The sequence below is a fragment of the Camellia sinensis genome, chromosome 12 (assembly GCF_055761805.1).
Source record: "Camellia sinensis isolate YWXY chromosome 12, ASM5576180v1, whole genome shotgun sequence".
Lineage (NCBI taxonomy): Eukaryota > Viridiplantae > Streptophyta > Magnoliopsida > Ericales > Theaceae > Camellia > Camellia sinensis.
Genome location: NC_138972.1, coordinates 133090799 through 133162887, shown reverse-complemented (window position 1 = coordinate 133162887; position 72089 = coordinate 133090799). Strand labels below are relative to the sequence as shown.

The following is a 72089-nucleotide window of genomic DNA, read 5'->3' as shown; positions in this document are numbered from 1 at the left end:
ATTCGGCACCCATGTATAATTATATTTGAATTGCCATTTTACGAAAATTGCGTCCGCGAGATTCGGCACCCATATGTAAGTATTTCAAATGGCCATTTTATGGAAATTTCATCCGCGGGATTCGACACCCATGTATTCAAATACACAACTTGATTAGTTTTTATTCACCTAATCATCCTGCAGTGTCTGCAACAATCAAGACTATCCTCCACCGATAGCCCAAAGCAGTTATTTCTAAACAGATAATAAATGCCTCAACAGATATATAATTGACATTTTCAAAAGTGAGCAATTAATAAATTCAACTCCATCATTCTATCTCATAATGAGCCAAATTCATTATTCCCAACTCAATTTCATAATTCCATAACAAATGTCATTAATTACACTAATGACCCAAATATACCCAAACATGGCATTTTCCCCTTAAGCTCAATATTGACCCAAAGGTCCAAATATTATCAACAACACCAATAATCTCATCTCTAGACTCAAAATACAAAACCCCTCTTTTATACATTTTGAAACCCTAACACCCAAAATCACCCAACTCAACATTACATCAAAATGACCAATAGTTTATGTCAAAGACCATAGAAATGAGTAGTTATCCCTACCTCAAATTCGGAGCTCAAAGGAAGAAGGTGTAGAAATCTCGAAGTGCTCCAAATCAAGAACTTTTCGGATCAAAAGATAGCCCACAACAAGCTCCACACTTTTTACAAAGGGACTAAGGTGGGAGATCACTCTAACTAGATCAATACCTAGAGAGAAGTTAGGTTTTTAGAGAGAGGAGCTCTCCAGTGGAGGTTTTCAAAAAGTAAGAGAGAGAAAAGATGTTGAAAAGTGATTTAAAATGGCCCAGCTACGATCTGATATACGTATGACCCCCTCGAGCGGAGAATAGGATGCTCGAGCGTCAAACACAAAAATTGGACCCGCTCGAGCGCAAGAATACCTGCTCGAGCGTTAAGACACAACTACGAAACACACCCGCTCGAGCGTAAAAGGAAACCCGCTCGAGCATAGATTACACTCGTCCAGTACTTTTACAGACATTGCACACCGCTCGAGCGCGACCCGCTCGAGCGCAAGGAAATCCGCTTGAGCGTGAAAAATGCACCTGCAGAAGTTTTGCAGAGGCACAAAATGCTGAGAGTGTGTAAACTCCGCTCGAGCGTAAAGGGACTCGCTCGAGCGGACCACAAAAAATCTGGGCAACTAGGAGTGGGACTTAAGCTCAACCAACCTGTTTGAAACACGCCCAATACACCCTAAAACTCAAGTATATGGAATTAAAGGTTGACAAAAGGATATATACAACCACCAGCTCCACAGAACCTAAGTCCGGATACAACAACCAAAGAAGGAAGAACCAGGATCGCTATAACTTTTGACAAGAACAAGTGCGAACAACCAAACCCAACAAGTTTAAATCCGATTATACTCCTCCAAAACCAACATATAACAACACCAAAGATTTCCAAAATAAAAATAAAGGATTCGAATACACTTCTCCAAAAGTTTTGAAGGATATAGGTGCTACAACGTCAACGCGCATTTCGGGTTTGTGGAAATGAATTTTGGGGGTTTACAACACATTTGTGAAATGTGCTTGTCCCACATTGGAAAGACTTGAAGAATTGCACGGGTTTATAAACCTTAGCTTTGGATACTTGGAATGGGCCCCAAGGAGTACCCAAGTTTGTGAAAGGGAGAGGTTATGGGTGAAGTGGGCTAGACCCATTGGACCCAAAATAAAAACCATATGCGCGCGCCGCTGATGCCGTCCGTCCGGTCGGTTGGGCGGGCTGGGCTGGGCTAGGACGCGGGTGCGTGGTGTGGGTTGGGCTTGTTCGGCCCATATCTGTTGGAAGTCCACCCGAACAGGTTAACTACCAACAGAACAGATTTGTTCCGGGTATACACAGATTTATATCTGTTACCAAACAGATTTGTTCCGAACTGGTGTCTTACCTGTTGGTAGCCACAAATTCAAAATCGAACAGGTGCTTGGTTGCCTATATATAGCCTATCTGTCCAACAATTCATTGATTCAATTTTCATTAGAATTTTTGTCCTCTTTCCTATGTTTTCTCTACATTTTTTCTGCACTTATATTAGGAAGAAAAAGAGAGAGTTACAATAGAGTTTTGGTTTGCCAGACTTGGTTTTATAGTGCTGTAAAATCAAGGTGTAGTCGTTGCATCCTGGGAAGTAGATGTCGGTTAAATCTCGAAACACCGGAGCGAGGGCGAAATCTACTTTAAGGAGATTGTGTCTAACACAAGCCTTGACGTTTAATTTCTGTAAGCATTTAATTTGGAAAATAATTTATAATTATTTTTTGAGTTATTTTATTTATTGTGTATTTTATTTTCACATTTAATTTACACGCACATACCACCGTGGGTATAACAATCTAAAAGTAGATTTATTTTTTTATTTATTTCTTTGATAGACAAAGGAATATTTTGTTTCGAGAAATTAAATAATAGTCATATACTGTTTAATTTCTTAAATAGTAGTAATATACTGTTTAAATAATTTCATTGATAACATAGTAGTCATATATTGTTTATCATTGGAATTATTGTTACAAAATATTATTCTGTATATTTTGTGTAATTTATTTTGTGTATAAAATTGTGATTGGTACATTATTATTTTTGTCAGAATTATGACAATTGAAATAAACAGTACTAAGACTGTTATTACTTAAACCCCACACCTGTTGTGCCAGTGATGACTTCGGCAGTATTGGTAAATCATGGGGAGAAGCCAAAAAAATTCAGTGGTAATGATTTTAAAAGATGGTAACAAAAAATTATGTTCTATCTTACCACATTGAATTTGGCTCGCTTCACTCATGAAAAAGCATCGATACTGAATGAGGGAGAAATTGATCGGCAAGTGGTTGCCGCAGTTGATGCCTGGAAACATGGTGATTTCCTGTGTCGGAATTATATCCTCAATGGGTTGGACAATACACTGTACAATGTGTATAGTGTCAAAAGCACCGCTAAAGAATTGTGGGAATCTTTGGATCATAAGTATAAAACAGAGGACACCGGTACAAAGAAATTTGTTGTCGGTCGTTTTTTGGATTTTAAAATGATAGATTCCAAAATGGTTATTAGCCAAGTTTAAGATCACCAATTAATTTTCCATGACATACATGCAGAAGGGATGGTTCTCAGTAAATCTTTTCAAGTTGCAGCAATCATTGAAAAATTGCCACCATCTTGGAAAGAATTCAAGAATTATGTAAAGCATAAGTGCAAGGAGATGAAATTGGAGGAATTGATAGTGCGACTCAGAATTGATGAGGACAACCATGATTCCGACAAGAAGTCAGGAAACCATGTCATGCAGGCTAAGGCAAATGTTGTGGAACATGGACAAGGGTCAAAGTTCAACAACAAGAAGTGGAAGTATGATGGCAATGGTCCCAAACAAGGATCCACAAGTAAAGGGATCAACAACGGGTTCAACAAGAGGTTCAAAGGCAAGTGCTTTATGTGCGGCAAAGATAGACATCGCGCTAAGGATTGTCACGTTTGCAAGGACAGAGGGAGTTCAAAGCCAGCACAAGCCAACATAGCCAAGGATTTTTATCTTTCCGATGGAGTGGCAGACATCAATCTTGCTGTAGTAGTCTCTAAAGCAAATTTGGTAGGCAATTCCAAGGAGTGGTGGGTAGATACTGGAGCAACCCGCCACATCTGTGCAGATAAAAAGATGTTCACAACCTACAAAGTGACGGAAAGTGGGGAACAACTTTTTATGAAAACTCTTCTACTTTAATTGTGGAAGGACAAGGAAAGATCGTGTTGAAATTGAGCTCGGGGAAAGAACTCACTCTTAACAATGTACTCCATGTGCCAGAAATTCGCAAGAATTTGATTTCTGTGTCATTGTTAATTAAGAATGAGTTTAAATTAGTCTTTGAATCTGACAAGGTTGTACTCACCAAGAGTAGCATGTTTGTGGGGCCATGTTATATGAGTGATGGGCTTTTTATGCTCAATATAAATACTGTTGTACCTAATTTGGTTTTTAATAATAAGAACACATCTTTTGTTTATTTTGCTGAGTCTTCTTCTTTATGGCATGGTAGATTAGGACATGTTAATTTTAATTCTTTGCGTAGACTTGTTACTTTAGAATGTTTACCAAACTTAAAAATTTGATCCTAATCATAAATGTGAGATTTGTGTTGAGGCAAAACTCACTAAGGCATCATTCAATAAAATTGAATAAAGTACCGAACCTCTAAGTTTAATTTACATAGATATCTATGATTTAAAATTTGTTCAAACTAGAGGAGGTAAGAAGTACTTTATTACTTTTATTGATGGTTGCACTCGATATTGCTATATTTACTTATTAAGAAGTAAGATGAAGTTGTAGAAGCTTTTAAGCAATATAAACTTCAGGTTGAAAATCAACTTGGCAAAACTATTAAGATAGTGAGAAGTGACAGAGGTGGTGAGTATGATGCACCATTTGAAGAATTTTGTTCTGAACATGGTATCATTCACCAAACTACTGCACCCTATTCTCCTCAGTCAAATGAAGTTGCTGAGAGAAAGAATCGAACTCTTAAAGAGATGATGAATGCTATGTTGATTAGTTCAGGCTTACCTCAGAACTTGTGGGGGGAGGCGATTTTGTCTGCTAACTTTATTCTTAACAGGGTACCCCACAAGAAACTTAATCAAACACCTTATGAATTATGGAAAGGTCGACGACCTACCTACAATTAGCTCAAAGTGTGGGGGTGTTTGGCTAAGGTGGCAGTCCCTAGTCCTAAAACGACTAAGATAGGACTAAAAATCATTGACTGTGTGTTCATTGGTTATGCAAATAATAATAGCACATATAGGTTTTTAGTTCATAGATCTGAAAATCCTAATATGTATGTAAACACTATTATTGAGTCAAGAAATGCATCATTTTTTGAACACATTTTTCCTTGTAAGGAAACTGAAGAGAGAAGTTCAAATAAAAGAACTTTTGATACTACTATGGGTAGCAGTGAAGACCAAAATGATAATGAAGCAGATGAACCTAGATATAGCAAGAGGGCTAGGATATCTAAATCGTTTGGTCCAGATTTTCTGGCATACTTGTTAGAAAATGAGCCTCTAAACTTCAAGGAAGCAATGTCAAGTCCTGAAGCTCCATTGTGGAGAGAGGCTGTGAATAGTGAAATTGAATCAATACTGCAAAATCATACTGGAAACTGGTGGATCTTCCACCAGGATGTAAACCTCTTGGATATAAGTGGATATTCAAGACAAAAATGAAAGCAGATGATTCAGTAGATAAATACAAGGCTAGGCTTGTTGTTAAGGGATACAGGCAGAAGGAAGGCCTTGATTATTTTGACACTTATTCACCAGTGACAAGAATAATATCTATTCGCATGTTAATTGCGATTATAGATTTGTATAATCTAGAAATACATCAAATGGATGTTAAAATAGCCTTTTTGAATGGCAAGTTAGATGAGAAAATCTATATGAAACAACTAGAAGGGTTTAAAGTTCCTGGCCAAGAGAAAAAGGTTTGTAAACTTGTCAAATCCCTTTATGGATTAAAACAAGCTCCAAAACAATGGCATGAAAAAATTGATCACGCTATGATTTCGGATGGTTTTAAGATAAACGAATGTGACAAATGTGTCTATGTTAAAAACACTGACAAAGCCTATGTCATAGTTTGTCTCTATATGGACGACATGCTTATTATTGGAAGCAATAATGACATGATTAAATCTACGAAAAAATGTTGAACAAAAAGTTTGACGTGAAAGATCTGGGAGTAGCAAATGTAATTTTAGGAATAAAAATTACTAGAACATCTGAAGAATATGTTTTATCTCGGTCTCACTATGTTGAGAAGATTCTGGAGAAATTTGGAAAACATGATGATCGTCCTGCTAAAACACCTGTTGAAATTAGTCTTCACTTAACAAAGAATACAGGTGCAAGCATATCACAATTTGAGTACTCTCGGATAGTCGGAAGCTTGATGTACTTAATGAATTGCACAAGGCCAGATATAGCCTATGTTGTAAGCAAATTGAGTAGGTACACAAGTAATCTAGGGTTTGATCATTGGAAAACAATAATTAGGGTACTTAGGTATCTAAGACATGCCCAAAATTATGGCTTACATTATACCAAATATCTAGCAGTACTCGAGGGGTACAGTGATACAAATTGGATATCGGATACTAAAGACTCAAAATCCACTAGTGGATATGTCTTTACCCTGGGAGGTGCTGCAGTCTCTTGAAAATCTTCTAAGCAGACATGCATAGCAAGGTCAACAATGGAATCTGAGTTTATCGCATTAGATAAAACAGGAGAAGAAGCAGAATGGCTTCGTAATTTCTTAGAAGACATTCCAATGTGGCCTAAACCTATGCCAGCTATATGCATTCACTGTGATAGTGAAGCAGCAATAGGACGGGCACAGAATCATATGTATAATGGTAAGTCTCGACATATTCGTCGTAGACATAATATCGTTAGGCATTTGCTTTCACATGAAATAATTTCCATAGAATATGTAAAGTCAAAGGAGAATATTGCAGATCCATTGACTAAAGGGCTAGCCAAAGAGCAAGTGTACTATTTATCGAGGGGAATGAGATTAAAGCCTATTACTTAAAAAGTCGCCATAATGGCAACCCAACCTAGTTGACTGGAGATCCCAAGATCTAGGTTTAAAGGGACAACCGAATTATGGATGTCTTCACGTATCACTAAGGAGGCTTACTCCTATCCATTTCTATGATAAGAAGAGTGATACCTGCAGCGTTAGTAGGATAAGGTTTGCTTTTAATGATTTTTATAACTTGGGCTTCCAAGTGGGGTATAACAGGATACTCTTAATAAGAAGTCACCTATATGAGTGTGAACTGGGCCGGTTCTGTGAGAATTAAGAGGGCTAAATTCTCTGGAGCACTCGTGAACTACCAGGCGTTGTTCAGGGCCAAAATGAACACAACCATAAGAACTAAACTGTGTCTGCAGATATACTATTTGTAGTCTGTTATCTTGGCTTACATAAACAGCTGAACAGTTCAAGGCATCGCGTCCACTGTTTAGCCAGTAAGTCCAATAGGCTTTTCACTAGAGGAGGTTCAAAGCCAAAAGCTACCTATCTCGATGTGGTGTATCTTCTTAATGGACTCATTCTGTGTCTGCATCTTGTTGCATGTCCGTTATCGTGAATTTCATTCATGTGGGAGATTGTTGGAAAAATGGCTTTTGAAGGTTTTGAGAAACCTTATTTTTTTGCTAACTTTGAGCATTAATTAAAGTGGGACTTAAGCGTTATTTTTAACGTTTCTAAGTGGGTTCGTGTTTAATGCTGTGTAGTGAATAAAATCGCGTATTTGGTTGCTCAAAACCATTTCCGGATGAATGAGAAGTGAACGCACATTTCGGGTTCGTGGAAATGAATTTTGGTGGGTTTACAACACATTTGTGAAATGTGCTTGTCCCACATTGGAAAGGCTTGAGGAATTGCATGGGTTTATAAACCTTAGCTTTGAATACTTGGGATGGGCCCCAAGGGGTACCCAAGTTTGTGGAAGGGTGAGGTTATGGGTGAAGTGTGCTAGACCCATTGGACCCAAAATAAAAACCACACGCGCGCTGCCGTCCGTCTGGTCGGTCGGGCGGGCTGGGGCGCGGGTGCGTGGTGTGAGTTGGGCTTGTCCGGCCCAATACTTAGCTTTTTTGGACCAAAAACATTTGTTTTTATTTATTTAATTTTGAATTTCAGTATTCAAAATTTAATTTAAATCAGTCCATAATTTTTTCTCACCCAAACAGGGCCTTTTACCCGAATCAGGTTCATACCTGTTGGAAGTCCACCGGAACAGGTTAACTGCCACCAGAACAGATTTGTTTCGGGTATACACAGATTTATATCTGTTACCAAACAGATTTGTTCCGAACTGGTGTCTTACTTGTTGGTAGCCACAAATTCAAAACCGAACAGGTGCTTGGTTACTTATATATAGCTTATCTATCCAACAATTCATTGATTCAATTTTCATTAGAATTTTCATTCTCTTCCCTATGTCTTCTATGCATTTTTTTCTGCACTTATATTAGGAAGAAAAAGAGAGAATTACAACAGAGTTTTGGTTCATCAGACTTGGTTTTATAGTGCTATAAATTCAAGGTGTAATCGTTGCATCCTAAGAAGTAGACGCTAGTTAAATCTCGAAGCACTAGAGCGAGGGCGAAATCTACTTTAAGGAGATTATGTCCAACACAAGCCTCGACGTTTAATTTCTGTAAGCATTTAATTTGAAAAATAATTTATAATTATTTTATGAGTTATTTTATTTATTGTTTATTTTATTTTCACATTTAATTTACACACACATACCACCGTGGGTATAACAATAATTACCAAACCTCATTTAATTTTTTAAATTATTTTTAGAGAAAATTTTACTTTACTCCCTTGCGTTTTTGTCCAAATGTAGATTATGCTATTCTTATTTGAAAATGAGTAATGAAATATAGTTCTAATTTGAGAACTCTAAATGGAGCTCTAGTATGTTATTCATGAAATATTTCGTGATATTTTTTTCATGATCCTTAGCAATATTCTTTTTTGTTATATATATTTATTATAGGTAGAATAAATCTTATCCACATGTTTCAATTTTATCTTAAATTTGTACGAGTTAATTACCTAAAAACTCTATTTAGAAATATTATGGTAGCTCAGGTCCTATTTAAATATTTTTTGAATCAATAAGTCCTATTTAGTAAAACTGAAAATATTATCAATTTTTCTCAATTTTTAAAACTAAAAACATTATCAATTTTGCATAGCAATGTTCCAAATAATTGTTTCACTAACTAATAAAAAAAAAACCGAGTATAAGATTAAACGTTTTTGCCCTTTTACTTATTAGTTTATTCAACTATCTAATAAAACCGAGAATATTAACAACTTTTTCCAGTTTTGAAACTGAGAATATTATTAGTTTTATTTATTTTTTAGTTTTGCACATCAATGTTCCATTATCACAATCCTTTATAGACATAAATTTTTAGTTTCACACAAAAAATAATTCAGTTTTTTCAATTTTTCTAAAAAAAATTTTTGCACATAATTTTTTTTTTAGTTTTTTCAATTTAAAAGTTGGTATTTGAAAGTTTTAAAAATCAAAATAAATGTCAAATTATTATGTTCTTTTATATATAATCATAAATGATGAATAATCATTGTTTGAAGGACAATTCCGACTATTAAAAATTTAATAAAACTTGAAAGTCCAAAATTTTTTAATTAGGACTTAATAGAGTATAAGTTCATAAATTAGAGTTTGTGTGTAAATATTTTAATTTTTTTAATATATAGCACAACTATAAAGGTAAAATCAAATTTTCACAAATTTACTAATAAATGTTATATATATATTGGCCTTGTTTGGAAAGTTATTTATTTTAGCATACTATTTTAATTTTTGGTTATTTTAATAGGCTAAAATTTCAATATTTGAGAAGATGGTTAAATTTTTTGTAGTTGAATGTGATATTTGTGAGAAAAAAGGTTAAATAATTATAAATTTGATATAATATTTTATTTTATTAGTTATTTTAATTTATTTTGTCTTTCTATAAATTTTAACAAAAAAAAAAAAACTAAAAAGCTTCTTACCAAATAGGACCAAGCAAACCCAAATAGACTACGCTACTTCTGACTTTAACAAATAAATAAAAAAAGAAGCATTTTAAGTTCTTTTCGAAGAGAGCTTTGTGCCCGTTTGTTTTTCGTGACATGGGACTAACAATGAGGAGCCACTCTTTAATATTATGTTTGTTTGGACAATATTGCACCGGAGTCATAGTCCGAACAGACTATGAAACCCCTCAAACGAACGGATTAACAATCCCTCATGGGACTAAGTATTGAAAAAAGAAGCCATTGGGATTAGAATGTAAATGACCATACTATCCACCACATCATCAAACAGAAAAATAGATCTGTCACGACCCCATTCTGCCCCCAGTAGAATGGTGCCGTGATGGCCAGTAATCCGAGATTACCAAAGGCCAACTTACAAAAATTCACACACAATCAGAGTATAAATATATGGGGCCTACATGTGCGGAAGCAAATTTGAATCTAAGTAGTCCATAAGAGCTGTGCATAGATCAAATGAAATGACATATATCCTAACATGGTTTACAACTTGGATACAAATAAAATAAGGTACATATTACATCTCGATCAAAAGGCTTCTCAAGCCGACATAAACAAAAGAAGTAAACTACAAGTCAAGAAGCATGATCTTCAGATGCTACAAAAATGCGAATCCAAAACAAGTTGCCAATAATCATCTAGGCGTCGCCACCTTCTTGCTCATCACCTACATATATATAAGGAGAGGGTGAGCTTGGATACTCAGTGAATGATATTAGTAATAAAGGTTTGAATGAATGATATCCGAGATCTTTATCAAAACAATACATATCATAGCTTGCAACAAAACATGGGATGAATCAAGTTCATCAATCAAATCTTTCAAAGCTTCTTGGATGTTAATAACATCTACATAATACAAAACGATGACATTCCGGACAAAACAAGGAAATAATCGACGCGGAATCGATTAGACAAATCCACTCGAACCCCAAACCGTCGGTGGGGCCATCCGTTTATAGACCGTCGATGGCAGAGATCTCTCAAACATGATGCTATATGGGCTTAGAGTTCCCTAGCATGGAAGGACTTTCCAAGAATGTCATCAAAACAAAGCTAATACTTGATACAAAACTAGGGATAATCATTCATGCTTGATCAAATACTTTTCAAAATGAAACAAAGCTTTATCAAAACTTTATAACATAACTTTATTAAAAATACCACTCACATAGCTCTTCAGACGTCGGGGTCAAGGCAAGGGTCCAAGTCCTACAAACACATGGCAAAGTCTACTGAATGCACTTCGAGAAGACAAGAAAGGATGCTCAAAGATGGATATGAAATACACTCTCAAGACAAGCCTTACATGAATGCAAATGATCCCGGTATTTCCTTCTAGACTAGGTCAAGTCAAAGCAAAACATGCTGGAAGTTAAAACACTATTTTTCATCTCGGGAAAAACATGCTGGGTACCAACCAGGTCCTTGCCGAGGTCTCACACCTCTTGGCCGAGGTGTGGTTACCAAGGCTTCGACGAACGGCTATATGCCGAGATGTTCATGCAAGATGGACTAATGGTGCGAGTGATCATGCAAGGTAGGCCAAGGTGAGATACAATGCTTGGCCTAAGTGCGAGATCTAGGCAAGAGTGGTCTCGGTGACCACACCTAGGGAAAGGTAAGGTCTGGAAATCTGGGTTTCCTTCCTTGAAGAACATGAGCATGAAGAACATGAAGAACATGAATGCTAAAATTATAACTTGTTATTACAAAATCTGGGATTTCATGCTATGAGTTCGAAAACATGAACCTTGGTACCCATACTTGAAGATTTTATGAAAACAAACACAAAAATATGGATCTTAATGCACACTTTCGAATCAAAACAAGACTTTTCTTCAAGAACTCAAGAACACCATTTTCTCTTTCTAGAACCGAACTTCAAATCAATGCATGGCTTATGAATCATGCTAGATCATGCAATGCAATCAGATCAACATATAAAATAACAAGAGTAGATCAAGAATCCAACCTCGAGACACGGATCTAACGGTTCAAGGTGTAAAGATCAAACTTGGAAATCTATTCCCTCTCTAAGAACCCCTTACTCCTCTTCCTAGAGCTTCTCTCTCTTCAAAGACAAGGATATGACAAAATGATATATTTCTAACTTTGTCGGCTGACTTAACCCTCTGCTGGGACACGTGGCACTATCGGATTGGACTTCCTCAAAAGGTTACTGAATGACAAGACAAATACATGACAAAGTGTGTATAACAAACAAGACGACATGGGCACTCCGGCTGGTAATGATCTCGGCTAAGACAAGACTTTGGCAAGTAAGGGAACAATGATCTCGGCTAGGAAGGATAACACTTGACCTAGCTGTGCCACACCTCGGCTTAGATGTGCCACACCTCGGTCTAGGTCATTCTAGTCCAGGAACAAGATCACTTAGGTGCAAGGATCAGAGATCTAGGATGCCTATATGATAACATCACGGCCTAGATGATACACACCTTGGCCTAGATGATGAAATCTCGGCCAATATGCCAGGGTGAAGGTGGAGGTCAACCAAAGTGGTTCCAAGATGGTCCTAGGTGAAAAAGGTTCAAAAGTGTAACCTAGGCTTAAGATAGCTCGACTTGAGACAGCAAGGAAGGAACAAAGCATGCAACAACACTTAGGCAAATCACATAAACACAAACAACACAGGGACCCTTACTTAGGCAAAACAAGTCAAAGTCTACAGATGCAAGCTTAACAAGACAAAACCATGCAAATGCACATGAACATGACTAAGATATGAATGTGGGTTATTACAAGACCCCTCCTCCAAATTCTTAACCACACTAAAAAACAATTAATAATTTCCAAAAAATAAAAATTCAACTGCTTTTAAAAATTTTAACAACTTTCAAAAATCACAAATATCAAAAAACAATAACAAAAAAGATCAATAAATTCACAAACATATTACAAATATCATCTAACAAGTTCTCAAAATCAACCAAATAATAATCAAAAAATCAACAAATCACAACAAGATCACCAAGAGAGAAGACTAATCCAGCACTTTGGTTTTTATCAAGTTCGCCTCACCTTGAATTTGAAGGTCAACATCGTTGTTGACGAATATGAAGGTTGAGATCATCGCTAATAGAGCTCCAATCAGCTTGAACTTGGTTATCAATGGCAAAACTTGAGCAAGAGAGAAACATGTGAGATAGAAAAAGAACTAGAGTGGGAGAGAGGATATTTGCAAAACAAGGCCAAGTCCACACTAATGGAATGAACCTTTTTCAAAACCATGGGTTGGTTTTGGAGAAACCACGGGCTGATGTCACGACCCAAACCCGCCCTCATAGGTTTAGCGTCGTAACCGGCCAGTAATCCTTAGATTACCAAAGGCCTCTTAACAGAATAATATTTAATTAGGGGCTGCGGAAGCAAATAGCAATTAAACAACATCCATTGAACTGTGCAGACTTATATGGGACAGAAAAATTTTTAAAAAAATTATATACATATATACACAGATTAGACAAAAAGGGATTTAGCCCTATTTACAAAATACACAAGACTTGTCTAACCAATCAAGGAAACAAAACCTAAACTTTGCATCACATGGCCATAGTCACTTGAGATATCCGGGACCTCCACAGGAGGCACATAGGTTGGCTGACAAAAACAGATTCCAAGCAGATGCCTCTGAGCCTGGTCACATGCCTGTCACCTACATACATAAATGATACAGTGAGCTAAAGCCCAATGAATAATAACAGAGTAAAGGGTTTTAATGAATGACGTCCATATCGAATTCAGAAATCAGATTTCAAATCTCTTATCAAATCAGAAACATAGTCATGTTCATGTTCGTATTTGTATTCGTATCAGAAACAGAGTCATATTCATATTCATATTCATATTCATACTCAAATCATGTGTGGTACTTTCTTTAGCGTAACATATCATGTTGGTCAAGCATATCAAGTTCCATAATGGAACCTCTGGTACCGGGTAACATATTTCATACATCGGCCACGGTATTATTTCCCCCGGGCGAGGGCCTAGGCCATGGTATTGTTTCCCCCGGGCGAGGGCTTGGGCCATGGTATTAACCCCCGAGCTAGGGCCTCATGACCATAAGCCACAGAATTATGTCCCCTGGGTGAGGGCCTCTGCTAAGGATACCACAGTTACATTTCAAAGAAAATTGGACAATCATTCATTCATACAAAACATAGCATTTCAGAAACTTATCATCTCATATCATCAGAAAATAATTGAAGTTAAATATAACTTTACAGAGTTATTACTCACTAATAGTAACAGAAGCAGATCAGGCAGATGAAGCAGACAACAGCGCGTGACCTACACAAACATATAACATATACACATTGAAGCACAATATTACTTCCTTGATTAAACTTGACTTTCTTGTTTTCTGTCTAAATAATTCGAAGGTCCACTACGCTTATTCTTTCTTTAGTCAAATGAATCGGGTTTTCATTTCACAAACCCCTTTTATTACTAAATCATTCTTTTTTGAATAAACCAATTCTCACTTGGCTTCTTAATCAAGTACTACTAAGTTAATGACTTATTCTTTTAATCAACTAATTAATGTTGATTGTTAACTTATTAATCTTTATTGAGCCATAAATTATGTCTAGAATGCTTTGGGAAGAGATGAGAATAAAAATGTGAACTAAATGCAATTTTCCAAAATATGCTGAAAATAGGGTCTTCGCTCGAGCGCCACTTTGGTCACTCAAGCGGACTGTAAAGTTTGAAAAACTTCTGGGAGCTAGATTTTCACGCTCGAGCGAGACTTTCCTCGCTTGAGCGGACAGTGTACATTCTAGAATTTTCAGAATCGTAATTGAAGTTCAGATTCGATATTCAAAGCCTCAAAACATGTATTTTTGGTACATCAATATGGGGAGCCAGTGTATAATTTAGTAAACACTCTCAATTAGAAATTATTTATTCAAAATCATGCTCAAATTGTCCAAATTTAGTTTTAATTCATTTCCTCCGTATCAAGCCAAATTCCAAACCCAAAGTGATTAATCTCTAAATTAATCTCCATAAAGTGAACATGGCTCCAATTTCTCATTTTCTTTAGTTATATAAAATTGACTTCAAGCTCTTTCTATTTTCCTTCAAAACATAAAATTAAAGTCACAAACTCCTTATAAAATCATTCACTTGTATGAAATTGACATCAAAATTACTAATTTTATATTCTTATAAATTGTCCCAACCAATTTCCATAATCTTAAACTAAAACTTAATTTGTAACCTCAACTTAGTTCATAACCATAGATATTCCAAAATATGTTTGATTTAAATAAAATCTTAAATTACATTACATGCATGGATTAAAAATCTAATTATAAAATCAAAACTTTATCTAACATTAGGATTAATTCTAAATTTCTATAAACTTGATGTTCATAAAACATTTCATTTTTCTCTTCAAAATATGAATTTAAATGGCTCAATTTCTTCAAAATCCATGATGCATGTAAATATAGATTCAAATACTCATAGAATTCCCTCATGCATGTAACAATGGAACTTAATTTCTTATAAAATATGCAAAATCAAACCCAAAATAATTAATTTCTAAGTTGATTTCCATAATCATTAGCCTAACTCATTTGCATGGGTCAAATCTTTAATAAACCCTTGTTGCATGTAATTCATAGAACTTAATTCAAGAATAATTCTCTAAATTGAACCCAAATTTAGCAAATTAAAAGAATCATAACTCATGTTCTTTGTCCTAACTTGATTTTACATGCAAACCCAAATTTTAACAATTTATAATTGATCTACAAAACTTTATTTTTAATTCCCTCAAAATTCATGTTGAATCAATTGTTGTCTAAATTAATTAAACAACACTAAGAAGATGATGAAATTTCTTACTTGAAGATGAACTTTCCATAATTTTAAACTTGAATCTTAGTATCCCACAAGGCTTTCCTCCCCCCCCCCCCCCCCCCCGTTTTTACTCTCCTTTCTCTCGGTTTCTTCCTCTCAGCCGTGCTCTCTCTTCCTCTTTTCCTAACTCTGCTTCCAGCAGATTGACGGGCACCATTTTGATTTCATTTGCCATTTTTTTTTTTTTTTTTTTTCATTAGTGGGACACTTGTCCATATAATATCAACCCATGTTTCATTAGTTTAGCACACTAATCACACTTTAGTTTAATTAAACATCACTTAGTCTTGATTAATCATAATTAGCACATAAGTTAATTAATCATAACTAATTACAATTTCTACATGATTTAATTAGTCTAATTTGACTTCCATAAGGCCCAATTAATTATATTTAAATTTACCATTCTAAATCAAATTTTTAATCAACTCCCAAAAGGCTCCAAGTATTAAATTAAGTTTAATCCCATCCTCAATTTTGGTTTCTTAAATCATTTAAGCCTTTAATTTTTTATTAGACTCAAATTTTTGTCATTAAATTACATATTCAAATTAGGCACCACATAAATGAATTTAATGCGTAATAATCACAATTCTCAATCTTCATAATTTAATTAATTTGATTAACTCCAATTAAGATCTAATTAATCGAATCTCAATTTGAATTATAATACTTGGAAATTAAATTTCAAATCTTCTTAATTAATTAAGTACAATCATTATACGTTGTGGGGTCGTTACAGCTAGTTTCTTTAATAATAATAATAATAATAATAATAATAATAATAATAATAATAGTAATAATAATAATAATAATAGTTGAATTCTTTATTATTTTCAATTATGTAATTTTAATTGTAGTTTTTGAATAGTTTAATTGGGTAATGCATTTATTAGTTGGTATAAGTTCAAATTTGATACTATTACAATAAGGGTATTTGTGTAATTTTACATGGTTAATCCCACTCCTATCTCTCAAAACAAACATGAACTATTGCTAGTCCATTAGTTATCAAACAAACACAATTTTTCTAGTCTCCTCACTATCAATCCCCTCACTAATAGTTCCCTCACTAACAATCCTCTCCATTTTACCTCTAAAAACAAACGGGCAATTTACGTAATGCAAAGCATGTTTATGTTTTGACTGTTTACATTAAAAAAAGAAAAGAAAAAAGAAAGTGATTAATAATATTATAACCAGCATATCACCCATATTATGCAGGAGATAAAATAATATATTATTTAATAAAAACATGATAGTTATATTTAATTTTTTTTATATTTTATAAAATAAAAGTTAAATGAAAGCTAGCCAATCGGGATTTTCTTAATTGTTTAAAATTAAAAAAATTAGTACGAGATACTGATCATAAGGTTTCTCACTAAAAATCTCCTTTTGCTTATATAAATGGGAGCATAAGATTCACTTTATGTAAGTGAAACAATTCACTTTTTCTTTTCTTTTTTTTCGATGTGGAATTATAAAATAAAAGTTAATATGGAAGCTAACCAATGGAGATTTTCTTAATTGTTTAAAAGTTAACAATTGTTTGGGCAAAAAATTTATTTTGAATCAAGCACCTTAGTCGTTTAATAGTTAATTAGGTCACTCTTTAATTTATTTCAAATCAAACAAATTTAACCAATATATTTTGATAAAACTATTAAAATCGCAATTAAACTAGCGAATTAGTCAAACTAAAAATGGATCACCCTATTGGGTAGGTCAAAGGACCAACCAACTTACAAAAATTAATTAACTAAAACTTTTAAATTTTATTTTAATTTTAAAATTTAAATTGTCTTAAACTGAAACATACACAACACTACAATATTAAATGGGAGCATAAGATTTATATAGTGAAACAACTCATTTTTTCCTTGTAACACCCCCAAAATAATACAATAAGGATAACTCATATGCGGAATAAATATGAGAAACAACATACTTTCATACATCAGAGTTTACTGTTCAATAAGCAGTTAAGTGTCATGTAGGCTTATATCTTTCCAAGTCATTGCTTGGTTACACAAAGTGAGTCTCGCTCATTACATCTTAAGCCCTTGGCTTCACAAATAACAAACATACACACAACGAGACATAATTAAGCAATTCTTGCTTCCTGAATGTCCATTCATGCTATTGCCTTGAAGGTAACATCTCACCTACACCTGAAAATGGTATTCCCGTATAGAGTGAGCCAACAACCCAGTAGAAATAATCTAACACAATTTATGAAGTTTAGCAAAGGTATAAATACCACGTATATAAACAATACCGATACGGAAGTATCCACAAGGCCTGTATATCCATATGCCACTAAGACCAACCTTATTCCATTTTCCTTCAATTCATTTCCAGTCCATATATGCTACTCAATTCATGAGTTAAATTCATTATCTTTCAATAACCAAAATGAGACTACAACTTAATGGTTTTCCAATTATGCAAAACATACAAAAACACTTCAAACTTGCCATTTTACGGATATTTCGTCCGAAGGAATCGGCACCCATTTATATATGAAATTTTGGGTCTTTCACCCAGGACACTTCGGCCAACTTGCTTTAAATGGAGTCCATCCCCTTTCTCCTCCCAAACAAATATACATATGCAATGTATTTATAAGTATAATCATATATGGAGTACATCCCCTATCTTCTCCAAATAAACATACATATGCAATGTATTTATAAACATAAGCAAATATGGAGTACATCCCCTTTCTCCTCCCAATAAATATACATATACAATGTATTTATACACATGGTCATATTCAATGACACCAACAATGGATTAGCATTAAATCGCCTAATCCTCATGTTATTTCTACAACAATCATATCTATCCTCCACCGATAGCCCAATGCAATTATTTCTAAAGAAATGTTCAATATCGGAATAAATAGTTTATTCAAACTTTCATAGGTGAGATAATACATATCCAATATCACCATTTACAACCACAACCTTTCAATTTCACATTTTCAATGCTAATCCCAATTATTTATACAAAATAATAATTTAATCAAAATTAGGGCAAAATCTCCCTGTTTCCAAATATCAGGCCAAACACCAAAATCAACTATTTGGGCACAACATGATCTTATATTCAATCCTCACACTTATTTATCTCATATTCATCAAATACCCCTCTTTTCATTTCACACCCAAATCCTAGATTTGTCCAAACCACAACCAAATCTCATCATCTATACACAATAGCAAACCATATTAGAGTGTAGAAAATTCCCTACCTCAAAGTTTGAAGAAGAAAAGAGTTGAAACCCCCAAAATCAACGACGATGAAGCTTGATCTCCACCGCACACAATGAAGCCCTCGAGAAGTTACACAACTTTGACGAAGGAACTATGGCCAAAATCGCAATGGATTTGGAGAAATCAAAGGGAGAAGATGATTTCTAGAGAGAGAGACTCTGGATCTAGATCTTGGAGACTTTTAGAGAGAGAGAGGACTGCAAAAAGTGATCGGAACTGTCAATTTTGTGAGCTAATAAAGCATTGTCCACTCGAGCGTGGAAAGTCTCGCTCGAGCGTAAGACACAAACTCTCGCTCGAGCATGAAACCCTGCGCTCGAGTGTGAAATATGCTCTCACAGTATTTTTGCAGACACAGTCCCCGCTCGAGCGCCTGAGTTTCCGCTCGAGCGTAGAGCAAAATTTTAGAAGCCCGCTCGAGCGCAAGAATGCCCGCTCGAGCGAAGAGCCAAAATTCTCGGCAACCAAGAGTTTGGAAAAATGAGCAACCAACCTTTTTCCAAACACACAACTACAACCCAATAACCAACAGTGAGGGGAAGACAAGGGAAACGAGACATGAACCACCATTTAACCCATACAAACCCGAGTTCGGAACACCACAAGGGACGGGTCAAAACCAGGGTCGTTGTATTCCTCATTTTCCTGATGTGAGATTGTGAAATAAAAGTTAACAGTTGTTTGGACGAGAAGTTCATTTCTAATCAAGCAATCTCAGTCGTTTAATTTTTAATAAAGTCAATATTAGTTTATTTCAGATCAGACAAATCTAAACAATATATTTTGATAAAACAACTAAAACTGTAGTTAAACCAGTGAATCAGTCAAACCGAAAACGATTCAGCCTAATCGGCTAAGTTAAAAGACCAACCAATTTACAACAAAATTAATTAATCAAAACCTTTAAATTTTATTTTAAAATTTAAACCATCTTGAACTGAAACATGCACAATACTATAATATTAAATGAGAGTATAAGATTCACTTTATATAAGTGAAACAACTCACTTTTTATTTCTTTTCTCGATGTGGATTGTAATTATTTTAAAGTTAAATATTATGAAAGTTTCAAAATCTTATACAAAATTATTTTTAAAATCAAAACATCTATGTAGGATTGTAAAATAAAAATTAAATAGAAGCTAACCAATGGAGATTTCTTAATTGTTTAAAATTAAGAAAATCAATAAAAATTGGGGCAAATTACCTACACCGCCTTTGAGGTTTAACGAAATTACAGATTCCCCCCTGAGGTTTCAAAAATTATATCCCATCCCATCCCATCGCAATTAACGCCATTAACAGATATCATAGATCGACTAAAATGCCCTTTTGACAAATAAGGGAAAATTACCTACATTGAGGTTTAGCTAAATTAAAAATTCTCGCTTGAGGTTTAGCTAAATTACAGATTCCCCCCCTGAGGTTTAGTTAAATTATCATTTTTAAATAAGTTATGAAATACAAAATTAAAATGGAAAAACACTTATTAGATGGTGAAAATATCATAAAATTAACAAATAATTAAATAAGTTAAAAACACAAGAAATGGCATGTCAAAAAATGCTTGGAATATGTTTGGTTTGATTTTTAGAAATTAATTTTTAATTTTTTTAAAAAATTAAAAATTAATTTGGTTAAAAAATAAAAAAATAATTATTATTTTTATATAATTTTATCTTTTGAGTGGTTAGAAATAATTTTTACAAATTAAATATATTTTTTCATATTTATTTTTATTAAATTAGTTTTTATTTTATTTTTTAAAATTTTGAAATTTTTTTCTAAACAACAAATCAAACATGGTTCCAAAAACTTTTTTTTTTTTTTTTCCATCTAATGTAATTCTTTTGTAAATTTTGTTGATTTATCAAAGGGATTTTAGCAGGAGCAATATCGTCCATCAATTTATATTTTGGTGATGTTAGCTAACCATTCTTAACATTTAGTTAACGGTAGGGGTTAAATTGTTATGCGAATATAAGCCTCGGGGGACGTGACGTAATTTTTTAAACCTCCGAAGGGAATTTGTAATTTAGCTGTCACGACCCAAACCCACCCGTATAGGTTTAGTGTCGTAACCGGCTAGTAATCCTTAGATTACCATAGGCCTCTGTACAAAATAACAAATAACTAAGGGGCTCGCAGAAGCAATTATACAAACGACAACATTTATTGAGCTGTGCAGATAAAAATGAAACAGATAATTTAAAACTTTATATACACATGTGATGTCATATTTACAATAGTCCTACGTCACTCACAAAATGCAGATAAAACAAAAGTGGAACTTAGTCCAATATACAGATAGTCAGAATCTTATTCGAGATTCACCAAAAAGAAAACAAAATCCGAGACATAGTTCACAAAACATAACCACATGACTTAACTTAATTCAAAACCTCCTCGGGAGGCACAAAGGGTGGCCGACAAAACCGGATTTCAGCCGATCATCATTGAGCCTGGTCACGTGCCTAATCACCTACATACATAAATATTATGGTGAACTTCTCTATCAATCAAATTAGCCCGTTGGTTAATTTTTGGCATATTAGCAAACATAGGCACCCATAAGCACACTCCTCAACTCCCAAGGCATATTAGAAATGTTCTTTAAAATCATTCAACACAACAACAAAAAAGTAAAATAAATAAAAAATAAAAATAAATCAAATCCCACGTGTTGAATAAAATCATCCTACAAAGAAACTACGTGATCTTGATACAGATAAGATTGTCCATTGAATATGCAAACAGGTAAATCTATCAACAACTCAAACTAATACCATGACTGCTTTGAGAGTACTATCCAATTAAAGAACTTTTATCTTACGCATGCATGATGTTTTTAATAAAGCCTGTGCATGAATCGAATATGACTGTATAAAGGGTTGTTCGACAAGTTTTACTTTCTGCACCTTCTGAATCTAAGCACATAGGAGGATATTGGAGAAATTGGTGATCTAGTCCAATAGCAAATCAAAGCAGGTTCAGAACACAAAAATGTCAAGACCTTTCTACTACCCAACTTACAATAGGGTGCATCTACCCTTTTGTTTTGTTAAGAAATTTTATGACCATACTGCATGTTCTTTTTCTTTCCCTCTTCTCATGCACAGTTGCTACCATTTAAAATTCAAACTTAAAAGCTGCAAATCACATCTCGCAAATAATAAAATTTCTGTGAAACTTTGTGACAAAACTTTTTTTCAAAAAAACATTTAACGACTTCATTTAAGAACATATAGAGCTTTGAACATCAATACAGTTTCAAAAAATTAAATCCTTTGCAATATTCAAGGAAGATATCCCAGCTTTTCTTAAAACCACAAACTTCAAAGTAAAGTTAAATTCAAACTGAGTTAATTTGAAAAAGAATGGTTTTCACACAACTGAAGCAACAGAAGATGTCATTTTGGGGAGAGAGAGAGAGAGCGAGAGCGTACAATCCTCCACATCCTTCAACTGATAATAGTGAGGAGCTATTTCCACCAACCATTCAGGTTTTAATTCAGTAACCTGTAACTCAACTTCTCAAATTAGTCTCTAATGGACAAAGTATAACTCCTGCAGAACCATTGCGTAACGGAACTTTATACTATCTGCGAAATTTGAGAAAGGGGTACAAAAACAAAATTGATGTTTACCTGCCGCATGTACTCATTGGTTGTCAGAACCAATTCATGGTAAACAACCCATCTTGGGAGCACCTACCAAGGGAAAGAAAGAAACTATAAGTTTCATGCAAAATCATGACTCTTCCATTTCATCGGTCATACTTTCCAATATTCAATACCACATGCATGCATGGCTCCCTCTATGGATGAAAGAGTGCGTACATACATGCATACATGACATCTTGGACAATAAAATTCGCATTGTGCATATACATAAGTTTTGCTTTATCTATTTGTAGATTATAAGTACATTATTTTTCCTATAAGAGAATAGTTATAATAGGATTGAAGAAGCTTTTCGTGCTTGAGAGGTCCCATAAACCACATTGTCCGTGATGGGAGATACGATATTAATATGCCTAAATCGTCTACCAAATCAGCATTTTGAAAGAAGACTCAAGCAACCACTTTAAACATCAAATCTAGAAGTCTATCAAAAAAAAAATGTCAATTTGGCATACATCAGCAAATTTTTCTAATTCAATTAACCATTTAATGAATGCCATACCATGATAAAAGACTAGGAACAAGTCCCTCTTGCCATATGGTCACACCAAATAGGCAAAAGGAAACACAAACATTTTTTGTGTGTGTGTGTTAGAACCGTGTCCATTTCATCTAAGGAGGGAAAAAAGCACAAAAATGAGGTTTGAGATTTATATCCACATAGGGGAAACAGCTGGCATGGAATCAAATATTCCAAGGCAAACACAAAACTTATTGAAACCAATCTGAATGCAGAAAAGAAATTTGAATATATCCTTATTCTTGTTTGATGACTTCACAGATGAAAAATAAGTACTTTTATCCTCACAATAAGAATTAGTGTGAAAAATTCTAGAGGTAATGTTCTTATGGAGTGAAATAAAATAATCAGGCCTCTAGGTGACATCACGGGTACCTTCCTTTAAGTAGGTCAACCTTATGACTTTTATCTAATCTAAGTTTGGAAGAAAGCTATGCAACTAGTATCTATGAAGATCAACATAAACTGGAAAGTTTTTAAGTTCTGTCATCACTTAGCAGAATCTATCCCAATTGCTCAAGGTTGGAAAATTTATAAAAATAGTAATCCAAATAAGTAATATATACAAGCCATTGCATTTACCACATATACAATGCAATAGATTTGGGGTCAGAACCTCTCATCATTATCAATAACACCAATTAATGACAAATACATGTCTTACCCGTGCTAAACCAGAGGTGGGGTGAATATGAACAGTCTAGGGATGCTTAACTGCCTTATAAAATCCACTCTTCTGTAGCCTCGCAGAATGAGGGAAATAGCCTGAAGATTAATATAGAAAAAGAAAATGAATGAATGAAACTTAACATGATGGAGATGACAACGATTCACGATGACTATGTAGTCCAACTTCTAGTCATCAGAAGCAAAGATTTGTTATATCTTCACCTGCTGTTATAGCCTTCTTTATTCCTTCTAGATCATTGGAGTTTGATGTCAGTTCAATTTCAACCGTCTCCAATAGCCCCTCCAATTGATCTCGTATGTCTCTTGCACGCTTCATACTCCGAACCTGAGAAGTAAAGCCCACAAACATATGTAAGTATCTAGAACACATATCTACAAAAACCAAAATCAAGGAAGATTTAAGAAGAGATAAGAACATGCAAGTCGATATGCTGTCACTGTTAGTTCTTTGTTCTTAAGAATTAAACAAGTATGAAATATCTTCACTTAAGTTGGTAATTAAAATTTATAGACAGAATTCATTGAGGGGCAACATCAAATTGTCATCATCTATTACAATGCGACATAGATTCCAGTTAAATCAGCCAATAGAAACCATGATTTCACTTTTACCATAATCATCAAATATCAATCAGAAAATTCAAATAGATAAATCCGAAAAGATCATTAGCAAGCATTGGTCTTGATAATGCAGGCGCAAGGAAGGATAAGCTTGTAGTTTGGTACAAACCTACATTACAAGAGCAGTTCCTAGATAGCTCTGAACAAACATAAGCATGTTTATATGATAATGATAAATAAATAAATAAAAGAGTATAAACAGAACATGTATACTGAGATACCAAAACACACCTGGATGTAATTCTCATAGCACCACTGTGTTGAGTAGTTGGTTTCTTTCCAGGAACAGTAGACCTAAAAGAATAACACAATTATAGCGATCCCGGGTTTACCCTTGTTGTACAGTGATCCGGACATGTGTCCGCGGATGTTGGTAGTTGGTTATTATCGTGTTTACATTCCCTTTTCTTCATATTTGAGTTATAGGATGTGTTAGGCAGGTTTGTTACAGGTTGGTTGTGTTAAGGAGCCTAGTGTTGCTGCCCAGAATTTTGGACCTTCGCTCGAGCGAGGAGTTGGTCGCTCGAGCGAGAGTGGGGTTCGTGTTTGGTGGGTCGAGCCAGAGTGGCTCGCTCGAGCGAGCGGTTGCACCTGGTTCTGGACCTGAGAGCTGTCTTTCTTGGCTCGAGCGAGCTTCCTTCGCTCGAGCGGTCTGGGTTTTTATTCGTTCGATCGAGAAATTCTTGGCTCGAGCGAGAGTTTTCTGTGTCTGGTCGCTCGAGCGACCAAGCCTTCGCTCGAGCGAGAGTGTTTTATATCAGCGTACAGCAGCGTCTTAAACATCACTTTTTCACTTCCTTTCTTTGATCTAACCCTTGATCCGAGCCTCTCTCTCTCTAAACTTATATTCTCTCTAAGATTTGATCTCCCTAGGGTGTGAATCTAGCCTAGGGCCTTTGTTAAAAAGATAGAGGGTGTTGAGAGCTTCGATTTAATCTGAAAAAGTTTGGATTTGGAGCACGTTGATCTTCGAGTCTTCATCTCCTTTTTGGCTAAAACTTCAAGGTAGGGATATCCTACTCCTCTCTATGGGTTTTGTCTTTAAATTTTGGTATTTTGAGATGTTGGGCTTGGTTTGGTAATTTTGTGAAAGTTTGGGGCTTTTGTGTAATTTTACAAAAGTTGGGGTTTTATTCATAATAAACCTAGATGCATGTTTGGCATAGAAAAATGGAATGATTGTTGAATCATTGATGAAAATGGGACCTCAGGGTTGAAATGTTAATTATGGGAATTGACCTAATTACATTGTTTAATTAATTGGGATAATTAATTGAGAAGAATGAAGAAATGAAATGTTGATTGAATATCCATTTGTGCATTTATTTTCTGTTTAGAAATAACTGCTTTGGGCTATCGGTGGAGGATGGTCGTGATTGTTGTAGACAATGCATGATGATTAGGCAAACTGAAACTAATCAATGAAAAGTGTCATGGAACTTGACGGTTGATAGAATACATTAATTGTATGTATTGGGTGATTGTATATAGAACCAATGTGTTTGTATACGTTATGTGTAGAGGAGGAGATAGGGGATGTACTCCGCGGTTTAGGGGAAGATAGAGGATGTACCTCTAAACTGGATAGTGTTGGGAGAAGATAGGGGATGAACTCCGTAGATACAGCTCATATGCTTGTCTAGAGAAGTGAAGATAGAGCTTATATGCTTATCTTTGTGAAGTGTGGATATAGCTCATGTGCTTATCTGTGAATGTGGATATTGTTTTTATACATATCTGTTGAAATGATGATAGAGCTAGCATGCTTATCTGTTGAAAAACGGAAAATGAAAGGTAACTTGGACTCGTAAGTTGTATGACATAAATGTGTAATTTATGTGAATGTATCTGTGTTAGCCACCTATCAATTGCTAATGTTTTAGTCATTGTTCATGGTTGGTTTAGTATATTTCTACTGGGCTGTGGCTCACCCTATATGGGAATATCATTTTCAGGTGCAGGTAGCATGCCACCTCCAAGGACATAGCTGGGAGGCTAGTGGCGGACATACTTTTGTCGCTTAACTTTTGGTGTATTACATGTAACTTCAAGCCTAGGGCTTAATGTGCAAACGAGTTAGTACTCTTTTGTTGTAACCAAGTGTTAACTTGGAAAGCTGTAAGCCCGTAGGGCATTTTGTTTTGATGTTAACATGTAATACTTATGTAATGAAACTCTAATGAATAAAAGAATGTGGTTAGTTTATATGTAAATGCATGTCTTATCTGATAGGTTTAATGTTGTTATTTTGAGGGTGTTACAACTTGGTATCAGAGCATACCGGGTTCGAATACTTTGGGTACGTGGGAAGTGATTAGTATCACAATGGGTTTGTCTCACTTGATAGAGACTTAAAATGTAGTATCATATGCTATGTGCTTAAGTGATAACATGCTTATGTGACTATGTGGGTATGGGATTTAATTTCTAGGATGTTGATTGGATCCTTGGGTTTCTGGGAGTCTTGTTGGAAAAGCACTTGATCAATGCTGTTTCTAACCAGAACTCTAGTAACGCCTTGGGACTATCATTATCCGGAAATGAAATTCGTAAGTGTTTATGTGTTTATGTGCTTATGTGGAGTGAATTACAGTTGTCCATGTATTAGGACGTTAGTGTTTAGTTTCGGCACATTTATGAATGTGCTAACGTTCTGTGTTGCCTTTATTAGGATGTCAGGACGAGGAAGAGGAGCTAGGCGTGGTAGACCTGCGAGGCAGGAAGTACCGTTACCGGGTGAGATTCCGGCAGTGCAGGAGGGAGTTGGTCAGGCCAATGTGGCCGAACCAGTGGGTCAGCAGGCCATGGGTGCCATGGCCAGAGAGATAGCAGGAGCTTTGGGCATTCTTAGAGCTGGGAATCAGGTAGCTGAGACAGGGCCTTCTTTCTTGAAGAGGGAGTTCTTCCGGTCTAATCCGGATGAGTTTATCGGGGATCCGAAGGAGCCACTGAAGGCTGATGAGTGGTTAGAACAAATGAGTAAGACGTTCGAGATGCTTGGCATCGAGGACGGAGCACTGAAAGTGACCTTGGCATCCTTCCAGCTGAAGGGAGATGCGGGTCAATGGTGGAAGTACGAGAAGGCTCGTGTGGGCGGTACTTGGGAAGCGTTTCTGAATGCTTTTCAGGAGAGGTTTTTGTCTGCAGCAGCTAGGGAGAAGCTGAGGGATCAGTTTAGCCGGCTTAAACAGCAAGGCTTGTCAGTGGCCGAGTTTGAGGCTACTTTTACCAGTCTGTCCAGGTTTGCACCGGAACTGGTGGCGTCTGAGGAACGCCGTTGCTATGAGTTTGAGCGGAAGTTGAGGCGGGGCCTCAAGTTGAGAGTTGGTGGGTCTTACATCTGAGAGTATAGACACCTAGTTGATGCTGCTGCTCATATGGAGATTATGATGCAGGAGGAGGAGGAGGAAGAACAGAGGGGCTCCAAGAGGAGCCAGGATAGTCAGAGTGAAGGCAGGAGATAGAAGGGTTATAACCTTCAGCAGTCTCAGGGTGCAGTCTCTAGATCGACCTTTCCAGTGCCGAGTGTAGGCTCGGGGAGAGGCAGTCAGGGGGAATTCACTTGTTACAAGTGTGGCCAGTTGGGTCACAAGGTTTCAGTTTGCCCGCAGAAAGGTGGGGGTCAGAAAGCTGCTTCTTCTTCAGCTAGACCGCAGAGTCAGAGTTTGGGCAGGGGGCAGCCCTTGACTTGTTATCAGTGTGGACAGCCTGGGCACCTGAAGAGGTTTTGCCCGCAGTTGAGTGCCACTTCGGGAGCGTCTGGTTCTAGGCAGACGCAGGGTTTTCAGCCAGCTCAGTCTGTGCAGGCCTCGAGGGCCAATCCAGGAGCTTCGTCATCCCAGTCTGTGCAGCAGTCTTTTGCTCCGAGAGGTGAGCAGGTAGACCAGGGGCCTACGGGGCGCGTGTATGCTGTTACCGCGCAGGATTTAGTACCGGCTCCATCAGTAGTGAGAGGTACTTTTCTGTTTTGCAACTCGGTTGCTAGTGTGTTGATAGACACGGGTGCATCTCATTCTTTTGTATCTGCTGCATTTGCATCTATTTTGGAATTGGAGTTAGCACAGTTAGCATCTCCTATTTGTGTGGTATCGCCTTTGAGTGGTGAGTTGATCCTGAAACAGGGTGTTAGAGGATGTGATATAGAGGTCGCCGACTATAGGCTTCCTTTTCCGTTTGTTGTCATGCCCATGAAGGGTTTTTATGTTATTTTGGGTATGGACTGGTTATCGTCATACCGGGCTGTTATTGATTGCTACCGCCAGAGGGTCACGTTATGTACCTTGAGCGGGGAGTGGTTCCATTTCTTGGGAGACCGGGTTGGTAGTGTTTTGCCACCGGGGTATGATTCGCGAGGGCGAAGTGAGCTTAGTAGTCTACTTGCCAGCTTTGAGCGTGGTGAGAGTGGTGAGACCCAGCTTGTGTTGCCAAGGGTGGTTTGTGAGTATTCGGATGTCTTTCCCGAAGATCTTATTAGTTTACCACCTCACCGAGAGATAGAGTTCTCTATTGATTTAGTGCCTGGTACGGCGCCGATTTCTATGGCACCTTATCGTTTTGCTCTAGCAGAGTTGGTTGAGTTGAAAGTTCAGCTCCAGGAATTGCTCGATAAGGGCTTTGTTCGCCCTAGTGTTTCACCGTGGGGAGCGCCGGCCCTCTTTGTTAAAAAGAAAGATGATGCCCTGAGGTTGTGTATTGACTACCGGAAGTTGAATAGGGCTACGGTTAAGAATAAGTATCCGATGCCCCGTATAGATGATTTGTTTGACCAGTTGAAGGGTTCCCGTTGTTTCTCAAAGATAGACTTGAGATCGGGTTACCACCAGTTGAGGGTTAGGGAAGAGGATATTCCGAAGACGGCTTTCCGTACACGGTATGGTCATTATGAGTTTTTGGTGATGCCATTTGGGCTTACCAATGCACCGGCAGTCTTTATGGACTTGATGAACCGGATTTTCCAGGAGTTCTTAGACCGATTTGTGGTCGTCTTTGTGGACGACATCCTTATCTATTCACCTTCAGAGGAGGAGCACGAGGAACAGTTGAGAGTGGTGCTTGAGTTGCTTAGAGCCCATAGGCTGTATGCCAAGTTTGGGAAGTGTGAGTTCTGGCTGAGGGAAGTCAAATTCTTAGGCCACGTGATATCCGGGGAAGGGGTGTCTGTTGATACATCCAAGGTTGAGGCAGTGCAAGATTGGGCACAGCCTAAGAGTGTGTTTGAGATCCGCAGTTTTCTGGGATTAGCTGGGTATTACCGTCGGTTTGTGAAAGATTTCTCCAGGTTAGCGTCACCGTTGACTAGACTGACTCGGAAAGGAGTCAAGTTTGTGTGGAGTGAGACTTGTGAAAAGTCGTTCCAAGAGCTGAAAGTTAGATTGACCACCGCTCCGGTGTTGATTATTCCGGAGAGAGGGTTGGGTTATGCGGTTTATTGTGATGCCTCACGAGAGGGTTTGGGTTGTGTGTTGATGCAAGAGGGGAAAGGGGTAGCTTATGGCTCACGTCAGTTGAAAATACACGAGAAGAATTACCCCACACACGACCTAGAGTTAGCAGCAGTGATCTTTGCCTTGAAAATCTGGAGGCACTACCTTTATGGTGAGAGGTTCGAGGTATTCTCGGATCATAAGAGTTTGAAGTATCTGTTTACACAGAGAGACTTGAATTTGAGGCAGAGGAGGTGGATGGAGTTCATCGAGGATTATGATTTTGAGTTGCACTATCATCCGGGAAAGGCCAATGTTGTGGCCGATGCCCTTAGTAGGAAGACCATTAGTGATGTTGCTAGTATAGCCATTCGGGAATGGGAGATGTTGGGAGCACTTGGCGAGTTTGATTTGCTACTGGGCGAATCTGTTGGGGCTGCGGCCTTGTTTTCTGTTGTTGCGCAGCCTACACTTGTGATTAGAGTGTTAGAGGCACAGAAAGGTGACCTTGAGGTAGAATCCCTCCGAGAGAAGATCTCCAGTGGGAAGGTTGAGAAGGGTTTGACGGTGTATCCCGACTTGAGTGTGAGATACCGAGACCGTTTGTTTGTACCGGAGTCTTGCCGAGAGGAAGTACTCCGAGAGTTTCACCATTCGCGCCTTGCGGTGCATCCGGGAGGTACTAAGATGTATCGGGATTTGGGTCGCCAGTTTTGGTGGTGGGGTATGAAGAAAGATGTGGCTGTTTTCGTATCAAAGTGCCTTACTTGCCAGCAAGTGAAGGCCGAGCATCAGAGGCCAGCGGGTTTGTTGCAACCCTTGCCTATTGCCGAGTGGAAGTGGGAGCATGTCACTATGGACTTCGTTGTAGGTCTTCCGAGGACTCAGCGGGGTAGTGATGCTATTTGGGTGGTTGTAGACCGGTTGACTAAGTCGGCGCACGTTATTCCTATGCGCGTGAGAGATTCGGTAGATCATCTTGCCGATTTGTATATTCGGGATGTAGTGAGATTGCATGGGGTCCCAGTGACGATCATCTCAGATAGAGATCCTCGTTTTACTGCTAGGTTGTGGCAGAGTTTGCAGAGTGCCTTGGGCACTAAGTTGACCTTTAGTACGGCCTATCATCCTCAGACTGACGGGCAGTCCGAGCGTACTATTCAGATCCTCGAGGATATGCTTCGAGGTTGTGTCCTGGATTTCAATGGGACATGGGAGAGGCACTTACCTTTGGTAGAGTTTGCCTACAACAACAGTTTTCAGTCTAGCATCGGTATGGCACCGTTTGAGGCCTTGTATGGCCGACCGTGTAGGTCTCCAGTTTGTTGGGCCGAGGTGGGTGATGCACCTTTGTTGGGTCCGGAATTGGTTAGGGAGACAACGGAGAAAGTTGAGCTTATCCGTAGGAGGCTTGTTACAGCCCAGAGTCGGCAGAAATCTTATGCTGACCGTAGGAGGAGGCCTTTGGCGTTTGAGGTAGGTGATCATGTCTTTCTGAAGATATCACCTAGGCGAGGTTAGATGAGGTTTGGGAAGAGCGGGAAGTTATCCCCTCGGTTTATTGGTCCTTTTGAGATCCTTGAGAGGATAGGTGAGGTTGCTTATCGGTTAGCCTTACCGCCGCAGTTGTCCGGAGTGCATGACGTGTTTCATGTGAGTATGCTTCGGAAGTATGAGCCAGATCCATCACATGTGCTGGATTGGACCGATTTAGAGGTAGATGAGGATGCCTCGTATGAGGAGAGACCGGTTCGGGTCTTGGATAGGCGGGATCAGGTCCTGCGTGGCAAGACCATTCCTTTGGTGAAAGTCTTGTGGAAACATCACGGAGTGGAGGAAGCCACTTGGGAACGTGAGTTGGAAGTCCGTGAGAAATATCCGGACTTGCTTGTTGATATGTGATCTTGTATTTACATTTTGCATTTTGTTGAACTCAAGAGCTTTTATATATGTCTTAAGTTGTGAAACATTGAAAATGTTTGGTTTATTGGAAGTATGTTTGGAACTTGCCTCATATGGAAGTTGAATGTGACATTATATATGTTGATTATATTGTTGAAATTGGAAAGATAATGCATAATGTTGATGCATGTTAAAATACATATGTTGTTTACATATTGTGGTATGTCTCTTGTTAAAGGGATGGGCTGACCGGTAATGGGTCGAATTGTTGAATGTTAAATTGTAACATTGCCTAAAATGAAGGAAAACTTGTTTTTGAAAACTTGTGCTTAATTTCGGGGGCGAAATTCTTTAAGGGGGGGAGGTTATAGCGATCCCGGGTTTACCCTTGTTGTACAGTGATCCGGACATGTGTCCGCGGATGTTGGTAGTTGGTTATTATCGTGTTTACATTCCCTTTTCTTCATATTTGAGTTATAGGATGTGTTAGGCAGGTTTGTTACAGGTTGGTTGTGTTCGGGAGCCTAGTGTTGCTGCCCAGAATTTTGGACCTTCGCTCGAGCGAGGAGTTGGTCGCTCGAGCGAGAGTGGGGTTCGTGTTTGGTGGGTCGAGCCAGAGTGGCTCGCTCGAGCGAGCGGTTGCACCTGGTTCTGGACCTGAGAGCTGTCTTTCTTGGCTCGAGCGAGCTTCCTTCGCTCGAGCGGTCTGGGTTTTTATTCGCTTGATCGAGAAATTCTTGGCTCGAGCGAGAGTTTTCTGTGTCTGGTCGCTCGAGCGACCAAGCCTTCGCTCGAGCGAGAGTGTTTTATATCAGCGTACAGCAGCGTCTTAAACATCACTTTTTCACTTCCTTTCTTTGATCTAACCCTTGATCCGAGCCTCTCTCTCTCTAAACTTATATTCTCTCTAAGATTTGATCTCCCTAGGGTGTGAATCTAGCCTAGGGCCTTTGTTAAAAAGATAGAGGGTGTTGAGAGCTTCGATTTAATCTGAAAAAGTTTGGATTTTGAGCACGTTGATATTCGAGTCTTCATCTCCTTTTTGGCTAAAACTTCAAGGTAGGGATATCCTACTCCTCTCTATGGGTTTTGTCTTTAAATTTTGGTATTTTGAGATGTTGGGCTTGGTTTGGTAATTTTGTGAAAGTTTGGGGCTTTTGTGTAATTTTACAAAAGTTGGGGTTTTATTCATAATAAACCTAGATGCATGTTTGGCATAGAAAAATGGAATGATTGTTGAATCATTGATGAAAATGGGACCTCAGGGTTGAAATGTTAATTATGGGAATTGACCTAATTACATTGTTTAATTAATTGGGATAATTAATTGAGAAGAATGAAGAAATGAAATGTTGATTGAATATCCATTTGTGCATTTATTTTCTGTTTAGAAATAACTGCTTTGGGCTATCGGTGGAGGATGGTCGTGATTGTTGTAGATAATGCATGATGATTAGGCAAACTGAAACTAATCAATGAAAAGTGTCATGGAACTTGACGGCTGATAGAATACATTAATTGTATGTATTGGGTGATTGTATATAGAACCAATGTGTTTGCATACGTTATGTGTAGAGGAGGAGATAGGGGATGTACTCCGCGGTTTAGGGGAAGATAGAGGATGTACCTCTAAACTGGATAGTGTTGGGAGAAGATAGGGGATGAACTCCGTAGATACAGCTCATATGCTTGTCTAGAGAAGTGAAGATAGAGCTTATATGCTTATCTTTGTGACGTGTGGATATAGCTCATGTGCTTATCTGTGAATGTGGATATTGTTTTTATACATATCTGTTGAAATGATGATAGAGCTAGCATGCTTATCTGTTGAAAAAGGAAAAATGAAAGGTAACTTGGACTCGTAAGTTGTATGACATAAATGTGTAATTTATGTGAATGTATCTGTGTTAGCCACCTATCAATTGCTAATGTTTTAGTCATTGTTCATGGTTGGTTTAGTATATTTCTACTGGGCTGTGGCTCACCCTATATGGGAATATCATTTTCAGGTGCAGGTAGCATGCCACCTCCAAGGACATAGCTGGGAGGCTAGTGGCGGACATACTTTTGTCGCTTAACTTTTGGTGTATTACATGTAACTTCAAGCCTAGGGCTTAATGTGCAAACAAGTTAGTACTCTTTTGTTGTAACCAAGTGTTAACTTGGAAAGCTGTAAGCCCGTAGGGCATTTTGTTTTGATGTTAACATGTAATACTTATGTAATGAAACTCTAATGAATAAAAGAATGTGGTTAGTTTATATGTAAATGCATGTCTTATCTGATGGGTTTAATGTTGTTATTTTGAGGGCGTTATAACAATACACAGTAAGGTAAATCACTTCTTTCAGAACATGTGCTCAAGAACTTGGTACTACACGTCATGTCATTCCGTGATTACTGGTAAAAATGCAGTGAGAAGATCAATTATGACAATTTGTTAGACTGCATGAACATCATCCAAATTCACATCTTCATTTTCTCCTTGTTTAACAGCCACATAGTTCTGTCAGAACCATGGGTCATTCTTAATCCCTTCAATCTTGATACGCTGCATGAATACAAAGAACAATTACAGAAAATGAAGGAGAAGAAAATATCAAAGAGATCTAAAAGTACAGTTCAGTAAAAAAAAAATTGATTATCCTTAGTAAACATACAACCAAAAGGTATAATTTCATTCTCGCACAAAAACAATGTGATTTTGATATGTATACACAAACTAAAAGTTAGACACTCAAATGATGTGTCAAAAAATAAGAATGGACAGAGAGACTGACATCTTTGAGAAGTTAGAGAGCACCATACAACCTTCTTAAACAAGATCATTTTATAGACCACTTGCAACAGTTTATTTCACACTGTTTTTCCCTAAGGTTCTAACAATACATTGCTTTTGGAAAATTCATATAAAAACAGTTTTGAAAACCTCTTATTAGCGATCTAGAAATTCCAACAATAATTTCAAGCAACCAAACACTTTCAAAACCAAGCCAATTCAAACAATTGCCCTTCCATATAGCCCTAGATTTTACAAGCTTTCCTTAATCATCACTATTCCTAATTCATAAAACTACCTACCATACCTGTGTGTACAGGTAATTGAATCAACAATTCTGGATCAACACAACACAGATGGCTATAATAGCTGAAATCACAATAGAAACAGTAAGAGTTGAGAGAGATTGTTCCAAGAGGTTCAAACACCTCTATTGTTTCAGATATAGCAATCAACGTTAAATTTTCTATTCATTACATATCTCATCAACAATAGTATTTGGAGAATTTCATCTCATTCTGCTAATCTATTTTTAAGCATTTTTGATAATATGCACATATATGTCATCCTGTTGTGAACGGCCTCCAATTGCACCCAAATATTAACTTCAATTCTCAATATCTGAAGCAAGAACAGGCTCAGGTTCAAGAACACTGAAGCATCATGTCTATGAAAAATTGAAGTTTGGACTATCTATGCATTTAGATATGTAAACTTTTGTTATATTCACATACTAAAATAAAAATATGATTTTTTAAGTGGGAATGGCACACCCACGCATGAAGAATCCAGGAACTAACAATTAGTGGTTAACTGATATGTCATTAATTAAACCTCCTTAGGGATGAACTGTTTTGCAAATATGAAACGAGAAAAGTAAAAGAAGAGATGCTAAAATCATTTTACAAAGAAAATTATCCCTTAGTCATTAGAAGTAGAACACCAGGTTATGGAATCATTTCTTTTGAAAACGACATAAACAAAATGTTGGTGCTTGCATAAATATTTAATAAGTATGCAGTAATTCACATTCAGACTTCAATGTTTTGAATCCTTATAAGGATTCAAAGGCAATGCAATGAGAAACCCCCAAAAGGCAGTCATATTCCACCAACACAAGAATAACTTATAATATATGGCTACATAACAATTTCAAATTGCTTGAGCCATGAATAAAAATGTAGAATCTGAGGAGAAAAGTAGGCACAACATATAGAATTGAGATATTTATGGTTATAAAATATTACCTTTGGCAGCACCAATTTTCCATGAACTGATAAGCTAATTCAACAGCGCATCATTCTCTATCCCTTGAGAACCAGAAACAAGACCTTCATCTTGTTTGGTTAGCATGTTCTGCAATGCATGGCCAAACTCATGGAAGACAGTGAAGATCATGAAACCGAAATGGAAAAATCTGCAGAACAGTTGCAGCTTATATGACTCCTCAGAAAATTACAAACCTTCCAGTGATCAAATAAATAGATATAATCATATAGATATTAAAAAATAATAGTAATATCTATCTCAGTTATTAAACCCAATCCTTAAAGCATTCTCTAAAATCAGAAATAGTAACCAATACTTCCACATGAATTGGCATTTATACATCTTAAATTTATTCAAGTTCTGCTCCATTTGGAGAAGTACACACAGAAGTATAATCCATCAATTTTTTGTAGAACACTTGAATATGAGCATTTGAATTAAAAAATTATATAAATAAATAAATAAAAAGGCATACCTGAGAAAGTGTGGATGAATCAGATTCCATAGAGGCAATTTTTCTCTGTTTTTCCAAAACAACCAAATTAATAAACTAGGTAGAAACAATCATCAACCGTTCTAAGTCAACACTGCCATTCTCGGTCAAACAGTTAACTAATGAAAATTATAGGAACAAAAAATCTTCAGTAGAAATTGAAATCAACAAGAAGGAAAAAATTAAACCTAGATTTGAGGTAAGAGATGTGTATATTGATCCAATCTTTTGGTTTCTAAGGGGAAAAAAAGGAAAATATAAACAAAAAAAGAAATCTGAATCTTGAATTCATTGAGAGAAAAGTGAAGAAAAGAAAGAAAGTGAAAAACAGAGGTAGAGAATGAGAGGAGAGTGGTGTGTACCTCAAGGCTGAACCTGGAGCTGGACTGAATCAGCAAATCTGGTGTAGAGTTCTGATCAGAGAAGATCGAGGGGTCGATTGAACAGAAATGGAGAGAAAAATTAGGGCAAAGATGAACTATCCATCTTCGATTTCATTTCCGACGCATTAATGTGCCTCGCCGCCTGATCATTCTCATCACAATCAGCCCGTTCCAGATCGTCGTTTTGACGAGTCTGGCGGTAGTCCTTTGTAGACAAAGATTCTGAAACAGTTGAGGGAAGTATAGGGTCTGGATTTGAACATACGGCTTATGGAGGGATTGGAGAAGATCAAAGGTAGGGTTAGGGTTTTGAAACCGACCACGAGAGTGGAGAAGACGAAGGTAAGGTGAGGTGAATGGCGCGACTGAGCTTTGATCGAATTCGACTGAGGTGTGAAAGAGGCGCGTAGGAATTTTTCATATTTGTTTGAATTAGTAAAGTCATCCCCTACCAAACTGATGGTCGGCTAATGCATTTGGATACCAAAACAACGTCGTTTTGGTATCAGCGACCAAATTATATTAGTCGCTAAAAATAGCATACACAGCCCCCTTTTTAATTTCATTCTCCCGCCCATATTTTTGGCGACAATTAGTGTAATTTGGTCGGCAAAAATTACTTATTTGCGACCAAAAATTTTAGTCGGTAACAGTATCAATTTTTAGCTACGAAATTTACTTTTGGTCGGCAAATGTCATTTTTTTGCGACAAAAATTTTTTTGGTCGGCAAAAGTGGTCGGCAAATGTGTAAATTCTTGTAGTGAGATGAAGATCACAGAAGCAAAAGTCCAGTAAGGCAACTTCAAGAATCTTTATCCGGCGTTACCAATATAAATTAAGTATAAGATGAAACTATAAGATAAAATTTAAGTGTTACGAATTTCAGGCTTTCACAACCCAAAAAAAGAAAAACAAGAAATTACATGTTCCTTGAATCATTTTATAGAAAAAGAGGGATATTTATACCTCAAATTGTTTTTAGGGAGAGTTGAAGATGCTCTAGAAAATGGGGATGGTGAAGGCCCTGGTGGGTGAGACATTGAAGAACAAAATTACTTTAGTCAAAGAATAAACAAAGACAGAGAGAGTCACAGGGTGAGAGAGACAGATATTAGGGAAAGAGAGGCAGAGAGAGGGACAGAGAGAAGGTAAAATAGAGAGGACATACTGGGGTAATGCTCCAATAGTGGGTCGACGGTAGTGCTCGATTGCAGTGATGCTCCTTACTCGACGGCGATGGAAACAAAGCGACAGAGATTTAATATCAGTAGGAGGGCAATCGGCGTGAGAGAGAAAGAAAGAGAGATAGAGAGAGAGAGAGAGAAAGTAAAGAATGAGAGAGATAGAGGCGTGAGAGAATTGAAAGAGGGCAAATGTGAGAGAGACTGAGAGAGAGTCACAGAGAGAGAGAGAGAGAGACGTGTTTAAGCCCTAACTCATTTTAGTGTGTTTGAAATCCCTCCAGAGTTCCTCACCAAATTAATTTAAAAATCCCTCCAAAATGATAATAAATAAAAAAATAAAATTATAATAACAAATAATAATGATAATAATAATAAAATTAAACATGAACTCAAATTGGGCAGTATGTGTTCCCACAAAAAAGATTGAGTTTTATTGTCGACTAAATGTGTTTTAGTCACCAAAAATGTATATTTGCCGACCAAATGAGGTAGTCACCAAAGATTAAGAATAAAATTATACTAGATATTTGGCGACTAAATTTCTTTTAGTTGGCAAAAGTTGGTATATGATGACTAAAATTTATTTAGTCGCTAAAAATAAATTTTTGGCGACCAAACTTTTAGTCGCCAAAAATAAAAGTAAATTTTTGTTTTCCATTCAGCGACTAAATAAATTTAGAAGCTAAAAGTAACTATACAACGACTAAAATATTTATTAGTCGCTGAAAATAAATTTTTGGCAACCAAACGTTTGGTTGCCAAAGATAAAAAATAAATTTTTATTTTTCATTCAGCGACTAAAATATTTTAGTTGCCAAAACTATCTATACAACGACTAAAATATTTTTTAGTCGCTGAAATTAAATGTTTGCCGACCAAACTTTTCGCCGCCAAAGATAAAAAGTAAATTTTTATTTTTCATTCAGCGACTGTATTATTTTAGTTGCCAAAACTATCTATATAGCGATTAAAATATTTTTTAGTCGCTGAAATTAAATTTTTGGCGACCAAACTTTTGGTCGTCAAAGATAAAAAGTAAATTTTTATTTTTTATTCAGCGACTAAATTATTTTAGTCGCAGAAACTATCTATACCTTGACTAAAATATTTTTTTGTCGCTGAAATTAAATGTTTGCCGACCAAACTTTTGGTCGCCAAAGATAAAAAGTAAGTTTTTATTTTTCATTCAGCGACTAAATTATTTTGGTTGCCAAAACTATCTATACAACGACTAAAATATTTTTTAGTCACTGAAATTAAATTTTTGGCGATCAAACTTTTGGTCGCCAAAGATAAAAAGTAAATTTTTATTTTTCATTCAGCGACTAAATTATTTTACTTGCCGAAACTATCTATACAGTGACTAAAATATTTTTTTGTCGTTGAAATTAAATTTTTGCCAACCAAACTTTTGGTCGCCAAAGATAAAAAGTAAATTTTTATTTTTGATTCGGCAACTAAATAATTTTAGTTGCCAAAACTATCTATAAAACGACTAAAATATTTTTTAGTCGCTAGAAATAAATATTTTGCAACCAAACTTTTGGTTGCAAAAAATAAAAAGTTAGATTTTATTTTTCATTCGGCGACTAAATAATTTTAGTAGCCAAAACTAACTATACATCGACTAAAATATTTTTTTAGTCGCCAATTGTGCCAAATTTAGTGACTAAATTTTTTTTAGTCCTCAATTGTGACATTTTTAGTGACTAAATTTTTTTTTAGTCGCAAATAATCAATATACTCTGACTAAAAAAATTTAGTAGCTAAATATTGTATTTTTACTGACTAACATAATTTTTGATCGCCAATTCCACAACTTTTGACAACTAAAATATTTTTAATCGACAAAAATGATCGCCAAAATTATAGTTTCTTGTAGTGACGATATTAATATATACACCTAATACGATGATGTTCAACTGAGATCAAAGATAACGTTGTCAAAATGTTGTCTTTAATTCATCTATAATGGCAAAACGCCATAAAAAAAACATTGCAGTAGGCTATTTTTCCTGTAGTGTCTCTCTCCTAAAAGGTGTCTTGTTTTGTTTTGATGCAATCATTCTCAGATTCAGACAACCAGCATCTCTCCCACCTCTCTCCCTCCCTCAGCTGTTCTGTGACTCTCTCTCACTCTATATTAAGGAACACAGTCACTGAAGCCTCTTCATACCCATCTTGCACTTTGTTTGGAGGAGGAAGGAGATGGAGAAGAAAATCTTGATGAAATTTCTCATACTACTCTCAGCGGTTCTGGGTTTCTTCCACGTGTCCACGGCATCAATGGAGGAGAAGAACGATGTACAGAAACGAACATACATAGTACACATGGCAAAATCCCAAATGCCATCGAGTTTCGACGAACACACTCAGTGGTACGACTCGTCTCTCAAATCAGTGTCCGACTCAGCCGAAATGCTCTACACATACAACACCGTGGTCCATGGATTTTCAACCAGATTGACAGTTGAAGAATCTATTGGAAATCAAGCAAGCAAGCTATTTGTTAATATAATAATACCAAGCATGCTTATATCATTAATATATATTTAATAGTTAGTGCTTCTCCATCAGATGATTTATTGTAGTGCTTTAGGTAGTGCCTTCAACTTTCGGCTACTTTTATTTTTATATGTTTGCTTTCATAATGCTGTATCATAATGATGTTGTATTAGCTCTCCTATATAATGGAGCCTTCTCTTCATGTTTAATACACAATTGAATCACAGAGTGTATTAGCTCTTTCAATCACTCTCTCAATATTTCTTTCATGGTATCAGAGCAGGTGTAATCCTGTCTCATCATCAATATTTTTGTTGTCTCTCTCTTCTACTCAAATCTATTCTTCTATTTCATGCCTAAATACGGTCCAGCTTTTGGAATGGCTATCGACTCATCCTCCTCTTCTTCTGATATTATCATCTCATCATCTTTATCCTCTCATCAAATGGAAACCTCTCATCTTCCGATCACCGCCCATAAACTGAATGGGCAAAATTATTTGCAATGGTCTCAATCCATATTAATGTTTATACGGGGAAAGGAGAAAGACGACTACATCACCGGAGCCTCAGCACTACCAGAAACCACAGCATCAACCTACAAAAGGTGGATAGCTGAAAATAACATGGTCATGTCGTGGCTCGTCAACTCTATGACCACTGACATTGGCGAAAATTTTCTGTCATTTGATACTGCCAAAGAGATCTGGGACATGGCAAAAGAAACGTTTTCAGACAAGGAAAACACATCTGAAATCATCCAGCTTGAAAGCTCCCTCCACGATTTACGTCAAGACAATCTTACGGTAACTGAATATTTCAATACCCTTACTCGTCTATGGCGTCAACTTGATACGTTTGAGGTTCATAACTGGCAGTGTGTTGCTGATGGTTTGTTGCATAAAAAGATTGTCGAAGGGAAGCGTGTGTTTACATTCTTGTTAGGATTAAACACAAATCTTGATGAAATCAGAGGAAGAATTATGGGAGTAAAACCGCTACCTAGCCTTAGAGAGGCATTCTCTGAAGTCCGTCGAGAAGAAAGCCGGAAAAAACTCATGATGGGATCCCATCAACAACTGAATATGGCAGAAAGCTCGGCTCTTAAGACTCAATTCGCTCCTATTGACAACCGTCAGAAAAATAAAGGAGGTAGGCCTTGGTGTGATCATTATAGAAAGCCGGGTCACTCGAGAGAAACTTGCTGGAAGATTCATGGAAAGCCAGCAGATTGGAAGCCACGTCAGCCTCTTGAGAAAGAAGGACAAGGTAATCATGTAGGTACAAATGAACGATCACCACAACCTGAAGCAAGCCCTTTCACCAAGGAGCAAATGGAGATGCTCCAGAAACTACTACAGTCACAATCTGGTTCGTCTTCCAACCACATCATTGGATCCGGAACCTTGGCTCACAAAGGTAATTCTTTGAACGCCTTTACTGTTGGTAAGAAACGTAAAAAATCTTGGATTGTGGACTCAGGAGCATCTGATCATATGACGGGAGATGCAACAATTTTTGATACATATAGCTCATGTCAAAATAATTTAACGGTCCGAATAGCAGATGGTTCACTATCAAAGGTTGCTGGTATAGGTTCAGTTGTGCTGTCTAGGAATCTTATTCTCAACTCTGTTCTCCTTGTTCCTGACTTGGACTGTAATTTATTGTCAATTAGTAAACTCACTAAGGAAAAGAGGTGTGTTACTAATTTTTTCTCCACTCATTGTGAATTTCAGGATTTGGATTCGGGGAAGACGATTGGCAATGCTGAGGAATGCTCTGGACTCTACATCCTTAAGGAATGCCACCATCCACAGGAACAACCTCAAACGGCAATTCGTGGTAGTTCTTTTTCGGTTTCGTGTCAAAATAACAATAGAGCAATTATGTTGTGGCACTATCGCTTAGGTCATCCGAATGTTATGTATCTCAAGCATTTATTTCCTTCATTATTTAAAACTCCAAAACCTTTTGATTGTGAAATCTGTCAATTGTCTAAGCATGTACGGTCCCATTTTCCCATTCAATCCTATAAAGCGTCTCGTCCATTCTCACTAATTCATAGTGATATCTGGGGTCCATCAAGAATAAAAAATGTAACTGGTACTAGGTGGTTTGTCTCATTCATAGATGATCATACTAGATTAACCTGGGTCTTCCTCATGAAAGACAAATCTGAAACAAGCCAAATTTTCAAAAATTTTCAAATTATGATTCAGACACAATTCCAGTCAAAAATCCAAATTCTAAAATCTGATAATGCTCGGGACTATTTCAACTCCATTCTAGGAGAATTTTTAGCCAAAGAAGGGATAGTTCACTTAAGTTCATGTGTTGACACCCCACAACAAAATGGCATCGCTGAACGGAAAAATAGACATTTGTTAGATGTTGCTAGATCGCTAATGTTTTCCACAAATGTTCCACAATTCTTCTGGGGGGAAGCTGTTCTTACAGCAGCCTACCTTATCAATAGGATGCCATCTAGGGTACTACAATTCCAAACTCCTTGTCAACTTCTCCTAAAATCCTTTCCAACTACTCGCCTCATCTCCACTATCCCACCAAAAATTTTCGGGTGTTCTGTCTTTGTTCATATCCATCAACAGTATCGAAGTAAACTTGATCCCAGGTCGCTCAAGTGTATCTTCATTGGGTATTCGTCACATCAAAAAGGGTATAAGTGTTACTCTCCGGTCACAAGGAAATTCTACAATTCCATGGATGTCACATTTTTTGAAACCCAGTCTTACTACCCTAAAATCGTTCTTCAGGGGGAGACTCCAACCCAGGAATATCAATTTTGGATCCTTGAGTCATTTAGTGAGCCATCCATCACCACCAAAAATCCCACACCTCCTGAGTCATTGAATCAATCTTTACCTGCCGAAAATTCTGAGTTCATTGTTGACTTGCGGGATAATGAGCACATCCAAGAGGAAACGGAGGAAGGAGCAATTTCTCAACAATCCCATGAGGCTGAACCGGGTTCTAATCCAAGCAACATTCCAAGTGACAATCTTCCTCCCACAGATAGTACTGATAATTCTGAGTTAGAAAATAGTATTCTTAATATGCCCATAGCTTGGAGAAAAGGAGTTAGATCATGTACTCAGCATCCCATTGGGAACTTTATTTCTTATGATAAGCTATCACCTTCGTTTCGTGCCTTCACTTCTAGCATCACGGAGATACCCATTCCTCGGAATATTCAGGAAGCTTTCAAGTATCCGAAGTGGAAGGCGGCAGTCAATGAGGAAGTTCGGGCCCTGGAAAAGAATGGTACTTGGGCAATTACTGATCTTCCAAGAGGTAAGAAACCAGTTGGGTGTAAGTGGATTTTCACAGTAAAACACAAGGCAGATGGTAATGTAGAACGTTATAAAGCTCGGTTGGTCGCCAAAGGATTCTCCCAATCCTATGGCATTGACTATCAAGAAACCTTTGCTCCAGTTGCCAAGCTCAACACTGTTCGTGTACTTTTATCCTTGGCAGCTAATCTCGATTGGACACTTCACCAACTTGATGTGAAAAATGCCTTTCTCAATGGTGACTTAGAGGAAGAAGTTTACATGGACATTCCTGCTGGACTTGAGACAACATTAAATTTCAACAAAGTTTGCAGACTCCAAAAATCCTTGTATGGTCTCAAACAATCTCCCAGGGCCTGGTTTGAACGGTTCACTAAGGTAGTGAAAGGGTACGGTTTTGTTCAATGTCAATCCGATCATACATTATTTGTGAAGCACTCCCTAGGAGGGAAATTGGCAATTATCATTGTTTATGTGGATGACATAATTCTAACAGGTGATCATGAAGAGGAAATTGGCTTACTTAAAAAATTCCTAACAAAGGAATTTGAGATTAAAGATCTTGGAAACCTTAAGTACTTTCTTGGAATGGAGATTGCTAGGTCAAAGAAAGGTATAGCAGTCTCACAACGTAAATACATTCTAGACTTACTGAATGAAACAGGGATGCTAGGATGCAAGCCGGCAGACACACCTATGGACACAACTATCAAACTGGAAGAAAGTGACGGTAGTGCACCAAGTGATAAAGGGAGATATCAACGTCTTGTGGGAAAACTCATTTATCTTTCTCATACAAGGCCAGACATCGGCTTCTCTGTAAGTGTGGTCAGTCAATTCATGAATAATCCAACCGAAAAACACATGACTGCTGTGATCAGAATATTGAGGTACCTAAAAAGGACACCGGGAAAGGGTCTCTTCTTCCAAAGAACAACAAATAGAAAAATTGAGATTTTTTCAGATGCAGATTGGGCAGGTTCATTGACTGATCGAAGATCAACTTCTGGCTATTGTTCGTTTGTTTGGGGGAACGCGGTTACATGGCGAAGCAAGAAACAGTCAGTGGTAGCCCGTAGTAGTGCTGAGGCAGAATTTCGTGCTATGGCACTAGGTATCTGTGAGGGAATCTGGTTGAACAGGATGTTAGAAGAATTACGGGTTCCATCTGAGCATCCCATGGTTTTATACTGCGACAACCAAGCCGCCATCAGTATAGCTAAGAATCCGGTTCATCATGATCGAACGAAACACGTGGAGATAGATCGACACTTTATCAAGGAAAAGATTGAAGAAGAAGTTTTTCAAGTCAGCTACACTCCAACAAACTATCAAAAGGCTGACATTCTCACAAAAGCTCTTGCTCGCGTTCACTTCAAAGATCTGACGGAAAAATTGGGAATGATTAATATCTACAACGTAGCTTGAGGGGGAGTATTGGAAATCAAGCAAGCAAGCTATTTGTTAATATAATAATACCAAGCATGCTTATATCATTAATATATATTTAATAGTTAGTGCTTCTCCATCAGATGATTTATTGTAGTGCTTTAGGTAATGCCTTCAACTTTCGGCTACTTTATTTTTATATGTTTGCTTTCATAATGTTGTATCATAATGATGTTGTATTAGCTCTCCTATATAATGGAGCCTTCTCTTCATGTTTAATACACAATTGAATCACAGAGTGTATTAGCTCTTTCAATCACTCTCTCAATATTTCTTTCAGAATCCCAATCACTCGAATCCCAACCCGGTATTCTCGGTGTGTTTCCCGAGACCAAGCACGAGCTTCACACGACTAGAACTCCTCGGTTTCTGGGCCTCGACATGAACCCAAATTTGTTACCCAAGTCAGACGCAGTGAGTGAAATTATTGTTGGATTGTTAGACAGTGGTGTTTGGCCGGAGATAAAGAGCTTCGACGATACTGGACTTGGTCCCGTTCCTAGTAAATGGAAAGGGACTTGCGAGTTCGGTTCAAATTTCACTGCATCCAACTGTAATCGGAAGCTAATCGGAGCGAGGTTTTTCTCCAAAGGCTACGAAGCCGCGACGGGTCCGATTGATACATCACATGAATCAAAATCGCCGAGGGACGACGATGGCCACGGGACCCACACCTCCAGCACAGCCGCCGGCTCCGTCGTCGTTGGCACCAGCCTCTTCGGCTACGCTTCCGGCTCTGCTCGAGGAATGGCTTCGAGCGCGAGGCTGGCAATGTACAAAGTGTGCTGGCGCTTCGGATGCTTCGATTCAGACATATTAGCCGCCATGGATAAAGCCGTCGAGGATAACGTCAACGTTCTCTCTTTATCGCTCGGCGGCAGAATTAGGGATTATTTCATAGACCCCATCGCAATCGGAGCTTTCGCCGCCATGGAAAAGGGCATTATGATCTCTTGCTCAGCCGGTAACCGCGGCCCGGTTCAGTACAGTGTCGGAAACCTTGCTCCGTGGATCACAACAGTCGGTGCCGGAACTTTGGACCGTGATTTTCCGGCGTACGTTAGCCTCGGCAATGGTTTGAATTACTCCGGCGTGTCGCTTTACAAGGGAGCTTCGTTGCCGAAAATGATGCTACCCTTTGTTTACGCTGGTAATGCGAGTAATGGTACGAATGGGAATCTTTGTCTGACAGGTACTTTGATTCCCGAGAAAATCAGTGGGAAAATTGTGTTGTGTGATCATGGAGGATATGGTAAGGTAGTGAAAGGGGCTGTGGTGAAAGCGGCTGGAGGGCCGGCATGGTTTTGGCAAACATAGCTGCGACTGGCAAGGAGCTGGAGGCGGAAGCCCATCTACTACCTGTTACGGCGGTCGGTCAGAAAGCTGGTGACAAAATAAAGAAATATTTGTTTTCAGATCCTAATCCGATGGCCACGATTCTTTTTGAGGGCACGAAGGTGGGGATTGAACCGTCTCCGGTGGTGGCGGCGTTCAGCTCTAGAGGACCGAATTACCTCACACCGGAGATACTCAAGCCCGACCTAATCGCACCAGGTGTCAACATAATAGCGGGTTGGACCGGTTCAAAGGGACCCACTGGATTACCCATTGACACGAGGCGCGTGGAGTTTAACATTATTTCTGGCACGTCCATGTCTTGCCCGCATGTGAGCGGCCTTGCTGCGATGCTCATGGCGGCCAAACCTAAGTGGAGCATCGCGACTGTTCGCTCCGCTCTCATGACCACCGCCTACACCACATATAAAAACGACCACTCAATCCTCGATGTTTCCACTGGAAAGCCATCTACTCCGTTTGATCACGGCGCTGGACACGTGGACCCTATATCGGCCCTTAATCCCGGACTCGTCTACGATTTGGACGTCAACGATTACTTAGGCTTCCTTTGCGCCTTAAATTACACCACGCCGCAGATTAACATACTCGCCAAGAAGGATTTCACATGTGACCCAACAAAGAAGTACAGTCTAACTGATTTCAACTACCCTTCTTTCTCTGTACCTCTCCTAGGCACGCAAGTTGGCCGCCGCACTGGCGAGACTACGGTGGTGAAGTATTCGAGAACACTCACTAACGTTGGCTCACCGGCAACTTACAATGTGTCGGTTAGTTTAAAAAGCAAATCCGTTATGGTTTCGGTTGATCCAGTGTCGTTGTGTTTCTCCCAGTTGAATGAGAAGAAAACTTATACGGTGACGTTTACAGCGGGTCCGAGGCCAAGGGATACATTTAGCTCTGGACGAATCATCTGGTCCGACGGAGAGCATGTTGTTAAAAGTCCGATTGCGATTAGCTGGACATAAGTGAACAGGAAATGGAAATAAATAAATAAATAAATAAATCCAGAAGGAAATGGTAAGTGTGATTTCTAGTGTTTGATATTTTCTCTACAAGAGGAAACGTGGGTGTAAACATAAATGTCGTAGCTGCAATTAAGGTACGAAATAAATGTATAACTAAGTAATTTTATTGATTATAATAAATGGTTATGATTTTTTGTAGTTTGTTCTATTACAAAAGAACAAATCTTCTAATTCAATCTCCGAAATTGGCGTAATTCAACGGCTGTAAAAGCTTATTGTTGAACTAGACAAATTGATGGATTTCTTCAACTCTTCGAATGGAGAAACTTGGAAAAGAAAGACTTGATCTCAAGCTTGAATGGATTGATCTCGAACGAGTCTTGAAATGATGTCATTGAAAAGAAAGACTAAATTTGTATTTGTAACTTGAAAGGATTGGCATAAGTTTGGAGTGCTTGATAATCATTTCTTCTAAATTTGAGGAACTTCAGAAAGAATTTGACAGAGTCTCGAGATTGCTTAGGAACTTGCAAGACTATTAACCAAAGAATGTGTCTCTATCCTCATGATGAGAGCCTCTATTTATAGGCATAGGAGAGAAGGACAATTTTGAAAACTCCAAAATTGATTTTAATTTCTAAGAAAATAACAATTTACTTCTTATTTTATAGACATTATTAGCATTCAAATTTGAATTTAACTTTGAATTATTCCACCAAATTTTGACAAAATATTTACGTGGGTCCCACACTTTTGTGTTGACTCAATTATCGAAAGGAAAATGACTGAGGCTCCCAGTGGAGGTGACCCCCACCACCCTCACTATTTTTTGATTGGTGTAATTTTTTTTTTTTTTTTTTTTTTTTTGAAGTCTGCCTGCCACAGCCCCCCATGTGGAGGTGGGAGTGTTGGGGGTCCCCAGCAGTGCCGTTTTCAAAATAGGTTCATTTTTTTATTTTCGTGTGATCCATGATTTAAAATGAGTTAAGATCCATAATTTTAGTAGATCCACATTTATTTAAAAATTTTGACCATCTTAATTTTAACCAATCAAAATTTTTTATTTATTTTAATTAATCAGACGATAATCAAAACACATAAAAATTTAAGTGTCTACATGGGAAACCCAGCCAACATATGTTTCTTCCTCAATGCACAGTGTTTTTCACACCATGTCTTTGGCCCTATTTGGTAGGGCTTATTTTCAGATTATTTCAGCTTTTAGCTTAATTTAAGCTATTTTGATGTGTTTGGTTCAGCTTAACAATACAACTTATAGCTTTTTGTAAGTCAAAAATCAACTTATTCTTTGAGTGGGGGAGGAGAAGCTTAATTTATAAGTAAAAAATCAGCTTATATTCACAACTATAAGCTATAAGCTGTTAGGCTATAAGTTATAATCACTTTCTCACAGCTCTACCAAGCAGGGCCTTTGTGTCCAACAGATTTGCCATTTTAAAATATTGAAAAGAAAAAATATATATTTATTTTAAAAAGAAAAAATATATATTTATAAAGGATATGCTATGATGATTTGTTTTGTTTTATTTTTATTAAAAAATATGTATCATTAGAGTTTAGCAATTTTTATTTTGAAATCAACAACATTCTCTATCTTTTTGGTTTCAACTTTGAAAAATTATAACTTATGTTTGAGGTATCAAGGGTCTATATTTTTAGAATAATGTTATATGTATCAATTAATATACTAACAGATAATATGACATAATTTTAAAAGTTTTAAATATTTGTAATTTATATAATAAGTAGGTTCAGTAATAATGACATAACATTAGTTGGTACACTAGTGTGTATATTAATTGGTGAATGTAACACCACCGATATTCTTAATCAATTATAATTTATTTTATCTTTTCATATTTTTTAATCACCCAATATAATATTTCACCTATTTATTTTCTTCATTAATTATAATATTATAAAATATCATGCATTTTTATTTTAAAGGGTAAATTACAAACACACCCTCTGAGATTTACTTAAATTATAAATTATCTCTATAGTTTTAGAAATTACATTATGTCTCCTAAGATTTCTAATTTCATAATAAATATGTCTTTTTATTAATAAATCATCAAGTTAATCAACAGTTTTTAATAATGTTAAAATTTTATTTCAATTAATAATTTAGATAATTTTATTATGATATAGGTGAATAGTTAGAAATTTTATTTTTTAAATTAATTCTGTTAAATAAAAAATTCTAACAGGGAGTTATTTATAATTTTTTAAATCACAAAAAATAATTCATATTTTGAACAAATTTCAAAAAATATATTTATAATTTACTCAATTTTAAATTAATTAGCTTCACCTTTTAAAATTGTCACTCCAAAAATTATGATGTTTTAAGTTGACCATAAGTCATTACGACCTTTCACTTTTGTATTGGTGTCTTGAATATGATTGGTTAGAGCCCATCAATCACAATCACAATCACAAATAGGGATACCTAAGATCGCTGCCCCGTGAATAAATCTCATCTCCGTTTCTGCCCTAATCTCGTTACGGGTAAAATCTTTTAAATCTATTCTCGCCTTCACAAATATTCGATCACATTTTAAATAATTAAAAAAATTAAAAGTAATTTAAATTCTTAATATATTAAATAATTTTTAAAAAATTATTTAAAAATTTTATATAAAAAGTATTGATCCATTTAATTTTAAAAGTTTTCTTACGAATCAATTAATCATTTTTATTTTGAAAAGTTATATTTATTTGATTTAATATTATTTGACTTTAAGTGAATGCCTTTTTATAATTTATTTTTCTAATTTTCTAATTCATTTTTGAGACGGGAATGGAAAGGTAAGGTGTGAAAGATTCTTTTTGAAAGAATTGTTAGTTGAAGTATTGATCGTCGAGCATAAAAATCTACATTTCTATAGTATGATTTTATGGTGTTATATTGAAGTGTTACACTAGAGTATTATGTTTGGAAAAAGTACATTAGAGAGTTTTTGTATGTTACATTGATTAGAGTGTTACGTTTGAAAAAAAATACACTAAATAGTTTTTTTAGAGTGTTACGTTTAGAAAAAAAGTACAGTATAAGGAGTTTTAGTGTATTACATTAATTAGAATGCTACGTTTGAAAAAAAAAATATAGAATATTACGTTATTATGTTTGAGAAAAATATCTTAACGAATTTTTTAATGTTATATTGATTTGAATGTTATGTCTGAAAAAAATGTACTAAAGATTTTTTAAATTTGTTACATTGGAGTGTTACGTTTAGATAAGAAGTTTTTGTGTGTTATATTAATTGGAGTGTTACATTTAAAAAAAGTACACTAAAGAATTTTGAATAATATTAGGGATCATGAAAAAAATATTATAAAATGCATCATGAAGATTTTTCATCCTTTAATTAATGTGTGGTACTTTATTATATATGTAATCCAATGGTGAAAAATCTTTCATGATCATCTTCATGATATTTTTTTCATGATAACTAGCATTATTCAAGAATTTTTTGTTGTGTTACATTAGAGAATTATGTTTTGGGAGTGTTATATTAAAATGTTACATTTGAAAAAAAAAAAGTACACTAGAAAGTTTTTTTTTGAAATGTTACATTTAGTAATTTCAACATTATGAAAAAATTCACATTTTGACGATTTATGTAATTCACACTAGAATATAGGACCTTTGGGTCCATAAGAAAAAAAGGATCAAACAACTTATAAGATCACTATTTGAGACTTATTGATATTTCACCTAATAATTTATCTTGTTTTCATATATATAAAGTGAGACTTTTAGAATTGTTATTTATTTATATTTAAATAGAATCACAAATTTTTAATATTCTTTTTTATATCTAATTATTTTATACATATTTAATTATATGAGGCCGAATTTAAATCGGGGAGGTGATATCCCACCCTGCCTTAACCCTGTTGCGAGTGACCAAAATATACCCCCAAATACTATTTCACTCTGACGTGCAACAAAGTGCAACATGTTTGAAAGTCCATTAATTAATACAAAGTTTGTTGAACCCCTCCAAAATTATTAATTAAGGCCTGTAACATGCTCGGGGTACTAGTGCACATTAAATAGTTTAGATTTTTGATTTCTTTGATCTAGTCTTATGAATAAAATGTGAAATATAGATGAGAGTTCACATTTGGAAACTTTTAGAAAATTTATTTTATTATAAAATTATTATCACAAATGGACTGTGTCATCAGATCTCAGAGTCGCCACCTAATATTTATTTTGAAAAAGTTAAGAAACCCGTGACTCGTGCTAAGGTTATTGTTCGTTGTAACTAAGGATGCTTGGCTCAGAACCTCAGGTATGAAGGGAGAAGGTCATTAATTGAGCACCGTCGCTTACCCCGATCAAAAGATTGGCCTTTACTAAATCATGATATGAATTTTATTTTCTTTATATGTTCATATTCTGATTATTTAATAAATCTTAAAATTACTATGTAAAACATACAAGTATAGATTATGTCATTCATTTTGAAACAATTTGATTTCATGTATTTTAAAAGAGTTTTGAAGATGTACAACCCAAATAAATTGAGTTTACAAACACGAAAAATCAACATCATTCCAAATTAAGCGACACAACCTCCATCCACTGGCATTCGTACAGTTATATCAAGTAAGCAAATAGCCACATGGTAGGATGTTTAAACATAATAAGAAAAACACATACAAGCGGGATGCTAAATTATAAAAACTTACATATTTACCGACGTTCCACGAACAGCTACAAAACAAAGTTAGTAAAACATGTATGATCTTATATACAAAATCCTAATGTGTGAAAACCTGCATTTAATTATTCTTTAAAGAAAATTAATTAATTAATTTTATCCCGAGTCTATCTGAAATATATATTAGTGTAAAAGTTAGTTTTAAATTTAGCCAATTCAATCAATAATAAAGACATTATTAAGAATAATAATTTTGTGGAGGTTTAATATTTGTTGTTTATAAATTATTCTAATAAGGATTCAATATCATAATTATCTTCACTAAATACCTTAGTTAAAATTCCTAGTGTATCAATTTTAAGAAACTCACATAAATACACAAATATACACACACAAAAAAAAAAAAAAAAAAAAAATCAGAATTTGATTTTCGATGGCATAAAATGCCACTTGTTTGTTTGCATGTCAATATAGGAATTAGACCCCATTATGCTTCTTGGAATTGGAAGATTGGATTAGACCACCAGAGAGAGAGAGAGAGAGAGAAAGAAAGAGAGAGAGAGAGAGAGAGAGAGAGAAGGCTCAGCTTGATTCATCTATATATACATATGTACGTTTACTCCTCCAGATCAGTGAGGAGAATAGAGGCAAAAAAAAAAAAAAAAAAAAAAAAGAAGAAGAAGAAGAAGAAGAAGAAGAAAATTCTGTGAGCAACAAAGCATAGAAGAAGAAGAAGAGTGAGAGATTAAGAAAATTAAAATTTTCTACCATTTCATTAAGTAAGAAAACTCTCTCAACCCTCTCATTTTTTAATTGTTGAAATTTTCAGATTATATTCATATGATAAAATGATTAAATTTGTAGATAGAATTTTATTTATAGTTGTATGTTAATTTATGATTGTATATCAAATACTTGAAGATATTGGTAATCTTAAAATCATGATCATATTGAGGAATTTGGACTTGCATGGGTAATTTATGCCATTAAAAAGATTATTGAAGATTTTATTGGCCTTTAAATTTGTCAGAAAATTTGTACAAATTTTTAGACAATTTTATACTCCAAATTTGAAGATGATTTCTGCTACAAAGTTGTCGAGAATGATGTCTAGTTCATCCAGGAATTTTTGTAACAATTATTGAGTTTTGTACGAATTTATACAAATTTTTAATTAAATCTGAAACTGTAAGACAAATTTACTATATGTTTAAAAAATTATTAAAAATTCTATATTAAGCCAAATCTGGTAATTTCTAACTAAAAGATGAAATTTGAGAATTTTAATTTCATAATAAATTTTTAGATTATGGAATTGATTTATAAATTTAAGTGTGGAATTATTTTAAGAAAATATAACAAATCTGTGTCATGAAATTTCTTGAAATTTTACCGAATTATTTATAACTTATTTTTGGGAAATTCTTTTTGAAAAATGAGCATAACATCTTTTTTGAATATCCCATATAGTTACATGAATTTTAGAGTTATATAAATAATTTATTTATAATTTTAACTATGAAAATTATGTTGTGAAAATTCTAGGCAGAATGATAAAGAATCAAGATTACTACTTCAACCATGTAAATTAGTAGTCCATGCATGTGTGTTGTGATTTATTTTAATATTTAAAATTATTATTTGACACCATGGCTTGATTAAACTGATCACAATAATTTATATACATTGATAGATTGTTGTAGAACATATGTGTTGATATTTTCTGTTAAAAATTATATTGAAATGGTATAATATCGATTGTGATCTAATTTGTAATTCTTAATGATTAGTATGAAAATTAATTAAAATGATCAACGAAGTGTATAAAATTAACGATTAATGGTTAATACCGATTGTTTAGGGTGAGTCCTGATTTTAAACAGTGTATGAAATTAAGGGTTGACAGTTAATACCGGTTGTTCAGGGTGAGCCCTGATTTTGAGAATTCTCACATAAATTGTGTTGCGAAACCCTAAAATGGCACAGGACTTATTTGAACCCTTTTCAGTAGTCGGTTTTGGAATAAGGGTGGATGTGCAGGCGGCACACAAGGAGGTTACGTACCCTTGGCAGACCGTTTCCTTGGGACAGATCACGGATGCCACTACTTGGGTATATAACTCCGAACGTGGGCATTCCTGGTAGTTACGGTTGGTAACACTTGAATATTTGACCGAGGGGGGGGTTTCAAATTAACCGTTGCCATACTTAGTCATTGGTAAGTTAAATCTCTTTGGTGAGATTTCGAGTGTCATCTAATTTATTAAAATTATTGAAATTATTTTAATGGTTGTAATTTATGTTTACAATTATATTGTTAGCTCATGTTTATAATCTCATTATTTTTCTCTTAAAAAGAATGGTAGGATGATTATGTTTTCTTACTGTGTTGCAAAACTCATGGCATGTATTTTGTTGCCCTGACATTTTATGTCAGGTTTTGGCGAGGAAATAATTGAGGCTGAAATGGAGTTGACGCTAACGTAGAGTCTTGGCTTACTTGAAAACATGACTAGAGTTGAATAACTTTTATTATCTCATGTATTAGCTATTAGGGATTTTGTAATTTCTTTTGATGTTGTATTTGGATAATTTTAAGTTTTTATTTAATGTTATTTGAACCTTTGGTTATGTACGAGAGTTGGAATGTCCTATTAAGATGTCAACTTTTTGATTTATTAAGTCATTTTGTTTATTTAATTTCCCTTGACGTTCCAAAAATTTGGAGCGTCACATATTGCAATTCATTCATGAGATGCAACTAAAGATTCAACTTCTAAGATATGACATGTGAATCATCTCAAAAATATAAGGTAGCGCATATAATCACTTAGGAATTGATTAAATTCACAAATGCAAACTTAGCCGAATCAAGATGCATGAAACATGGATGCAAAACATGGATATAATGAAAAACAAAATATGATGCGTATTCACAAATAAAGAAAGCAAGTAAAAGAACGGAATAGACAAAAGTGGGGCGAGAAATTATTACAAAATTATAAATATTACAAATCCGAGGGAGATGAATAAATATTACAACACAATATAAAAAAAACCTCACAAGCACTCAAAATAAAATAAACGTAAGAAAATAGCAGCTTCAAGCACCTCAAAGATCATCGAAGGTTGATCTTCTCAACGTCGGAAGGCTGTCTAGTATTGCCTAGAGGTCGCAGGCATGGTCATGAAGGTTGCGGGCACAATGGTGTACTTTTAGGTGGCTACCAGGCCAACTAACGGGCTAGGTAGCTCGATAGGTTCGGCCAAACTCTGTTTTCTTAGATTTTCACAATAAAAACAGAACTAAAAACAATATATATGGGAGTCTCAACTCACCACTTTCAATTAGATTATAACAATATATAATATAACATTAAATCAAAGCAAAAGGGCAAATAAGTAAGAAATGTAGTGAGTTCAATATGACGCCAGATTGAACCCAACTCAATTTTATTATCTTGTGCCTCTTTTAGTCCAATTTTATTAGCCATTTTTATTACATTTCCATTCTTTAATCATTTTGTCCAAAAGTGATAATTACATAATGAAGAGGAGCGTCAAACAAGAAGTTTGTTCTTGGCATGAGAGAGATGTAATGCCTTGATAATGAACCTCCAAAGAGATTAAATCATTCAGCATGAAAGGTCTCTTTCTTATACCTAAAACAGAACTAAGAACAATATATACGGGACTCTCAACTCACCACTTTCAATTAGACTACAACAATATATAATATAACAAGAAATCAAGGCAAAAGAGCAAAATAAGTAAGAAATGCAAGAAAATGAAATAAATTGAAAAATTCCCCTCTTCAAGAAATGATGAACTTCATGATTTCCAAACTTCCTTTTGATCCCATCAACTATATGAATTATGTTCTCAATCCTCAATTTGAAAGCTTGGAATTCTTGCTAGAATGATGGCTTGGAGGTGTATGTGGTAAAAAATGATTATCTCTATTATTTTTGTTCACTTTTACCAACACTCACCCTTCCTCTTAATCAAAACTACTGAAATTCAAGTATTTTGGAATTTTTGAAGGAGTTTTGGGTGTAGAAAAGATGGAATTTCAGTTTGTATGGAACGTATAGAGTGTATATGAAAGATAGGAGTGTTTTTAACTCAAAAACTCAACTTTTCTCTCTTTTTTTCACTCTTTTCTCTAGCTCAAATGTTCTCTCCTTTCTCTATCCTCTTGCTCTTCTCAACAATCTGATGTATATATACAGGCTAAGCAAGTTGAGAAATTGTGGAAGACAAGGTGGAAGACAAAAGGAAGATAATGGAGCTAATAGAACACTAATGAAGCTAATGAAGACAAAAGTGGAGCCGTATCTCTAATGGATCAAGCACTAGATAATCGAGGCTGAGTGTATATGCATTTGGTGATGAATATATCAGAAAATGGGTCAATGAGGTGTCCCAACCAAAGCAAAAAAACGGGTCCGATGCTGTTTCGGGTCTGGTTAACAAAATCTACTCTTAAGCCCAATTTCAAATGGGCATATCTCCCTTATCCGGACTCTATTTTAGGTGATTCTTAGGTCTAATTAAATCCCTAGAAGTCTACTTTCCAATGGTGGTGGCCTCATATCTAAATTCCAATTGTACAAAAAGATATGCCTAATTTAGTGAAATCTGTTCATTTTTTAAGCCCGACTTCAAACGAGCATATCTCCCTTATCTGGACTCGGTTTAGGTGATTATTGAGTCTCAATTGAAGCCCCAGAAGTCTACTTCCCTGTAATAACCCTCATTTTTGACTTGGTCATACTTGCATACATTTGTAGATGATCTTGTGTTAATATGTGCATTTGCAAATCTTGTCTTGTTTTGCTTGAATAATTGCTTGCACGCTTTATTCTTGTCTGGTGTGTTGCCGATGTCATCTTAACCCTAGACACCTCCGAAACCTTTGTCACTTAGAACTATCCTGGAACCTCGTTGGTTGACGTCTATCTTCACCCTAGCATATTGGCCGAGATGTCACCATCTAGGCCGAGGTGCGCGTTGCCTAGGCCGAGAAGTGCATCATCTGGGCCGAGATGTTAATATCTAGGCGTTCTAGATCCTTGATCCTTGCGTGAGTGATTTTGTTCCTAGAATGGTATGACCTAGACCGAGGTGTGGCACATCTAGGCCAAGGTGTGGCACAGTTTAGTCAAGTGTTGTCCTTCCAAGCCGATGTCCTTGCCCTTTGATTTCCGGAGTCTTGTTGTTAGCCGATGTCATTACTTGCCGGAGTGTTCGTGCCGCCTAGCTTGTTGAGTACACTTTGTCTTGGTCTTGTCTTGTCAAGTCAGTCACCTTTTTGAGTTGGACGAATCAGTCGATGCCACGTGTCTCGGCAGAGGGATTAAGTCAGTGATTGTCGTGTGAGGCATATCATTTTGTATCAATCTTGCCTTTTTAGAGAGAGTAGCTCTTGTTAGAAGGAGGAGAAGTTTAAGCTAGAGAAGGCGACTTCCAAGCTTGATCGTTAGAGCTTGAGCCGTTAGATTCGAGTTTTGAGGTTAGAATCTTAACCTATTCTTGTTGTTCTTATTCATCATCTAGCTGCATTGCACGATTAAACCTGTTCTACACACCATTCATCGATTTAAAGTTGGTTTTAGAAAGAGAAAACGGTTTTCATGTGTTTTTGAAGAAAAGCGTCATTTGATCCGAAAGTTTGCATCGAAGCTCATGCATTTGTGTTGTTTTGATAAGATCCTTGAGTGTGGGTACCCAGGTCCACGTTTTTGTAGTTATAGCATGAAATCTCAGCTTTTGTATAGTAAGTTTTGATCTTTGCATTCATCTTCCTCATGTTCATGTTCTTCAAGTTCTTCATGCTCATGTTCTTCATGTTTATCAAGAGGGGAAACCCAGATTTTTCTCGACTTCACTTTTGAATGTGGCCATCGAGGCTACACCTTGGCAAGGAGGTGTAGGACCTCGGCCTAGACCTGGTAATTGCCCAGCGTGTATTCCAGAATAAGAAACTGTGTTTTGATTCGATTTGACTTAGTTTTTGAAGAATGCCGAGGCCATTTGCATGTGTGCTAGATTTGTTTTGGGTAGTGCATTCAATGGACTTTGCCATATGTTTGTCAGGACTTGGACTTGCCCTGACCCCAACGTTTGAAGAACAAGGTGAGTGGTATTGTTAATAAAGCTATGTTATACGTTTTGATAAAGACTTTGCTTTGTCTTGTTTTGAAAGTGTTTGTAAAGCATGAATAATTGTCCCTGTTTTGTATATCAAGTATGAGTTTGTCTTGATGACCTTCTTGGAAAGTCCCCTGTGCTGGAGGACTCTAAACTTTCGCAGCACATCTCGTTTGAAAGTCCCTTGTGCAGGAGGACTCTAAACTTTCGCAGCACATCTTGTTTTGAAAGTCCCTAGTGCTGGAGGACTCTAAACTTTCGCAGCACCCTTGATTTGTACTCTAGTGTTAAAGGGCTACGGGCCTTTATAACATAGGTCCCTCGTGCTGGAGGACTCTAAACTTTCGCAGCACATCTTGTCTTGAAAGTCCCTTGTGCTAGAGGACTCTAAACTTTCATAGCACCCTTGTTTGAGATGCCTATCTTGCTTTGTCTCGTTTTGCCACGAACGATTACTGCGTGGATATGTTTGCCGAAATGTTATTATTTGTAATATGTGATGCTAGTAAGTATCCCTTGAAACTTTGAGGATTTGTTAGATTGGCGAGGTCTATTCCTGGTTATATATAGAGTTTTGTCTTGTATTGTTTTGAAAGGATTTCGGCTATTATTCATGCAAACCCCTTTATTATTTATACCATTCACTGAGTATCCAAGCTCACCCTCTCTATATATATGTAGGTGATGAACAAGAAGGCGATGACGCCTAGGTGTGATTTCTGGAGCTTGTTTTGGGTTTTGATTATGTCGGCTTAACCTGCATATTATGTCGGTAGTCTTGAAAATCATGCTTCTCGATTTGTAATATTTGTATTTCGAACACGTCGGCTGAGAAGCTTTTTGATCAAGATGTATATTTTTGCATGAGTGTTATGTCGGCAAGGAAGATGTCAGCAACCTGGCAGACTGTGTTCTTAGACCTGTAATTCGTACATTTTGTTTATGTCGGCTTGTGGAGCGCTTTTGCTAATACAAAAAATATAACCTGCACTTTGCTTGTTTGTAATTAAGTTATAACCTATATGTAAATGGTTGCCATCTCATTTGACTTATGCACAGCTCTTATGGACCACTTGTATTCTAAATTTTTGCTTCCGCACTTGTGAGCCCCATATATTTATACTCGGTGTGTGTGTGAATTTTGTCAGTTGGCCTTCGGTAATCTCGGATTACTGGCCATCACGGCACCAAACTACTAGGGGCAGTTTGGGGTCGTGACATTTCCCATGGGCGTAGCCTCACATCTAAATTTCAAGTGTACAAAAAGATATGCCTAATTTAATGAAGGCTATTTATTTCTTTCTTAATGATTTGATGCTCATCCTTTTTAAACCAGTTTTCTTCCATCCCCTCCTATTTCCTTCAACTCTAAACCTATAAAGAATATGTTTTTAAATATTTTTCAAAGAGTTCACCTTCCTTCCATTTATTTCCACTTTGTCCTTACTTGGTTTACTAAAAAGTGTAATATTTTAATTGAAATGGGAGCCTCAGAATATCGTAGAAACATTTGAAAAAATATTTTGACAACAGGGTTTTAAGGTCTAAAATAGTTTAGCCAAAAAAGTATGACGGTTGGGATTCGAGCTCAAATTTCATCTCTCTTCTAAGGATTCTATGAGAAACACATTCTGATTGTCATCATCTGATAATCAACAGAAAGCGCCCAAGTCTTACGACCGGTCAAAATGGGGTGTCTACAAAGCCTTATTTGAGAACATTCTTTTTTATTAATTTTTTGACTTTTTGGCTAAAATATGAGGTAAAAAAAACTAATATGTTTGGGATAACTTTTTAATTTTTTATGAAAATATGTGCAAAAAGTAGAGAGAAAAGATAATTTTTTACTTTTTGGTATAAGTTGTTGGCTTTTTAATTTTTTTAGTAATTTTTTGACTTTTAAACTAAAAAATAATATTGTCAAATGAGGCTTAAATGTAATAATCCATTTGGGTTCGTATGTTAGAAGTATTTGGATATGTACACTTTTATAATCATCATTCTTTGTCAAAATATCTCTTAAGAATATATTCAATATTTAGACGAGAAAGAAATAAATGTTAATCTATTTACACTCATTTTCGAGTGATTACACTACATGAAATTATATTTTTGGCGATTAAATTTGGTGACTAAAACAAATTTAGTCGCCAAAAATTATAGAATTGGTGACCAAAAATTATATTAGTCGGCAAAAGTATAAGAGTTAGTTACTAATTTTTTTTAGTTGGGGTATATTGATTATTGGCGACTAAAAAAAAAGTAGTCGCTGAAAATGCCACCATTAGCGACCAAAAAAATTGTTAGTAGCTAAATATGCCACAATTGGCAACAAAAAAGAAAAATTTAGTCGTTGTATAGTTACTTTTGGCTACTAAAATTATTTAGTCGCTGAATGAAAAATAAAAATTTACTTTTTATATTTGGCAACCAAATGTTTGGTAGCTAAAAACTTATTTTCAGCAACCAACTAATATTTTAGTCGCTGTATAGTTACTTTTGGCTACTAAAATTATATAGTCGCTGAATGAAAAATAAAAATTTACTTTTTATATTTGGTGTTTATAGCGATCTTGGTTTTGACCCGACCCTTGTGGTATTCCGGACTCGGGTTTAATGCTTTCATATTGATGTTTACCTCTTTCCTCCCTTTATATCTTTTGGAATTAGCCTTTGGGTTGTTGTGGTCGCATTTGAGACAGGTTGGTTGATTGTTTTTCCCAAACCTAATTGCCTAGAATTTTGGTCTTTCGCTCGAGCAGGCCTTTTTGCCCTCGAGCGAGGTTTGCAAACATTCAGTACTTGTGCGTCTGTAAAAATGCTGGGGAAGTGTTTTTCACACTTGAGCAGCGTTCCTTACGCTCGAGCGAGTCCGAGCTTGAGCGGCCTTTTTTGCGCTTGAGCGGGTCTTCTTGGGCTCGAGTAGGTAGTTCCTTGTTGTTGTGTCTTCCCGCTCGAGCGACCTTTCTTGTGCTCGAATGGGACAAATTCATGTGTCTGACACTCGAGCGTCAAACTCCCCGCTCAAGCGGACTGCGTATATATCAGATCGCGAAAAGCACTTTTTACATCACTTTTTCATATCTTTTCAGCCAAAACCCTAGAGTTGGGAGCCTCTCTCTCTCTCTACATTTACACCTAATTCTAGGGGTTTCTTAACCCTTGTGCCTTCATTAAATGGGTAGAACTCCTCAAGCTCTTCACTTTGATCCGAGTAGAAGTTGGTTTCGTCACTTTTGAAGTTCTATCCTTGCTTAGCTCGCCTTCTCTCTTTGAGGTAGGGATCTTCTACGCATTATTATGGGTTTTAACTTAAGTATTTTGTAGTTGTGCAACAATGGTGGGTTTTGTGCTATTTTGAACACAAACCTAAGGTTTGGGTGATATTTAAAAGGGGGGTTTTTGGTGGGAATGAAAGAAAAGAACATGGGGCTTGAAAATGAAGTCTTGTTGTGTCAAAATAATTGATTTTGGTACTAGGCTGGGATTTGGGAAAAAAGGGGAAATTTGCCCTAGAAAGAGTATCATATTTATTTTGTGTAAATAAATTATATGAATGTTGTAAACATGGAATTGGACATGTATGGAGATGGATTGTGAAATGAAATGGTTGATGTGTCTCATCTTCGAAAATTTTGAATAAATTATCTGTCTTGAAAATGTATATCTGTTTAGAAATAACTGTATTGGGCTATCGGTAGAGGATAGCTTGATTATTGTAGAAATTACATGTGGATTAGGTGAATTGGAACTATCCCATGGTTAACTATCATTGAATATGATTAAGTTGTGAATACATTGCATATGTATGTACTTTGGGAGTAGAAAGGGGATGTGCTCCATATGTGATTATGTGTTTAAATACATTATATATGTATGTTTGTTTTGAGAGGAGAAAGGGAATGGACTCCTTTATAATTAAGTTGGCCGGAGTAACCTGGGTGAAAGTCCCGAAATCTGCATATGGGTGTCGATCCCGCGGACGAAATATCCGTAAAATGACAAGATGGAAATTTATATATGGGTGCCGATCTCGCGGATGAAATATCCGTAAAATGGTAAATGAATGTGGACGTGTTGACTTTGAAAATGTTGAACTACCGAGTTGTAGTCTCGCTAGCAATATTGAAGAAAACGAATGAAATTGGGTTATGTAGCAAAGTGAAATAAAAAGGGGAATGAAATGAACCGTGAACTTGTTATGTTGTGAATACAAGAGATGATGAATGTTTTAGCCTTAACATTGTTTATGCTTACTACTCTTATACCTTTGTTAAATCTCATACACTGTGTTAAATTATCTTTACTGGGCTGTGGCTCACCCTATTTTGGGAAAAACATTTCAAGTAATGATGGTATGCCTCCACCAAGGAAATAGCATTGGAGGATTATTTGGGAAGCACGAGGGCTCCTAGTTTTGTTTCACTTTTTGTATAGCCTAGGGCCTTAACTGTAAGGGCTAGTCCCACTTTTATTGTAACCAAGTTAAGACTTGGAAATGTGTAAGCCTAAAGGGCATTTATTTATGTTAAACTCTATTGTAATAGTAACTTTGTATAATGAGAGAGTTGTTCACTCTGATGTAGGATGCCTTCTCTATATATGCTTATGGGTTATATTATGGTTTTATTTTAAGGGCGTTACAGCGTTTGTTTTTCATTTGGCGACTAAAAAATTTTAGTAGCCAAAAGTAACTATACATCGACTAAAATATTAGTTGGTCGCTAAAAATAAGTTTTTAGCTACCAAAAATTTGGTCGCCAAATGTAAAAAGTAAATTTTTGTTTTTCATTTGGCGACTACATAATTTTAATAGCCAAAAGTAACTATACAATGACTAAAATATTAGTTGACTGCTGAAAATAAGTTTTTAGCTACCAAAAGTTTTTTTTTATTTATTGTTTATATATATAGTAGGGATAACCCGCACCTAAAGGCATGACCAACAATTTTTTTAGCATCACATCTGTTATGAAATTCAATTGTAATAAATCAATTCAAAATGATAATATTATTTTAATTTATAACCTCGATGATAAGAAGTTGAAATTGTTTCTACATATTGAACTAACAAAAATATTCATAAATCTCGAATATTAAACTTCAAAAATAAAGTCCAAATAATGAATTTTATATTTCAGTGTAGCATAAGCAAAGAATCTAAAAAGATTAGCTAAAATTTAAGTCCAAATAGAAAATTTTATAATTTGATCCATGTTAAAATGACACATGTATAAGAAACATTCAATAAAAAAATATTACTGAATTAGTGTCATAATTGGTAACCCTTTTGCCTTATCAGATTTCAATATCTTTTTTAAGTGGATGAATGAATATTTTGATACAAAAGAGTAATCATCCTAGCTAGCCAAAAATAAAACATTAATCATCTACTTTAGAATGAGAGCCAACCAATGGCACACATAGTGTATTAATATCTCATATGTTCTTAAGCTCATTGTCAAATAAAATCACTTAATAAAAAGAACTCTACTGAATCACAAAAAATAGAGACCTCATGTCTCCGAACAATTTGATTACATGTCTAACACATATTTTCTATATTTAAGAAAGCATTGCAAAAAAATAAATGAAAAAAAAAAAAAAAGTAGCACAATAATAGTTGAAATTTGAACTTGATGACAAAATAGTGCCGCATTAGATAACATTTACCCAACAATTTCTTTTTTTCATATAAAATGTATAGCGACCCCGGGTCTCTACCCGACTGTTATGGTATTCTGGATTCAAATCTTGTTGTTTGATATTGTTGGTTATGTCCTTCTTCCTTACACCTCTTGAATTTGAGTTTTGGAATGACTTGAGCGTGTTTAGAACAGGTTGGTTGTCTTTCGGTCTAGAATCTTGTTGCCCAGAATTTCGGTCTTCTGCTCGAGCGGGCCTTCTTGCGCTCGAGCGGAGTTTGCAACCTTTCAGTATCGAGTGTCTCTGCAAAAGTGCTGCAAGAGTGTTTTTCACGCTCGAGCGGAGTTTCTTACGCTCAAACGCGTCTGAGCTCGAGCGGCCCTCTTGGCGCTCGAGCGGCTGTCTGCAATCTGTGAAATACTGGACGGATGAAATCCATGCTCGAGCGTTGCTCTTTGTACTCGAGCGAGTTGTTGTTGCTATATCTGACGCTCGAGCGTGAAACCCTACGCTCGAGCGGGAGTCGCGTATATCAAATCGTAAAAGCAACTTTTTACATAACTTTTTCATCTCTTTTTCATCCAAACCCTAAGATTGAGAGCTTCTCTCTCTAGAAATACCCCCTCTCTCTATATTTGACCTAGATCTAGTGATCTTCTTACCCCCCTTCCTTAGACAAAAAGATTGAGCTCTTCAAGATCTTCATTTCCATCCAAGAAGAAGTGGGTTTTGCCATTTTTGGAAGCTTGGAAGCTTCACCTTTGTCTAACCCTTCTCCTTGGGCTTCTACTTTGAGGTAGGGATATTCTTGAGTTATATATACTAGTTTTGCCCCTTTTATGATGATTTAAGAATTCTTTTTAGTTTGTGATGATATTGACCTTGTGATTTCAAAACGTAAAGGTTTTCCTCAAAAGAGGGTTTCTCTTTTAACTCTAAAATTTTGGTCAATCCTTGAGGGTTAATCTTGTGGACCTAAGAAAAGAAATGTTTTGGATGAGAGTTTTCACCATGAAATGGGAAGTGATTGTTTTGAGAAAAACCCTAGAAATTGGGGATTTTGGGTAATATGGCAAATGTCCTTGAAATTTCTTAATTTCTTGCTTAAAAAGGATGAAGAGAGTGAGTTGCATCAATGTTTAGCAAAATGAAAAATTACTTGTTACATGAAAATGAGATGTGAATGTTAAATTGTTGGCAATACATAAATGAGCAAGGTTATGGCAAAACTAATTTGTTATGTCTTGTGATGTGAATATTGTGACTACGTGTTGATGAAATATATTAATCATGTGGATGAACATTGAAAAGAGAAGATGAGAATGTAGATGTTGACATTGCAGTAGGGATACTCAAGAGTGGGAAATGTCTTAAGATATGGAAAGGATCATTTGCATTGCATGTTATTTCATTTATTATAGTGCGTCGTGAATCTAAATTATTGAGATTTCCATCATAAGGAAAAGAAATAGTTATTGTGTTGAGAACTATGAAAATATGTAAGGGGTAAATATGTTGGTAAGTCCGGATAGGAGGTGTAGATGAATTTGATAAGTTGGCCTGAGTGTCCAGGGTGAAAGACCCGAAAGCTGCGCTGACAGGTGTCGAGCCTTCCGGTTAATACCAGTAAAAATGATAGTTTGGTAGTACTCATAGAGTCTACTTGCAAACATCGGCCTAGGGATTACCAGTGTCGTATTTACCGCCCCTATTGAATTAATAATGGAAGTTTGAAATCGATTAGATCACATGGTGCTATTGAGAACATGGTGATTTTGAAACAATGCATTGAAATGAATATTTTTCCTCATTGATTAACCTTGGCATAGCATTGCACTTCATTTACTTTTGTGTTGAGGAAAAAGCATAACTGTATATACTTTGTGAGAAATTCTCTACTGGGCTTTGTGCTCACCCCTATGGGTTTTGGTGCAGGTAAAGATGTGGTGATTCCGCCGAACTAAGGGCGTGGATATCTTTTGTGAAAAATAGATGACTCTCTTTTTGTTGTAATTGTTGTAAAGCCAAGGGCTAACATGTATGGGTCTAAGAGACCATTTTGGTGTAACCAGGCTATTGCCTTGAAAGATGTAAGCCCTCAAGGACATTTTGAATTGTTTTGAGAACGGATGCTTTACATGCTATAGATTCATATGTTTTGTATTGATGAATATATACCCGTATGTAAAACCTTTGTAGAGACTTCTTATTAGTTATGAGAAGATGGGTAGATTGTTGTTATTGTTGATTAAATGTTGATTATTGGTGGGTTGTTCTTGTCGAATTATTTCGGGGTGTTACAAAATGTTAGAGAGGAGTCAAACAACTCTGACATGTCACCAAAATGTTTTACAAAATTGACTCAACTTGAGAGATTGTAGGTTACAACACTTGGTCTCTAATCTTACCCTTCTAACGAAAGACTCGTGCCAAAAATTACTTGCATACATTTTGATTTCTTCCAAAACCAACTATCCTTCCAATAACATATAAAAAACTCCAATGATTTAGTAATTCTATATGTTTCAATATTTTAATATGAAGTTTACAATCATAAAAATTACGGCCTACTGGAATTGTCCGTATACAAATAGTGACATAGGGTAAAAAAATCCTTTACCCTTCTAACAATTCAACAAATTAAAATGACAAAATCAAAGTCTAAAAATCCGAAATACCATACAACAATCAAACAGAGAATTACTCATGCCTACAATACTTCTAAATTGAACATTGCTAGCAAAACTAATTAACGGTGCCTACTTAATTAATAATACAGCTAAATATGCCATAAATAATTTCTTGCAATACATCCAAGCTCTCTAATAAAACTATGTGAACAAAGTTGAGAACTGCCTGAAACTGCCAAGTGAACCTTGAAAGATAAATAACTCAAGTATTGAAATAACCTATTATCTCATACTCTTAGCACTTGTAGCATTTTCAAGCTCACTGTGTCAAAATAGAGATCTCATGTCTCAAGAAATTTGATTACATGCCCGACACTTATTTTCTATATTTAAGCAAGCAGCACAAAAAATAAATGAAAAAAATGGCAAAATAAAAGTTAAAATTTAAAAATTTGAACGTGATCACAAAATAGTACTACATTAGATAACATTTACCTAACTATCCATTCTTTTCAAATAAAATGTTAGAGAGGAGTCAAATAAACAATTCCTTTTTTTTTGAATAAAATGTTAAAGAGGAGTCAAACAACTCTGACATGTCACCAAAATATTTTACAAAATTGACTCAACTTGAGAGATTATAGGTTGCAAAACTTGGGTCTCTAATCTTACCCTTCTAGCGAATGACTCGTGTCTAAAAATACTTGCCTAAAAATACCACCTAGTGAAATTGTCCATACACAAATAGTGATATAGGACAAAAAAATTCCTTTAGCCTTCTAACAATTTGACAAATTAAAATGACAAAATCAGAGTGTAAAAAGCTAAAGTACCATACAACAATCAAAACAGAAAATTACTCATGCTTACGATACTCCTAAATTGAACATTGCTAGCAAAACGAATTAACGGTGCCTACTTAATTAATAGCACGACTAAATATGCCATAAATAACTTCTTGTAATACATCCAAGCTCTCTAATGAAACTATGTGAACGAAGTTGATAACTGTCTGAAACTGCCAAGTGAACCTTAAAAGATAAATAACTCGAGCACTAAAATAGCACATCATCTCATACTCTTAGCACTTGTAGCACATTCAAACTCACTATGTTAAAAAAAAAAAAAAAAAAGGACACAAAGTAAAACAAAAAATAAACCCAACAAAGTAACATAATAGCCAAATTTATTAGATTGATATAATTGAGAATTAATTAACATTGAAAAGAGATAACCAATTCAAAACCATCTTCTATATGTGACCAATAGACATTTTAGTTCAAGTGACATTGTCATATAAAGCTGCCTTGTTTTAGAACTATGTTCACCAACACTCCCTCCATGGACTTGACGCATCCTCCATCTTAGCTATGTCCATTGTCATGTGAGAAAACAAACAATAAGCTCCACTACTCTAACTACAAAAGGACCAACAAATTAGATTAAAATAAATTTTCTAGTAATTAAGAAATCACCAAACAATAAATTATATAATGTAGTGTGTTTCTTGACAAAAACAAACCCATAGAATAAACCAATCCAAACAAAACCAAGGATAAAGTAATGATAAATTTCTTTCATGAATGGTCAAGAACAAATAAATAAAAAATCTATACCTCCCAACTTACATTATTAAGAGAAAAAAGCAAAAGGTCTAATTTAATTTTTGAATAGGAATATCTCTAAGAAAACATCAAAACCATAGATAATTAATGAAATTATAATTTTCTTAAAAAAAAATTCTTCGGTGCCTCCTCTTTTTACTCAGCTTTGCAAAATACATGAAAGTCAATAAGTCATTTTGTTGGCGGCAATTCAAAGCTAAAACAAGTCTAAACTCATCTTATATGAAACTCACCTTTTACTCGTCCGATCGCATTAGGGTGTCGTTAACTCTCTGAGAATATTTTTATTCTATCTAAATAGGCTCCCACTCCGTTTTCAATCTAGAAATAATTCTCAAAGATTCTATTTTTTCAAGAAAATCAAAATAAGGATACATGCTAATCTATGCAGCAAACATTTGTTGATGTTTTGAAATTCATATTACACATGAAATTCAGATCATAACAGCCAAACTAAATTCAAAGTTACATATAAATAACCCACACAATGTGTAGGAACCGTAAGTGTAATGTCCCAAAATATTTTCTTTTAAATAGTCAGTGCATTAATTAATTGAGTAATATTTGGATTGGAGTGTTGTATAAAGTTATGTGCGTAAATGATTCAATTTTGTACTAAATTTTTTTTAAAATATATATATATATATATAATTTTGAATCTCTGAAATTATGATTTTTTTTATTTTTTATTGTTCTCATATGAGTCTAACACGTTGGATAAAAATTTCAGAAATTAATTGATGAGTATTTATTTTATAAAAAAAAAAATTGCGGACTGATTGGTGTTCAATTTAATTTATAGCGGAATTTAAAATTGAGTTTTGGGTGTTTAGACCATGATTTGAGATAAATTTATTCGGTCTATTTTGGTACATAATTGGACCATGTTTGGCTTATGAGTGAGACCCATGACTTAGATTTAATTTAAATTAGGTTGTTTAATGACTCATGTTTAACTATTTGGTTCTTTTTAATTAGGTGATTGGTAGTAATCACCTTGGGAGTTGTTATTATTTATTATATAGGATTATAATAAATATTTAATAGTTGACTTTATGGTGTGTACCATATGGTGAAAAATTATATATTTTTATAGTGTATAAAATGGATGTATATATCGTGGTGAACAAAATATTATATTTTGTGGTGTACAAAAATGTTATATTTTGTGGTGAGAAAAATTATATAATTATATAATTTATATTATAAAATTTTTAGATATTTTATAATATGTTTTATATTAATTTTTGGTGTTGATTTGTGTGAGGGGCCTTGGGAAGGCAACCTACGTGGGCTACCCCCCTCCCCCTTTTCTTTTTTTTTCATTCATATCATTTGGCGTGTGAAGCAAAGAGCTCCTGCTCTCTCCCTCTCTGTCTGTCTCTCTCTTGGTCTCTCTCTTTCTCTCTCTCTCTCTCTCTCTCTTTTGGCTTAAGCTTTAAGCTTAGAGTGGGAGTCTTTAGAGTGAGATTTTACAAAAGTGTTGTAAATGAAAGTCAGAGAGCTCGTCGTGATCTTTGCAATGGTGATCTCGAATCCATGATCGGGTGATGTTTACATTTTCATATTATCTTTTCTTCATATTTGAGGTAGGGACTTTTTTCATATTTTTACATTAAAGCTATGTTAGAGTTATTTTGAGAAAATGTGTCATTTTAAGAGGTATTGCATATATATATATATATATATATAATTTTTAGATTTTTGTTTGGTAATTTTTGGAAGAAAAATTATGTTGAAATGTTAAGAATATTGGCATTTTGAGATTGATTTTAGAAAAATCATTGTGTGTTGTTAATTTTGTAAAAAAAATTCAAAAATAAAATTTAAAGGTTGTATGATTGTATTTACATCATATTATAATTAAATGATTTATTTTGAGAAATATAAAGTTGAAATATTTTTTTTATCTTTGATTTTGGAATTTATTTTTGAGAAAAATAAATTGATATTGAGGAATATTGTGTAAATTGTTAAGTTGGGATTATAAAGTTGTTTTGGGATTAAAAACTTTAAAAGTGTTACATTCATGAAACTTTATAGAAGGTGATATGTTGTTGATTAAGTTGTGTTCTTTTTCTTTTCTTTTCTTTTTTTTTTTTTTTGTTGTGAAAATGAAAAATGTGAAGCGTGGACTTTTGAACTCATAACCTTGAAAATAATACTCTTAGGCATATTTCATAACTATTGATGTAAATATCATGTTGGTTAGGTAATTTTAGAAAAAGTTGTGAAATTGTTATTGGTAGGGAATTTGGGAAAAATATTACCTCTTTAAGTAGCTTGGCTTGAAATATGATTATGTTTGAGGGATGAGGCATGTGAAATTAGGTTTGGTATTATAAATTTGAAATTTTTTTTTAATATAATAAACTTACTAATTTAATGGATTAAATCAGTTTTGGTTAAAAGGCTATATCCGTTATAGTTAAAAGTGTGTTATTGAGATTATATCATGACTTTTGATATAGTAGGATGGAAATGGTAATATTTAGTAAGTATGTGATTTGGTAAAAAAAATCTTATCGGTTATCTTGGTTGAAGTGAAACAAAAATTGATTGAAGGTTTTGTGAGAGTCAAAACAATTGGGAAATTGATAAATAGTTTTAATATTTGGTGTATGCTAATATGTTATTTTTGAACATCAAATTCATATATGAGATGTTTGAAGTGTAAATTGAGGGTTTGGTTAAATTGGGAGTTGTTTACCTATAATCTTGTTATTTAAGGCATTTTTGTATATAAAATTACACGTGGATATTTGAAAGTGAGAAAACCCCAATTTATGAAAAATCCTAAATGGAAATGTTTTGGGAGTTGTCGGATTATTGAGAAAAGACTTTGTTTGGTTTTCAAAATTGAGGACTTGATTCAGAAAACACTTATGAAACTTTTGGAATATAGAGTATTAGTTACTCCTTTGAAATGTTGAGTTTAACGGAAAGTTACATAAGTCTTGAAAAGTTGTCTTTAAATGTGGGATATGGGTTGTTTCTAATGTTGGGAATCATGGGAGATTCCAGGTTATGGTTATATGTTGGATTGTATATTCATGTTGTTATCTTTTAATTAATATATTAGAGATAACTATTTTGGCTATCGGTGAAAATTTACCATGTTGCATTTAAATGAGGGATTTCTTGAAAGGATGAGAAATGTTGGAACTTTGGAAGTTTGATATATAATATGTTATAGATTTGTCTTGAAATGACTAAATTGAGAATGTTGATTAACATGTGGAGACTATATGAATATGGATATTGTTGTATTATCTCTTGGAATTGTATTATGGTATTTATAGCGATCCCGGGTTTACCCTTGTTGAACAGTGATCCGGACATGTGTCCGTGGATGTTGGTAGTTGTTTATTATCTTGTTTGCATCCTTTTTCTTCGTATTTGAGTTATAGGATGTGTTGGGCAGGTATGTTACAGGTTGGTTGTGTTTGGGAGCCTAGTGTTGCTGCCCAGATTTTTGGACCTTCGCTCGAGCGAGGGGTTTGTCGCTCGAGCGAGAGTGAGGTTCGTGTCTGGTGGGTCGAGCCAGGGTGGCTTCGCTCGAGCGAGTGTTGCGTCTGGTTCTGGACCTGAGAGTTGCCTTTCTTGGCTCGAGCGAGCTTCCTTCGCTCGAGCGGTCTGGGTTTTTCTTCGCTCGAACAAGAACTTCTTGGCTCGAGCAAGAGTTTCTGTGTCTGGTCGCTCGAGCGACAAAGGCTTCGCTCGAGCGAGCGTGTTTTATATCAGTGGACAGTAGCGTTTTGAACATCACTTTTTCATCTTCTTTTTTTTTATTAAACCTAGATTCGAGACTCTCTCTCTCTACACTTATATTCTCTCTAAGAATTGATCTCCCTAGAGTGTGAATC

The 72089-nt window shown here is 35.7% G+C and overlaps 1 long non-coding RNA gene and 1 pseudogene across 1 annotated transcript; one reads left to right on the top strand and one right to left on the bottom strand.

Moving 5' to 3' along the window:
- Positions 1–35756: 35756 nt before the first annotated feature.
- On the bottom strand, positions 35757–36940 carry LOC145804785 (uncharacterized). Its single transcript, XR_014347201.1, has 3 exons — positions 36673–36940; positions 36293–36337; positions 35757–35904 (listed from the first exon to the last, which is right to left on the bottom strand). It is a non-coding gene; the product is annotated as an uncharacterized LOC145804785 (long non-coding RNA).
- A 2908-nt stretch (positions 36941–39848) lies between these two features.
- On the top strand, positions 39849–47493 carry LOC145804784 (subtilisin-like protease SBT1.7; annotated as a pseudogene).
- Positions 47494–72089: the final 24596 nt, after the last annotated feature.